General features: G+C 47.4%; 1 protein-coding gene, 1 long non-coding RNA gene and 1 pseudogene across 3 annotated transcripts; 1 reads left to right on the forward strand and 2 right to left on the reverse strand.

Moving 5' to 3' along the window:
• Positions 1-30466: 30466 nt before the first annotated feature.
• LOC136461183 (uncharacterized) lies at positions 30467-31570 on the reverse strand (annotated as a pseudogene).
• Positions 31571-31625: 55 nt separating this feature from the next.
• On the reverse strand, positions 31626-36140 carry LOC136459476 (uncharacterized). 2 transcript variants are annotated; one of them, XR_010760208.1, is made up of 5 exons: positions 35606-36140; positions 35337-35408; positions 34662-34754; positions 32238-32833; positions 31626-32160 (listed from the first exon to the last, which is right to left on the reverse strand). It is a non-coding gene; the product is annotated as an uncharacterized lncRNA (long non-coding RNA). The 2 variants fall into 2 exon arrangements; XR_010760207.1 differs by lacking the exons at positions 31626-32160; positions 32238-32833 and having other exon boundaries at positions 34423-34754.
• A 23627-nt stretch (positions 36141-59767) lies between these two features.
• On the forward strand, positions 59768-65140 carry LOC136456883 (uncharacterized). Its single transcript, XM_066456872.1, has 3 exons — positions 59768-60419; positions 63900-64188; positions 64275-65140. The coding sequence occupies exons 1-3, from the start codon at positions 59915-59917 to the stop codon at positions 64957-64959; spliced, it is 1479 nt and encodes a 492-aa protein (XP_066312969.1). The 5' UTR covers positions 59768-59914; the 3' UTR covers positions 64960-65140.
• The last annotated feature ends 6949 nt before the right edge of the window (positions 65141-72089 follow it).

Raw genomic sequence — 72089 nt, forward strand, 5'->3', positions numbered from 1 at the left:
CGAGTCGGAGTCGTGGATACAGGCGTCGGACGTGTCAAGGGATCGGGCGAGTTGGAGTTGCAGATCCAGGCGTCGGACGCGCCGAGGCATTTAGGACGTGTTGAGGGATCGGGCGGTGTCGACAGAATATGCTCGGCAGTCCACCGAGGGGTATCCCGCGATTGTAGATTTGTCGGTGGGGGTGCGCGTAATCAGGAACCGGATGGTGACACAAGGCGCAGAGATAGCGATTTAGACAGGTTCGGTCCGTCTGATCGACGTAATACCCTACGTCCTATGTCTTTGGTGTATTGTATTGAATACATGATGATGAGTAGAGGACCCCTGCCTCTCCTTATATACTCTGGAGGGGCAGGGTTACAAGTAAAGTATCCTATTTGGTACTATACAATGTCTTGTGGTGCACGCCGAGCAGCGCTGTGCACGCCTTGATCTTGTGGGCCGGGCCACCTCTGATGGTGTAGCCCATGTCTTGGGGGCCATACCCCCATAGTTAGTCCCCGAGCCTGACAGTAGGTGACATAGTCACGTGGTGCCAGGGTCATAAAGTAGAAGACCAGTCGAGCAGGCAGCCAGTCCTCGGGCGTAGCCTCGAGATAAGAACAAGCACATTCACCGCAAGGTGAAGTGTGCCCACTTAGTCCCCGAGCCTGCTGGAAGATGAAGAATGAATCTTGTAGCAGGGTCAAAGAAGTCTGAAAGCTTGCCAACGTCGTCTGACATGCGCGTATCAAGACCCCAGACATGCTGCCCAAGATCAGCACCTTGATCCGAACAGCATGGAGCAGCTTGATAGCACACCGATGAGACGTAGCAAGATCCGAGCAGCAAGGGAGTCCCCGGCGTCGCTGGTGATGACCGAGCACCGAGGAGCGAGGAGTCCCCGGCGTCGCTGCGATCTCCGAGCACCGAGGAGCGAGGAGTCCCCGGTGTCGCTGCGATGTCCGAGCACCGAGGAGCAAGGAGTCCCCGGCGTCGCTGGCGATGACCGAGCATCGAGGAGCGAGGAGTTCCCGATGTCGCTGGCGATGTCCAAGCACCGAGGAGCGAGGAGTTCCCGGTGTCGCTGGCGATGTCCAAGCACCGAGGAGCGAGGAGTCCCCGTTGTTGTTGGCGATGTCCGAGCACCGAGGAGCGAGGGGTCCCCGGCGTCGCTAGCGATGTCCGAGCACCGAGGAGCGAGGGGTCCCTGGCGTCGTTGGCGATGTCCGAGCACCGAAGAGTCCCCGGCGTAGGCGGCGATGACAGAACACCGAGGAGTCCCCGGTGTAGGCGGCGATGACCGAGCACCGAGGAGCGAGGAGTCCCTTGCGTAGGCGGCAATGACCGAGCACCGAGGAGCGAGGAGTCTCCGGCGTCGCTGGCGATGACCGAGCACCGAGGAGTCCCGGCGTAGGCGGCGATGACCGAGCACCGAGGAGCGAGGAATCCCCGGTGTCGCTAGCGATGATCGAGCACCGAGGAACGAGGAGTTCCCGATGTCACTGGCGATGTCCAAGCGCCGAGGAGCGAGGAGTTCCCGGTGTCGCTGGCGATATCCAAGCACCGAGGAGCGAGGAGTCCCCGGTGTTGGTGGCGATGTCCGAGCACCGAGGAGCGAGGGGTCCCCGGCGTCGCTGGCGATGTCCGAGCACCGAGGAGCGAGGAGTCCTCGGCGTAGGTGGCGATGACTGAGCACCGAGGAGCGAGGAGTCCCCGGCGTCGCTGGCGATGACCGAGCACTAAGGAGTGAGGAGTCCCCGGTGTTGCTGGTGATGTCCGAGCACCGAGGAGCGAGGAGTCCCCGGTGTAGGCGGCGAGGTCCGAGCACCGAGGAGTCCCCGGCGTAGGCGGCGATGTCCGAGCACCGAGGAGTCCCCGGCGTAGGCAACGAGGTCCGAGTACCGAGGAGCGAGGAGTCCCTAGCGTCGGCGGCGATGTCCGAGCACCGAGGAGTCCTCGGCGTAGGCGGCGAGGTCCGAGCACCGAGGAGTCCTCGGCATAGGCGGCGAGGTCCGAGCACCGACGTAGCTGACGATGTCTATGTGGTGAAGTGTGCCCACTTAGTCCTCGAGCACGAAGAATCCAAGGGCCGAGGAGTAACCGACGTAACTGGCGATGAAGCATGAGTGACAAACATTCTGGTCGACTGGTCGGCGGCGAAGTGAACATTGAGTAGAAGCGACCGGCGAATAGTCCGATCAACTGGTCGGCGACGGAGTCCATGAACCAAGCGGTCCGACCAGTTGATCGGTGGAGAAGCCCGAGCACCAGGTGGTCCGATCACCTAGACGACGATCCTGCAATACAAATATGTAGAACAGGTAGTACATGATGTACAAATAAAGAAACTCCAGAGAAAAATCAGCAATGGTGATGAAACGACGTATGCAGTTCGGTGATCAGTTGGCGTGAAAATATATTTATGTTTAATATAAACCACCCGAACAGTTAGTGTGTAGCTGAGTCTCCAGCCCTAGCTAGCCCATAGTCCATAACGTCGAGCGCGGAGCCCGTGCACGTGTAGGAGGAACAAGCGTGACCAAAGAGCCGCTGCCGACCACCCATAACGCAGAGCGCGGAGCCCGTAGCACATGTACGGAGGAGCCAGAGACAGGGCCGTCTCTGGAGGCGTCCGAGCATCAACAGGACTATTCAGGGGTTTGGAAAATCGTTTGGAGAGCAAACATGGAGAAAACAGTTCGGAGAAACATTATGACGATATACGGAGATTGGAGAATATTTAGAAGAATATTAAAACGTGACTTAACTTTAGACAGAACGTCTGGTCGGCGACGTATGGCGTTATCTGGTCGGCGACGCGGGCAACTCGCTTGTAGCTCGGCGGCGACGAGGGATGTCGGTGAGGGCCGCTGAGTAATGATGACGAGACAACGGCGAGGGCCGTCGGCAAAGGATGACGGCGAGGGCCATCGGCAAAGGCCGCCGAGCGATGAGGACGAGTCGACGGCGAGGGACGTCGGCGAAGGATGTCGGTGAAGGCCGCCGAGCGGTGACGACGAGTCGACGGCGAGAGACGTCGGCGAAGGCCGTCGAGCGGTGACGACGAGTTGACGGCAAGGGACGTTGGCGAAGGATGTCGGCGAAGGCTGTCGAGTGGTGACGACGAGTCGACGGCGAGGGACATCGGTGAACGATGTCAGCGAAGGCCGCCGAGCGGTGACGACGAGTCGACGGCGAGGGGCGTCAGCGAAAGATGTCGGCGAAGGCCACCGAGCGGTGACGATGAGTCGACGGCGAGGGACGTCGGTGAAGGCCGTCGAGCGGTGAGGACAAGTCGACGGCGAGGGACGTCGGCGAAGGATGTCGGCAAAGGCCGCCGAGCGGTGACAACGAGTCGACGGTGAGGGACGTCGATGAATGATGTCGGCGAAGGCCGCCGAGCGGTGACGACGAGTCGACGGCGAGGGGCATCGGCGAAAGATGTCGACGAAGGCCGTCGAGCAGCGATGATGAGTCGACGGCGAGGGACATCGGCGAAGGCCGTCGAGCGGTGAGGACGAGTCGACGGCGAGGGACGTCGGCGAAGGATGTCGACAAAGGCCGCCGAGCGGTGACGACGAGTCGACGGCGAGGGTCGTTGGCGAAGGATGTTGGCGAAGGCCGTCGAGCAATGACGATGAGTCGACGGCGAGGGCTGTCGGCGAAGGCCGCCGAGGGCAGCGGTGGCGAGTCGTCGACGAGGGCTGATGAGGGCAGCGGCGACGAGTGGTCGGCGAGGGCTGACGAGAGCAGCAACGGCGAGTCGTCGACGAGGGCTGACGAGAGCAGCGGCGGCGAGTCATCGACGAGGGCCAACCAGAGCAGCGGCGGCTAGTCATCGATGAGGGCTGATGAGAGCAGCGGTGGTGAGTCGTCGACGAGGGATATCAACGAGAGCCGACAAGAGCCATGGCAAGTCGTCAATGAGGGCCAGCGAGAGCGGCGATGGTGAGTCGTCAACAAGGACTGACGAGAGCAGCGGCGGTGAGTTGTTGGTGAAGATGACCTCGGAGGTGGTTCCGAGATCGGATCTGCTATCGCAGGGCTGGTGTAGCAGCGATGAATCATCGTCGTGGACCGGGATGGATCTCGATGAGATTGACAACGAGAACGCATTGTTGATTTGAGGTCCATCTGGCTCGCCATGGATCAAGCGCACACCCCTACCTGGCACACCAACTATCGACATAATATGCTCGGCAGTCCACCGAGGGGTATCCCATGATGGTAGATTTGTCGGTGGGGTGCGCGTAATCAGGAACCGGATGGTGACACAAGGCGTAGAGACAGCGATTTAGACAGGTTTGGGCCATCTGATCGACGTAATACCCTATGTCCTGTGTCTTTGGTGTATTGTATTGAATACATGATGATGAGTAGAGGACCCCTGCCTCTCCTTATATACTCTGGAGGGGTAGGGTTACAAGTAACGTATCCTATTTGGTACTATACAATGTCTTGTGGTGCACGCCGAGCAGCGCCGTGCACGCCTTGATCTTGTGGGTTGGGCCACCTCCGATGGTGTAGCCCATGTCTTGGGGGCCATACCCCCACAGGCGGGTCGGAGTCATGGATCTAGGCGTTGGGCGCAATGAGGGATCGGGCGAGTTGGAGTTGTGGATCCAGGCATCGGACAGGCCGAGGGATCGGACGAGTCGGAGTCACGGATCCAAGTGCTGGGCGCAATGAGGGATCAGGCAAGTCGGAGTCGAGGATCTAGCGTTGGGCGTGCTGAGGTGTTGAGGACGTGTCGCCGGATTGGGCGAGTCAGAGTCGCGGATCCAGGCGTCGGAGGTGCCGAGGCGTTTTGGGCATCCTGAGCCCCGTTGGGCTCGGTAGGGGTTGTTTTAAGTTTTCGTGCGTTACCCCGTCTGCTGTTTTTGCAACTAGAGGGGCTGAGATAATATCGCTTGCCTCGATGGCTTGAGTGATGCACTCAGTGAGCTCGTTAACAGGCACATTCGAGTGAAATCTGGGTCCATAGTTCATGACAGGGTCGGCATAGCCCTCATGTGGCATTCCACTGCACCTTAACCCGTGCCCCGGTAGATGCCTGGGTCATTCCAGAGACCGACCTGGGTGGCCCACTAGTCTCCCCTTGATGGAGATTCTGTGGGCATGGCTCAAGGTTTAGGATCGAACGAGAAGATTGAGATAACCCTGTCTGCTTTGGAGCAGACTGGGCGAGGGCCGCTCGGGGCTCATCTGCGTTTTCTCCCCTAGCTCTGTTTGACGCGAGGCGGCCTCGAGCCCTTCGTGGGTTGGCCTTTGAACCCCGGTCGGTCGTTGCTCATGTTGAATGAGGCAACTGCCGCTTCGTGACGTAACACGGAGCGTTGTGATGCATTTAACTACATATGCGATGCTTCAGGTGTATGGGATGAATGAATGTGAATGCGTGCATGAATGTATGAATGAATGTGTGAATGCATGTATGAATGTATGAATGACAACAGATGAATGAATGGTCATATAAAGAAATAGTGGGGTTGGTAATGTTACCTTGATGACTCGAGTGACGGGGTTTGAGGAGCTCCTATTGGATATGTCCGACCGGGATCCACGCTTATCGTTCATGATGGAGTCGGCATGGCCCACATGGGGCGTCCCTCTGCTCCTTACCTGTCTCTCAGGAAGCCCGTTGGTCTCTCCTGGGCGGAGATCCCATAGTTGGGCCTTTCCAAATCCCGCCTGGGAAGGCAGAGGGCCACCTACGCGCAGTTACGCCTTGTTTCTCGCACCCGGCGTGCAGTAGTGGTGGGGCATACCAAGGCCACATCCTGTCTAACCAGGCGTCGTCTCATCAGGCGGGGTGCATCCCATCGGTCAGGGCACATCCTGTCGTATTCCATCCGCATTGAATGGGGGAAGAGAGGTTTTTTGCCCCAATCCCTCACATTTCCCCAACTGTTGCGCCTCCTCCTTAAATAGGGGAAAGGAGAGGGCTTTTGTCCCACTCCTTAGCCTATTCCCCATCTGCCGCCTCTCCTCCTTCCTTCTTGCCCAGAGCGTTTGTGTGCCACGGCGGTTCCTTAGTGAGAGAGAGGGTAAGTGAGGGGGAGAACTCACAGATCTGTTCATGAATCCGGGGTGCAATGTCGAGCTGGAGGCCATCCGAGGTGGTGCTGGCCGCCTTCGTTGAGAAGGGGCAGCTTTCACTGAAGGAAGTGGCGCACTGGATCCTACGCAGGCACCTTGATGAGTGGGGCCTAGAGATGCAGCACCTCAATCCGACTGGGGTGCTGCACGTCGCCGGCTTTATTACCGTCTACGAGGCCTTCTTCGGGATGGAGCTGCATGTGGACTTTTTCCGACGAATCTTCATCGGGCGAGCTTTATCGGAGGGGAAGCCGCTCGAGACCGCGCCGATGGAGCGTTTTGCCTTTGCAGCTGCTCAGGTCGGCCAGTTCATAAAGTTTGATGAGATATCAGAGACATCCTCCAGCTATGGCGGCCATACTATGGCAGGCAGCGTCCCTGTCCAGGAGCTGCCCTGTCTGTATGGGAAAGTCTGGAGCTCCATGTTCTTCTACTGAGCATCTATTGGTGCGACGCCCTTGAGGTACCCGTCGCGCTCGCCGAAGTTGAGGGAGCGGAACTGAGCGGGGCCCTAGAGGTACCTGTTGCGCTTGCCGAAGTTCAGTGGGGCCCTTGCGGTGGTGGTTATGTCTGGTGGTAGTAAACGCTCTTGGATGATGCCCATGAACTACGGATGGAGTGGAGGTCAGGTCGGAAGCTCTGTCCGAACCGAGCGTTGCCGTTGGAGGGCGAGCATCCTTTATCTTCGCCGGTCGTGTCGTCAGCCGATGCCTCGCTGATCGGCCACAGTAGAGGTAGTCAGCAGATGTAATAGTTTAAGTTCGTGGGGGAGCCCCCGTGTGAACAGTTATATTGACGAATACATCAATTTTTGTTTTGTGATGAATTACTTCGTTCGGGGAAGCTTGTCCCGCCCGTTCCTTGTTTTTACCTTAACATAGCTTTGTTTTTATTCTTTCTTTTTTGCACCTGCCCGTTCGCCCCATACACTGCAACCTTAAGAGCCTAGGCGTGGCCCCACGAGGCTCAGCTGGTCGTAACCATAGGTAGGGGTGGGGTGTGATCGGTCGGAATGTTGAAGCAAAGTTACGTAAGATAATTAAAGGAACGGACTACCCTTTCGTTCGGATAAAAATATATTTACCATATGATAGTAAAAAAGAGGTGGTATTATGCCCTTGTGGAGCCCCCGAGCGACCTAGGCCGAAACTGTTCAGGCCGGGGTGCTTTGCAGGAGCGAAGTTGAATGAAAGGAAAAACGGTAAAGACCGAATTTTAGGGGAAGAAGCGACGTAATTGTTCGATGTTCCAAGTGTTGGTGAGAACATCGCTGTTGTCATCCTTCAGTTAGTAGGTACCCGGTCGGATCACTTCGGTCACCGTATAGGGTCCTTCCCATGGCGGAGAGAGTTTGTGCTCCTTCTTGGTCAATTGGGTCCTTCGAAGTACGAGGTCTCTGACCTTGAGGGTCCTTCCTCTGATTTCCCTCTCGTGGTACCTATGGAGAGTGTGCTGGTAGTGAGTGGAGTGGATGATGGTTGTCTCACGGGCCTCCTCGAGTAGGTCGACTGTGTCTTATTTTGCCTCCGCGACTCGGTCGCGGTCGAAGGCCTTTACTCTTGGGGCGCTATGGTCAATGTCGGAGGGCAGCACTGCTTTAGCTCCGTAGGCCAGGATGAAGGGTGTGAACCCTGTGGATAGGTTTGGGGTCATTCTTAGGCTCTAGAGAATCGCTAGGACCTCTGCAACCCATCATTCGGCGTACTTGTTGAGTCGGTCAAAGATGCGTGGCTTAAGTCCTTGGAGGACCATGCCATTGGCACGCTCGACCTGGCTGTCAGTACGTGGATGTCCGACCGAGGCCTAGTCGATCCTGATGCTGTATCCATCACTGAAGTCCAGGAACTTCTTCCCGGTGAAGTTAGTTTCGTGGTCAATGATGATACAGCTAGGAACGTCGAACCGGTAGATGATGTCGAGAAAGAACTTAACCACCTCCTCCGAGTGGATGTTGGTGATGGGCTTGGCCTCTATCCACTTGGTGAACTTGTCGACCGCCACGAGTAGGTGAGTGAAGCCGACTGGGCCCTTTCTAAGGGGGTCCTACCATGTCGAGGCCCTAGACCACAAACGCCCAGGTGATGGGGATGGTTTGGAGCTCTTGTGCCGGCAAATGAGTTTGCCGAGCGTAGAACTAGCATCCCTCGCACCAGCAGACGACCTCCTATGCATCTCGTAGTGCAGTGGGCTAGTAAAAATCTTGGCAAAAGGCTTTTCCGACCAGCGACCTTGGGGACACGTGATGTGCACAGATTCCGGCATGGATCTCGAGGAGGAGCTATTTCCCTTGGTTGGTAGGGATGCACTTCATGAGTACCCCCGATGGACTTCGTTTGTAGAGTTCATTACCGATGGCGACGAACGTCTTGGTGCGTCGAGCAATCTATCGGGCTTCAGTCCTTTCAGGTGGGAGAACCTCCTAGAGGAGGTAGGTGAGTAGCGGCGCTCGCCAGTCGGTTTGATCGAGTGCCAACACGGCGACGTCGGCGGGCGATGTCATCATGGAGGTACTGGGGTCGAAGAACCCGAGCACTAGGTTGGAGTCGGGGTCGAAGCCCCCGAGCGCCGGGTTGGCATCGGGGTGTGTCTTGGTCAGACCTTTTAGGATGTGGGCGGACGGCTCATGGAGGTTGTTGATGAAGACCCCGCTCGGAGACGGATCCCGTCTGGTGGCCAATTTTGTGAGAAAATCGGTGGCATCATTGTCCTTTCAGGGGACGTGATGCAGCTCAATCCCCTGGAATTTGTCCTCGAGCTTGCACACCTCTTGGCAGTATGCTGCCATGAGGGGCTTTTACAGGAGGACTCCTTAATGACCTAGTCGACGACCAGCTCTGAGTCACCACGAACGTAGACTCATGTAGCGCCAAGCTCGATGGCGATGTAGAGTCCATTGATGAGGGCCTCATACTCTATGGTGTTGTTTGAGGCTGAGAAGTGGAGGCGGATGGCTTAGCGGAGCCTACATCCATCAGGGGAGATCAGAACCACTCCAGCCCCCAAGTCTGGAGCCATGACAGACCTGTCGAAGTACATCGTCTTGTACTCGTGGGTGATGTCTGGGGTCAGTAGCTGGACCTCCGTCCATTCGGTGACAAAATCTGTGAGAGCCTGAGACTTAATAGCGGTACGAGGGATATACCTGATGTCGTGGCCCATGAGTTCGAGTGCCCACTTGGAGATCCGTCCCACGGTGTCGCAGTTGCGGACGATTTCTTCAAGCGGGTATGAGGTGACGACCATGACTTCGTGGTCGGTGAAGTAGTGCAGGAGCTTCCAGGTTGCCATCAGCACGGCATATAGGAGTTTTGCACCTAGGGGTACCGAACCTTGGGGTCAGTGAGTACCTCTCCGATGCAGTATATGGGTCATTGGACCTTAAGGTGGTGTCCCGACTCCTCCCTTTCGATGACTAGGGCGACGCTTACGACGTGGTTGCTTACCACGACATAAAGGAGGAGGGGTTCTGCCCATTTGAGAGCAATGAGGATTGGGGTTGACGTCAGTGACACTTTGAGGCTCTCCAAAGCCTGCTATGCTTCCTCAGTCCAGACAAACATGTCTGTCCTTTTGAGTAGCTTGTAGAGAGGCATCCCTCGCTCGCTGAGCCGGGAGATGAACCGGCTTAGGGCGGCTAGACAGCCGGTGAGCCTTTGTACGCCCATGACATTGCGTATAGGGCCCATGTTGGAGATGGCCATGATCTTTTCGGGGTTGGCCTTGATACCGCTTTTGGACATGATGTATCCAAGTAGCTTCCCCTTCAGAACCCCGAAAACATATTTTTCATGATTCAATTTGATGTTGAACCTTTCGAGGTTCACGAATGTTGCGGACAAGTTCGCGATTAGGTTGCAAGCTTGAGCTGTTTTGACTACTATGTCATCAACATAGACGACGATTGTTGGTTTTGGCCACTCGGCTTGATCAGGCTAATCGAGCGGTCAATTTGATCGACGAAGCATTGCTGCATGCACCTTTGGTAGGTGGCGCCAATGTTCTTCAGACCAAAGGGCATGGTTAATAATAGTACAAATCATACGGGGTGATGAACAAGGTTGTGAGCTGATCAATCTCTTTCATCGCAATCTGGTGATAGCCTGAGTAGGCATCCAGAAAGGAGAGGATCTCGCATCCCGATGTGGAGTCGACTATCTAGTCTATGCGTGGCAAAGGAAAGTGATTCTTTGGACACGCTTTGTTGAGGCCAGTATAATGGACGCACATTCTCCATTTATCGATCTTCTTTTTAACAAGAACATGATTGGCAAGCCAGTCAAAGTGGAATAACTCTCTGATGAATCCAGCTGCCAGGAGTTTGGCTACCTCCTCGCCTATGGCCCTACGCCTCTCATTGTCAAAGTGGCATAGGCGTTGCTTAGCGAGGTTCGAGCCTGGGATGAGGCATAGTGCGTGCTCGGCGACCTCCCACGGTATGTCTGGCATGTCAGATGGTTTCCATGCAAAGACATCGCGGTTGACGCGCAGGAAGTCGACGAGCTCGTATTCCTATTTAGCCGGGAGCTAGGTCCTGATCCAGACCATCTTGGTTGGGTCAGTGGGGTCAATCCCCACCGCCTTAGTTTCCTCGAGTGGGCAGAAGGCCATCGAGGAGGTTGGTTTGTTGCAGTCCGGGACTGCTAGGGTCGATGAATCCTCAAGCCGCGGGAGCTCGGATGAGTTGATGACGGCAGTGGTGAGCTCGTGATGCTCGTGGTCGCACATGAAGGCATGCGAGAAGGTGCTACCCACAGTGATGACGCCGTTTGGTCCCAGCATCTTCAGCTTCAGGTAGGTGTAGTTGGGGACCGCCATGAACTTGGCGTAGCATGGCCATCCCAAGATGGCGTGGTAAGACCCCAGGAAGTCCACCACCTCAAAGGTGAGCACCTCCGAGCGGAAGTTGGCTTGGTCGCCAAACATGACGGGCAGGTCGATCTGCCCAAGTGGGTATGCCTGCGCTCTTGGGATCACGCCATGGAAGGGAGAGCTTGCCGGTCGGAGCTTCGACCAGGGGATGCGCATGGCATCGAGGGTGTCGACGTAGAGGATGTTGAGGCCACTGCCTCCATCCATCAGCGCCTTGGTGAGGCGCTTCTTGCGGACAATGGGGTCAACGATGAGCAGGTAGCGTCCCGGTCTAGCGACGTGGGATGGATGGTCCCTCTGACCAAAAGTGATCGGAGATTCCGACCAGCGAAGGAAGGTGGGGATGGTCGTTTCGGCGACGCACGCCTCTCGGTACAGCACTTTGTGCTGGTGCTTGGAGTAGACAGCATCGGATCCCGCAAAGATCATGATGCATTCCTCGGGGTCGAGGAAGCTATCCCCATCCTTGCCCACCATGCCTCCTTTTTTGGCTGCTGCCTCCTAGTCCTTTCCTTCTTTCGGCCCGTCGGCCTATCGTAGGAAACGCTTGAGGAGATCGCACTCCTTGTAGAGGTGCTTGACGAGGTAAGCATGGTTGGTGCATGGGCTATCCATGAGCTTGTTGAAGTGGTCAGGTAGGCCATGCTGGGGCTGCTTGCCCACGCGATCAGCTGTGGTGACCAACGCGGAGTTGGCTGTTCGACGCCGATCCTTCTTGTTCTTCTTGCCCCTCTACGTGGAGGGGCCCTCGTCTTGGTCCTCACGCTTGCCCTTGCCCTTGTCCCAGCCTCCATTGAAGACTGCTCTGACCGCCTCCTCGTCGGAGGTGTGGTTCGTGGCGACATCGAGCAGGTCGCGGGTGGTATATGGCTTCAGACAGCCAAGCTTGTGGATCAGGGACTCGCAGGTCGTCCTAGAGATGAATGCGCTAATGGCGTTCGCGTCGACAACATTAGGAAGGGAGTCGCACCACTTCGAGAACCTATGGATGTAATCCCACAGGGACTCGTTGGGCTCCTACTGGCAGCTCTTGAGGTCCTAGGAGTTCCCAGGGTGGACATACGTCCCCTGGAAGTTCCCGACGAGGACCCTCTTGAGGTCCGCCCAGTCGCGGATGCTGTCGTACCGGAGGAATTCGAGCCATGCTCGAACATGTTCCCCCACGCAGATGGGGAGGTACTGAATGATGAAGTGATCATCATCCACTCCCCCGGCTCAACAAGCGAGCTGGAAGTCTTCGAGCCATATATCGGGATTCGTCTCCCCGGTATATTTGGCGACATTGGTCGGCGGCCGGAAGCGCTGTGGGAATGACGCTCTCTGGATGCGCCGACCAAAGGCCCATGGTCCCAGACCATCCGGGCTAGGACTCCAGTCGTTCGGTCGATGACCACACCTGGGGTACGTCTCCCCGGTCTCCTCGATGGTCCGGTCGGGGCCCGTGTCGTCTGCTCTCACTGCCGCTCGATGGACGTCATCATCATGCTAGGCTCGACACCGGTTCCTGATGATGCTACGAGCGTCTTGGTTCAGCCTAAGGCGTTTGCGCACAAGCGGTCGATGTGGAGCAGGTGCCGGGTCAGGCTATGGCGCAGCTGCACCCTCCTGTGCCGTGCTCAGCGGCTGTAGCGGTGAGTGGATGGAGCGATTTGTTTGGTGCATCCCCACTCCCCTGGTGGGGAGAGAGGCCATGAGTCGGTGTCGCGATGCGGAGCTCTCCGCTTATTGAACGGCGGCGGTTTCCACCAGTGCCCAGAGGTTCCAGTGGATCGCATGTTCCTAGGGGTTGTCTGGCTCGGGAAGGCCATGCAGAAGCATCGCTGTCGCGGTGATGTTCTGGCCAGCCCGAGCGAACTATGGGGGATCGTCCCCCCCCCCCCGTCCATGATGTTGCGCTGGACCTGGCGGGCGCGACCCCAGGGCCGCTCACCGGGTTACGCACATGGGGCGCGTCATGGTGCGCTGAGCGCGCTGGCATAGGTGGCGACTGGTTCTACGACCTTTGTCGTAGCTCCTCACCGTGTGCCTAGGCACATGCGAGGGCATCCGCGTGAGGGTCCGGAGGGGTGTGGGTCTAAAAAGACTCCACTACCACTAGCGGTTGTCCCGGGGCATCCGCTATAACGTACTCCCAGGATAGAGGGTGGCTAGGTGTCACGACGTCGTCGATGCTGGAGCCATCGCTCTCAACATCGTCATCTAGGAGGTCGTGAAAAGAGGCGGGACCGTAGCTCACCATCCCCACAAATTTGGATGTGAGAGGGGGCAGCGCTTGCATCCTTCGGAGCCCCCGGGCGTATGCGTTCATGGGGGACACGAGGCCTTAGGGGAACCGGTTGCATGGCGGTCACGGCAGGGACAACGGGGTCCCTCCGGAGAATCAGCGAAAGACAATAAATAGCGAGTAAATAACAAAACGTACATTACTCACAGTGGGGTTTGAGTAGAGCGTATGCTCGGAACGAAGCGCTGGCGCCTCATCGTTGAAGTCATCTGTGTTCCGAAGCCAAAGGAGGACGCGCCTCCTCCGACGGGCACCGGAACAAGTGCCTCCTCGCGGAGGTGCAGCACGCCGAGCCGGTCGGCGACGAAGTCTAGGCTTCCAAAGAGGAAGGCCTAGGATGGCTCGAAGATGGGTGGAACCCACATCCCAATAGGTGGGAGTGCGGGAAACTCCAGTGAGCCGAAGTGAGTTGTATCGCTTGAGCACGCCATGGCGAAGATGGCGGAAAGGTGGACCATTCGATGACCAAAAGCGTGAACGTACGGTGTCTTCCCCACGAACGGCGCCAACTGTCGGTGTAGAAAGTGACCAACACGTAAATATTTGTAGTTTTGCCGTACATTGTGATCGGATGTGGCCTAGCACTCAATGACATAGGGTTTATACTGGTTCAGGCAACATGCCCTACGTCTAGTTTGAGTCGGTCGGTGACTTTATTCCTGAGCCCAGGTGCTCGAAGTTTGTTGTGGGGTTACAAATAGAAGGGAGTAAGATGGGAGGTGCAAGAGGTCCGGTTGGACTCTGGTCTGAAGTGCCGAGAGTGATGGGAGCTCCGCTATGTGCTAAGTGTTTGAACGTCTGTTGTTCGTTGGAATCCTTGGCCGTTCGGATTGTTGGAGCGTGTTTCAGTTGTCGTCCGATTCCGCCCCTATTGGGAGAGCGCATCCCCTTTTATAGATGAAGGGGGCGGCCTTTACAAGTGAGAGAGAGAGAGTGAGAGTACGTATGCTACTAAGTCTTGTTGCCCACGCCGTCGGGTACAAGATGATGGCAGGCGCCCATAATACTGTTTGTGTCAGATGCATGTGGCAGGTTTTACCGTATTCACCATGTATGGCAAACGACGGCGCCCACAACACTGTCGATGCCCAGAGGCATGTGGGGGTTTTTACCGTGTTTGCCTGGTATGGGAATTGATAGCGTCCACAACACTGTAGGGCAAATCGTCGGCGCCCACAACACTGCTTGGGTTCTAATATGCCTGGAAGGTTGCAGGGCACCCTTCTGACATGTCCTACCGGTATGTCCTGTAGGTGTACAGGGTACGGTCCTTGGTTTTGCGGTTGATTTGAGCGTCCTGCTTTACTTGCTCCGCCCGTTTCCTGGTCCTCACCGAGCAGCCGTCCCCGGTTGGTTGGTCCCAGTCGGCTCTGACTGCGCCAGTCGGAGAAGAGCTGTAAACAGAGATTCGGTGTATCCCCGGTCGGTGACACGGGTCGGAGTCGAAAGCGTTATTGGCCAGGCCTTCCGGTCGGAGAGGCGGGCTGGAGTCGGAAGCGAGGCCTTCCAGTTGGAGAGGCGGGCCAGAGTCGGAAGCGAGGCCTTCCGGTTGGAGAGGCGGGGCAGAGTCGGAAGCGTTGTTGGCCAGGCCTTCCGGTCGGAGAGGCGGGCCGGAGTCAGAAGCGGGCGTCGTTCCTCCTTGGCCAGGCCTTCTGGTCGGAGTTTGGATCGCCCTTGTGGCCTGTCGTTAGGTTTTTGGGCCGGCCCAGGAGTTGCGCGTCGTTCGCAACGTCGTCTATTGGGCCGATCTTTTGTTGAAAAGGAGGTCCATGAGGGACCCCGAGTTTATGAACCCGACAGTTAGTGTATCAGTTATTATTATCTCTGTTTATTTTGTTCTGAAATGCTGTTATATTCTCATGTATGACTCAAGGATACCTTTTGCATTGCATGTCTGTAAGACTATTGTCTTACCTGTGACTGTAACATTGAATTCAAAGTGTCGAATATTAAGACACATTCATCCTCATATTTGCAACAGTTTAGAATGGGGGACCAAAGATGATAATAGATACTACTCTCTCCAGGCCCTAGTCTGAGTAAAAAATACTTGTCATTTTGGGCATAGCATATAACCTTTGACCATTTTTTCTACTCGAATATATTTACAATCTAATTAATATATGAAATTATATAAGTAAATATCAAGGAAAACCTGCATGTAGGACTTATATTTCCAAGCTAAATATTTTAAAAGGTTGTTGATAGTCAAAGTTTCACATATTTGACTGGATCTTGTCCAAAAGGCCAAGTATTTGGGACTGAAAAGGAGCATTATTTGATATTGAAGCATGTAAAGAAAGTTGTCAGCAAACCAAATGGTCTGCATCCAGTTGGAGAATGCAAAGACAAGTATAATAGCTAGGTCATTATCTAATTGCAAACTTCTGCTGAGTTACACTAGTTAGACCGCTGGAGTCTGGTGGCAATGACACCCAGGTTCGAAGTCTAGCTCAATCTTCTTAAGAACAAAATCGGGACGATGTCTCTCCTGGTCAAGTTTTTACTAATTTTGATGCTTGTATATATCATGTGAACCTATTAACATAGGTTTATAACTCTTATCCAAGCATACTTGTGGTTGCCTCTTTTGTGAATTCTGTCAACAACAACAACAACAAAGCTTTTAAGTCCCAAACTCTTTTGTGAATTCTGTCAAATATAAGTTTTTTCATTCCTTGTGGAGATTTGTGCCCTCCTGTATACCCAGGGTTTCTTCATACAATTTAAAATCCAGCGTTGCTTCTGCTGTATACCATGTTACGAGTTAGCTGCCACATGTATCCAGCAATACATTTGCCTCCAGAATCTCAAGGTTTTTGGGCTGGTTAGCTGTTGCTATGCTGCCGCATGTCTTGCTTTATAATATTTGTCCCGAATCATACTGTCCTTATTGGAATTTAAGTAGTGAAGCTTGTGAGAAACATTTGGAAATCTGCTGTTGATGCTATCTTAATTCCTCAGAGCTGGTCGTTTTCCTTATCAGATCCCTCCAAATTCCAAGCGAACTTCTGCCAGGAAGCACAAGGCCAACATCATGTCTTATCTTCCCTGGACTTGATCAGATAGTCTACCTCTTCTTCATTGTTTCGTCATGCATCATCCTAGTATGGCAGAGCTCACGTTCGTCAGACTGGAGCCGCTCATGGATACAGCATGTGGCAGAGCTCACGTTCATTTGCTCTGGTTTCTTGTCCTCTGGTTCCATCCTTCCTGTATTGAATTGCAAGCATGCCTAAAGTATCCTTGTGTCTGCGCGCAGCGCGTGTGCTTGCGGAGCACAAGCGCTATCGCACGCACGGATGACATTTTGGATGGCTAAAACCACGTACGCCCATCGTTAAGCCATAATGCGTACCTAACAGTGTCTCGAACAAGGAACCCATACGAGCGTCCAAACGGCCAAACCTAAAAGGAAAAATGATGTCCTTACCCCTGTCCAGTAAGCTAATTGTGATTTTACCCTTCATTTTTCAACTTTGTGTTTTTACCCCTGTTATTTTGAACTGAATGGTCCGTTTACCCTTGTTTCTGACGTCCGTCAGATGGACATGGATTAAACGAATTAAAAAAAATCTAAATCTGAAAAACAAAGGCCAAATGACTATAGTGCCCCTTATCCTTATCTCCTCGTCTCAAACGCATAGGGCGTCGTCGCTCACATCGGGTTTGGGCGCGGCTTTTCTAGCGGCGGCTGCAGAAGCACCAAAGGGGAGGGGAGGCCACGACTCCAGGTTCGAGCGTAGGGAGGGGCTGCTTCCAGGGCGCGGGGCTGCCTCCCGGTCGCGGCTCCAAGGTGCGGGCGCGGCCTTCCTCTAGGCGCGGGGAGGCCGCGGCGCCCGCCCGCGGGTCGGCGTGCGCGCGCCGGGCGGCGGCGGCGGCGCCCTGCCGCTGCTCACCGGCGGCGTCCGCCTGCAGGTCCCGACGGCGCCCGGCCACGGGTCGTCTTCTTCCTCTGGGCGCATGGCTTTGTGGCTGCAGGGGCGAGCGGAGCGGGCGGCTCCGGTGCCCGGACGCGGCTCCTGGCGGCGTCTCCCGGTGGCGCCTGGCAGCGGGTCTCCGCGCCGCCTCCGCTAGCTCACTCGAGGCTGAAGGACGGGACCAAGCGCGATTGGCCACCGGGCGTCGGATCTGCCAGACTGGGCTGGACTGGCCCACCGGCACGCCGCCGCCGGAGCGGCACGGTCTCGCTACACAGCACCCATCACCGGAGCGGAGGGGAGCCGGCCTCGCCCCGGTAGTTGCCGAGCGGCTCCGCGAGTAGGGCCCGTCATTAACGGGCGGCCTGCTTCCTCTTCCTCTCAGAGCCCCGCCTCACCCCCACCCTAAGGCTGTTCGCTGCTTGCCAGCTTCCGAGTTCCGAGTTCTGACTTTGGACACACTCACCCTAAGGCAGAATCCTCTGCCTGCGGCCACCGCTCGCCGTCGAACCGCCGTCGCCGCCGCCACCGCCGAAGGGTTTATCAGATCAAATGGGGACTTCGGTGCAGGTGACGCCTCTCAGTGGGGCGTACGGGGAGGCCCCCCTGTGCTACCTGCTCGCCGTCGACGGCTTCCGCTTCCTCCTCGACTGCGGATGGACGGACCTTTGCGATACCTCGCAACTTCAACCCCTCGCCAAGTACGCATCTTCTTGCTCTCGTGACTCGTCAGCTTAGCTTGTATTCGATTCAGTTACCTGTGTGGAAGTGGCTTCTGCGCCGGACGCACATTTTAGGACACCTTTTCGACGAATTGCCTCTGGCTGGGAGTTTGGCTGGCGCCGCGCTCAGATGGGTTGACGGCTGGCCCAATGCAATGTGCAACATTGATTTGTTCAGTAATCAATGTTCATCCAAACATTTATGTGCTTAGATGCATGTTTGTTGCTGAATGGCCTGCTATTATGCCACATCTTCTATGCCTAAGGCACAGTCTAGTGTAATTGACACTCTTGCTCATATCTGTTGTTTCTTGTAAGAGGACGCTATAAAACCATGTAGCTCCTTCTGTCCAAACTTTGGCCTCCTTGTGTAACACCATGCCAATCGCAGTGCATTGCCTCCCCACTGAATAATCGTTTCACCATTCATTTTCCTGTTGTTTGTTGTATTTACACATCTTATAGATGCAAGGATGCACTCCATTTTTCTTTCCAAAATCTACACTCAGCAGTTGAGTAAAGGATATACTTTCCATCACTGTAGATGCGTACATGTCATTGGTGTCAATATGCTATTTATCGTCGAAGCAAATTGATTGTTAGTTTTCACTTACACTAATAGATATTGTATATTTTCAGGGTTGCACCAACTGTAGATGTTGTTCTTTTGTCACATCCTGACATGATGCATCTAGGAACTTTGCCTTATGCTATGAAACATCTTGGGCTCTCTGCACCAGTTTATGCAACAGAACCGTGTTTAGACTTCGTTTTGACCATGTACGACCATTTCCTATCTCGATGGGTAAGTTTCATGGTGCTCAATATTTTCCTAGGGCGTACACTTTTCAACCACACTCATTTCCAATACCGCAGAAGCAGAGGAAGGTGGAGGCGTCGTGTTCGGACAGCACCGCCGACTCGGCGGTCGTGCTGGTGCTGCCTACGACCCGGAGCCGTCGCGTTTCTGTAGTAAATGCTGCTATGGTCGATCATGATGATTCACAATTGTCTTTTTATTCATGTCATTCTCTTTTCCAATTTGGTTAGTAAATACATGTTGTAGTTTTAGTGCTTGTAGTATTACATGAACCAACTTGTATGGCGGTTACTTTTGCTGAAAAAACATGTACTGTATGACATTCCTATGTGGTAAGGCACTAAGGTTATCAGTACATGCATCTACTTATACAGTTTGTTAACCGATGTTCTACATGCATTCTTATACATTGAAGATTTTTGGTCCCACACAAAAGATTATATCGAAATATTTCTTATGGCGTTACATCTGTCATCATTATGAACCTTTTGGTCCCAAAATTTTGAATATTTATCAATATTAAATCTGAGTTCAAATAATTGCAAGTTGTGCCAAATATGTTTGACCAAATTTAATCAATTGTCAGCATACAATAAAAAAGTCTAATTCCAAATCAGGGTAAAATCACAATTAGGCATAACAAACAGGGGCAAAATCGCATGGGCATTCATGTCATTTTGTACAAAGTTTAACACCATTAGGGGTGGATGATGGAGCAGGGGCAAACTGGTGCTTCGTGAATGGCACAGTAGGGGTAAATTCACAAAGTCAAAAAAATAGGGGCAAAATCACAATTTTGGAACAAAACAAGGGTACAAACGTAAGAGCCCCAACCTAAAATGGATAGCAAGAGCCTAAAATCAGCCTCCAACAGAGTATATATACGGGAGACCTATTTTAGGTTGTCTGAGAGGCACAAACCAAATATAGTCATCTTCTCTTCTAGAAAACCATTTACAGAAAGGATTCTCTTTTGGGGTCTTGTTGTTGGAGAAGATATCGAATAAGTATTAAACCTTTTGTCTGTAGCGCTACCCAAAGGACGAATGAGTCTTGTATTTTAGGTGTTGTTGTTAGAGATAGCCTAACATACACGGATCATACATGACTATGACGCAATGCGCACTTCGCTGCGCGCGCGGCAACGATTAGCATAGTCATCGTATGTGTACTAGTAGGCTAAATGTCTGATGTCTGTTGGGCCGCACGCATATTAGACTATCTCCAACAACAACACCTAAAATATAAGACCCATTCAATTTTTGGGTAGCGCTATAGGTAAAAGATTCAATACCCATTCGACATCTTCTCCTACAATAATACCCAAAAGAGAATCCTTTCTGCAAATGGGTTTTCCAGGAGAGAAGATGCTCATATTTGGGTTGTGCCTCTTAGACTGTCTCCAACGACCGCGACCCAAAGTACAAGACTCATTCGTCTTTGGGTAGCGCTACGGGCAAATGGTTCAATATCTATTTTTTGTCTTCTCCAACAACAAGACCCAAAGACAATCCTTTCTGCAAATGGGTCTCCAGGAGAGAGGATACTCAGATTTTGGTTTTGTCTCTCCTAGCATCTAAAATGGATCTTCCATATAGGTACTCTGTTAGAGGCTATATGTATTGTGTTGGAGATTCATTTGGAGTTTGGGTTCCGCAATGGGTCTCCTGTTAGAGACAGTCTTAAACAACCTAAAATGGATCTACTATATAGGTACTCTGTTGAAGACTGATTTTGAATTTTTTACTACCCATTTTAGATTTAGATGTCTATGGCCTCGTTTGTGTGCCCTTAAACCGGCTTGATCCGCTTCTTTTTTCGTCCGAAACAGTGTTTTCCTCTCACAAATTCCTCCAAATTCATTTAGATTCCTCCAAAATTCTTCCAAACAAACGGGGCCTATGTATAAGCCACTTGTTCAAGACAGTCTTATATTACCCACAACGTGAGTCAGAACCGATGCTGAAACATGGAAAAGTCACTCTGGGCATCGAGTAGTGCCATTGTGGGAAGCGGATGCTGAGTGTGAAATTTTTGCATTTTGGTCCCTTTTGAAAACATTTTTTACAAAAAGACCTATGCGAAAACGTTTGCTGAAAATAGACCATTTTTAGGCATCTTAGAACATGACGCCAAGTTATGAGGGTCGGCGTCGACTGACACGATGCCAAGGTCTTGCCACGTCACGGACGACCCCGGTCGACGGCGACACGGTGGCGCATGGGGTCCGACACGTCGGCGTTGTGTCAGCCAACGCCACAGGACGAACGTCGGCGCTGTGGGACTACACACCGAGGTATTGGTACCATCCGGCGGGTGGCCCAGGCAGCCCAACAACGCTTCATGGCCCAATAGCTCAGCGCGGGGTCACTTAACGCCGAGCCACCAGGCTCGACGTGGCCCGACTCAACGCCGAGGTCTGGACTCTTGAAGCCGCGCCGCGCCGTGGCCCCCTTCTTCTTCCTCCCTCCATTCTGAAAGTCGGCGCTCTGCTCTCTCTTCGTCTCCCCCATGCCCCCACGAAACCCTAACCCCCAAATGCGACCCTAGGTGCCCGGATCTCGTCTCCCGAAGCTTCCTCGAGGTAATGGTCCCTCCCCTCCTCTAATCTATCCGCGTAGATGTGCTTGCATTGTCTCTAATCATGTGGAATCATGGGTGTATGGTGTTTTGGTATATGTGTATTTGCATTTGCAAAATGTATGGCTTAGGTTGATTGAGTGCATTGTTGTTTAACTATTTTATGTGCTGAACATGTTAGGTTAGTTTGGTTTCTAGTTATTTTGGTCATTAGGGTTCTTTGTTTATTGTAGGTGTCATTAGGGTTAGTTATTTGTTGGTCATTAGGGTTAGTATGTATTTTAGTTATTTGTTGGTCATTAGATTTCAATTTTTTATGATTAGAAATGATTATGTTGTTGGGGTTGAAAAAGATGAAATGATATATTTTAGTTTCTACTTATTGGATTGAAACTCGCATGATATATTGATATGTGACACTACTTGTTGTGTGATGGCTGTAGATGGATAAATTAGTGAGGTTGCATCATGGAGGCTGTATTGTTAGGACAAGAGATGATAGTTTGGAATTTTTGGACATGTGTGAGGAGTTGTTGATTTTTTCTGAAACACCATCTTTGACCCAGTTAGTGGAGCGAGTGAAGGTTAAGTTAGGCTAGAATGAAGGAGACGTGCATGTTCAGTTTGAAGGTGTCATAGATGTTGGGTCATCGAAGGGTCCTTGGATCAAGCGGTTGCTCAAAATTACAAGCGAGTCTGAATGGAATGATTACAAGGCAGTTGTATTGGCCTCAGAAGTGCGATCTTTGGATTTAGTAGTAAGTAAGGAGTCCGGCTTAGGAAATGATAACTTCGAAGCATGCCCATCTTCCCCTGCTCACATAGGTTATGGTCCTTTGTCTGAAGAAGAAATACTTGTCACACAACTAGGCTACGGTGGAGATGAGGAGGAGAATGTGGTTGCCGATGGTGAGGGCAATCATGATTGTGATGAAGAGGATGATGATTATGTAATTGGTGATGCAGAAGAAGGTTTGGACGACGCTAGCGGAGACTTTTCTATTGAGGATGAGCTTAGCGACGAAGATGATCTTAGTGGTGAAGAAGACTTTGGTGATGCTAGGGCTATGAACCATTTTGACATGGAGATAGCTGGAGATGATGAATTCTTCGTAGAGGAGATAGCCGAAGACTCTGATGACGATCGCCCTGTTGGTCGTCTCAATTTTAGGGAAATAGAGATATTGTCTAGGGTCTTGCCTTGGAGAGATCCACTAGTTGGTGATTTCGAGGACCTTAGCCATGATCACAGGGCAGTAGCTGATGGTGGGCCAAGTGATACAACAGTGCCTGATGTTAGCGGTTGCCTCATCATATGGAAGGGCATATTGTTTGCTACCATGGATGAGTTGAAAACATGGTTGCAAGAGTACTCCATTATACACAACCGACCTTTTAGGGTCATCAATTCATTCAAGGAGAAGAGGTACACTGTTGCTTGTGAAGAACAATAGTGTGGTTGGAGAGTATGTGCTAGGAAGACGAAGGCAGGCAAATGGAAGATTACCTCAATGAAGCAACCACATGTTTGTGCCATTGCTGAGGCAGAAGAGAACCATCTGCAGCTCAATTCTAGGTTCATTGCAAGGCAGTTATGCCCCGTGGTGAAGCATATGCCAACCATTACGGTGTCCGCGTTGGTTGAGATCATCTTCCAATGGTACAATTACTATGTCAAGTATGGAAAAGCATGGAGGGCAAAGCAGCGTGCACTGGAAATAATATTTCGAAATTGGGAAGAAGCTTATGAGTGCCTCCCTGTAATGTTGAACACAATGAGGGCTGTAAATCCTGGGATGCACTTCGAGTATTTACCTAAGGAGGGTGAAACAAGGAATGGTAGCTAGGTATTTGGAAGGGCCTTTTGGGCGTTCGGGCAGAGCATCGAAGCATTCAAGCATTGCAAACCCATTGTCTCAATTGACGGGACCTTTCTTACAGGGAAATTTGAAGGCACAATGCTTATTTGTATTGGGACAGATGCAGAAGACCAGCTTGTGCCATTGGCCTTTGCGATTGTTCGGAAGGAGGACATAGATAGTTGGTGTTGGTTTCTCAGGCTAGTAAGACAAGTGGTAATTGATCTGGGACGTGATGTTTGTGTGATATCCGATAGGCATGCTGGCATTCTGAATGCCGTAGAACAAGAGATTCCTGGTTACGGCCAAATACATCACCGGTGGTGCACTAGACACCTTGCTCAGAATCTTATAAGGCGTGATCACACAAAGGACAACTTCAAATTATTTGAGGAGGTTTGCAGGCAGTAAGAGGTTCAATTATTCAAAGACGAGCTAGATGCCCTAAAGTTAGCCACAAGTATTGATGGCAGGCAATTCTTGAGCGAGTTGATGGCGTCGAAGGATAAGTGGTCACTTACATATGACACCGAAGGTTGGAGATGGGGCTTCATGACTAGTAACATGGCAGAGATATTCAATAGCCTTCTAAGAGGTTGTCGTGGTCTGCCTGTGACTACTATTGCCTCATTCACCTTCTACAAGTTGAATGCTTGGTTCATTTCGAGGAAGAAGCATGTGAGGTCTCTATGGATAGCAGGCAAAGCTTGGCCACTTTTAGCATCTCAGGAACTAGCTTTCTCAAAGAAAAAGTCTAAACGACAGAAGGGTTCATGTTTTGATCCGATCAACCATGGATATGAGATTCTAGAGGGTGGTGGAACTAACATTGGTGGTGAAGACTGGGGTGCTCGAAAACATAAAGTAGTGATCAATGAGAATAAGTGTACGTGTGGAAAACTGACCATATACCATAGGCCTTGCTCCCACATGATTACAGCCTATCGCCTTAGACGTGTTGACGCTGAGGTCCCTCCCCGTATGGCCGCAGAGTTCTCTTTGAGGAACCTAATGAGCACCTAGAATCCTCAGTTCGAGCCATTTCTTGACGAGAGTCAATGGCCTACTTATGATGGCCCCAAGTATGTGGCTGATCTTGGTTTACTCTAGAAGAGTAGAGGACCTAGGCGGCGGAAGCGGTTCAGGATGGACATGGACCAAGCCACAAAAGATAGATCAACCACGAGTAAGGTTGGGACACATTTTGTAGAGGACACCCAAAAGAGCCGTTGCTCTGGTTGCCATAAGACGGGCCACAATAAGATTAAATGTCCTAAACTACTTAGACAACAGGTATCCACTAAGCTAGCTACTTGAATTGCTTTGTGTAATAATGCATTGGTTTACTTTTGTTTTTTTATTGTTATGTTACTTCGTACCACATATACATGCTTTAACTTATACTAATGCTTTGGCATTCCTTATGTTGCAGGATGGATCGGTTCCCCCTTCTTGATCCAAGGTTCGATGAGCACCACAGGGCTCGGAGGATCGAGAACGGAGAGGTATATTCAATAATTCGTATGAAACAGTGCATTGTTCATCTTTTGCTCTATAGTCCATGCTCTTTATAAAGTGACATGAACTAATACTTTTTCATGCTTGTCTTTTTTTTGCAGGTTTTGAATGTGCTGAGACCAATGACACATGAGGCCTCTACGACCATGGTCTACGACGAGAGGTACACGCCCCTCCTGAAGCTGGCGAACCTTGCTACCATTGCTCGTGTTTGTCGTCGAGGCACGCCACCTTTCAACCCAGCGGCACTGACGGCGTTGATAGATCGGTGGCGTCCGGAGACACACAGCTTTCACCTATCGTGCGGGGAGATGACGGTCACTCTCGAGGACGTTGCCATGATCCTTGGAGTCAAAATCCAAGGATTCCCAGTGACAGGAGACACGGAGTCTGAAGGATGGCAGCAGTGGGTTGAGCACTTCTTGGGACGTCCCCTAGCGACAGTTGAGGCTGGCAAGAAATGGCGCAGCAGTGGGGTGTCCCTGAGGTGGCTTCGTCAGCAGTTTTGGGAGTGCCCACCCAACGTAGACGCCCAGACCGTGACATACTACTGTCGGGCCTACGTCCTGCACATGTTTGGTACGGTTCTCTTCCCTGATGACACTAGAGACACGGCGTCCTGGATGTACATCCCGTGCCTTTGGAACTGGGAGGATGCCGGCAATAGGAGTTGGGGCTCGGCTATACTTGCCTTCCTATACCGTCAGCTTTGCGAGGCTTGCCGCCATCCTAGAGGTGCGCACGCTACAATGTCAGGGTACATCACACTGTTGCAGGTAATAAAGCAAAGTTGTACAAGTTTCCACTATAATTCAATGTTTTTTCTTAACAAAAGTGATTAACATGCAAGTTTCCACTCTTTTTGCAGATTTGGATGTGGGAGAGGCTTCCAGTTGGGAGACCGCATCAGCTTGACCCCCCACAACCTTGGTTTCCTCAAGGAGACATAGTTGTCGCCCCTACCATGGCACACCTCTACGAGCGAGCCCACAGAACTTACCACGTGTCACGCAACGCGTACATCAGCTTCACCAACGAGCTGGACACCCTTTTGCCACAGCATGTAAGTTTCCCACCCTTTTGGCCTAATCGAGGATATGTGCACAAATTGAGCGTTGACTAGTTGATGACGACGTTGTGTACAGGTTCAATGGCGCCCATATCGGCGGAGGCAAGTCACGGATCTCAACTTGAGCTCCTTGTGCACGGCAGACGAGGATGTCTGGACGATGAGGACCCCCCTCATTTGTTTCTATGCAGTGGAGTACCATCTCCCTCACCATGTACCACGACAGTTTGGTAGGCTACAGCCTTCTCCGCCCAAGGATTTCTCAACCGGTTGGCAGCTCCACAAGTACATAACATGCAATATTTTGTTCGTTTCACATGAATGAATCATTGAGTAGGCCTTCATATTGCCGCTATGGTGTAAAATTTGCAGGTTCAGCAGACAAAAAAATAAGAAGATCACCAACTGGCAGCTGGAGCACCAGCGCTACATTGATGAGTGGATGTTGATGGAGCAGAACAACATGGGCATCCATGCCGTCCATCGTGACAAGGCATTCGATGATTACCTTGTTTGGCTTGGTCAACGAACAAGGCTTCAATTGAGGCTCACTTGGACGGAGCAAGACATTGCTGACATTACGAGCAAGGATGAGGGCAACAACCCATATGACCAAGCTACCCGAGAAGGCAGGCAAGTTGAGATCGCCCCTGCGTTAGCCAGAGCTGTAAGTGATACAACTATTTCCATCGCTGAGGTCTTTACTGTGATGGAGGCTTAAATTCTTGTTTTTGTTGCATAGAGCACGGAGATAATGAGGACAGTGTCCGAGCAAGGAAGGGCATTGATGATTCCTATGGGCGATCCTGATGAGGCCTCCATGTTACGACAGCACATTCAGGTAGTCTCCTGTCATTCAGTTGATGTTACATCTTTATATAGTTTTGCGACCAACCCCACTTACTAATAGTGCTTTCAAAATGCAGCGTGCCATGCATCGCCTCCGAAAGGTAGCTGCACGCCTTGGATGTAGACATGCCCCGGATGTGGCAGTCCCACAATAGCTTGGTGCTAGACCTTCTACTGCACATGTTGGAGGGACTTCATCTTCACATGGTGCACATGTTGGCGGGACTTCTTCTTCACATGGTGCGACAACTAGTGCAGAGGGTGGTCAAGGACATGGTCCTTATGATGATGAAGATGATGAAGGACAGGGAGAGTACTATGATCATGAGTATGATGAGATTGGCATGTCCCAGCTTGAAGATGCACCCCAAGGAACTCAAGGCCCCTCTGGTTCTGGACGTCCACAGAGGACGCTCAGACCAGTGGACAGGTACACTCTAGGTACCTATCCGTTTGGGAGGGGAAAGCGTTATGCTCGCCGTCCACGTTAAGGTACAAGGAGCGAGCTAAAAGATCCAAAGACTTCATATGCTATATTTTGTGCATGGACTATGTATGCATTGGACCTTATGTAATGCACTATGTATGGACCTTGTACTATGTTTGGACTATGTTGGATGATTGATGAAGCATATGTATGGACTATGTTGGATGTTGAATGTGTTGGACTATGTTGGATGTTGAATGTGTTGGACCTTATGTATGTATGTGTATGTCGGTGTGGTCATTTGTTATGTGAAATTCTGTATGCTCATGTATTATGTGTGTTATGTGTTATGTGTATGCTCAGTTAACTATTTTTTAGTGAACCCAGGAGCTCGGTGTCAATTGAACACATGCCGAGGGTGGGCACCTCGGCGTTTAGTCAATTGACGCCGACCCCTGGTGCATACTGGAATCCTTTGCCTCGAAGCGACGAGGTGCCCAAGCTCGGTGTTCTGTAAATTGACGCCGAGCTGTTAACCTCGGTGTGAAAATATTAAACGCCGAGGTAGGCGTGTGGGCTGACCCGACGACGCCTGTGGCCCAAACGTCAGCGTGGCTCGACTCGGCGCCTTGCTATCCGATCTCGGCGTGGGCCGACTCAGCGCCGAGGTTCGGCCCAAACCTGGCGTGGGCCGTGGTGATCCAAACCCTAGGGTTGGCGTGGGCCGACTCGACGCCGAGCCTCAGCCCAACACTTCATGTAATCGGCCGAGCCAAACCCTAGGGTTGGCATGGGCCAAATCAACGCCTTGGTCATCTACCTCGGCGTCGTCCGACTTGACGCCGAGCCTATAAATCATAAAAAAGAAAGAATAAAGTATTAAAGACAGAGGTCTTCTAAACCTTTGGTATAGGTTGAAATCCTATTTGCATGATTCAAATGAAAAATCTTTCTCAACGATTCCTCTTCTACTAACACGAGTTATACTAATAAGAGTAGACATGCTATATTTATGTTTATATGTTTGTTCCTGCAGGAAAAACCGAAGGTTGGTTCGATTTCAATCCCCTATTTTTAGAGAGAGTCAAATCTTTTTTTCAGTTTGGGAATCAACCATAGTACATGAAACTTAGAGATAGGTAAACTGCAATTTATGAAATAGCGAATGCACAACGATTACACTCACATCAAAACTAACAATGGCATGTCGCAAACTAAACCTAGCATGCCTTAGGGGATTGAAAGAAACAAGTGATACAGACGTTGCAAAGGTACTACGATTACAACTCACATGAAAACTAACAATGGCATGTTGCAAACTAAACCTATCATGCCTTAAGAGATTGAAAAGAACAACTCATACAAGCATTCCACATTCGGATTGACTAACAAAGGTTGGTCCTAATAATGCTCCCACATATTGAACTGAGTTGCGCCTTCCCCATAGTATCCTCCAGTTGACGGCGGCGGTCGCTACAATTGAAAGAATTTAGTCATATTAACGAAGAACCAAACCTAAACCTAGGGTTTTCTATTTGTTGCACAAATAATGAATAAACATTAGGATTACCTTGAAATACGAGCTTTACCACGCCTTGGCATCCTAACATTACATAGAAAAAAAATCAATCCAAAGTACCTTACAACGAATGTAAAGCTACTAACACTAAATCACCATACCTCCCAAATACGCTTTTCATTACAAACCCTAAGCAAATTTAAATCCCAACAAATACAAAATTTAACTCAATGATTATAAACCAGAACATATACAACAACAACAACAACCACCATACATTTGGGTCATTCAATCATTTGAACCACCATACATTGTACGAATGACATGAACATGAACCAAACCTATAATGCCAAGTTAAAAAACAACCGAATCTAAATGGATGAAATGAAAGAGGGGAAAGAGGAGTACCTTGGCAAAACGTTCTAGTCATAAAAAATTGAAATCTAATGACCAACAAATAACTAAAATACATACTAACCCTAATGACCAACAAATAACTAACCCTAATGACACCTACAATAAACAAAGAACTCTAATGACCAAAATAACTAGAAACCAAACTAACCTAACATGTTCAGCACATAAAACAGTTAAACAACAATGCACTCAATCAACCTAAGCCATACATTTTGCAAATACAAATACACATATACCAAAACACCATACACCCATGATTCCACATGATCAGAGACAATGCAAGCACATCTACGCGGATAGATTGGAAGAGGGGAGGGACCATTACCTCGAGGAAGCTTCGGGAGACGAGATCCGGGCATCTAGGGTCGCATTTGGGGGGTTAGAGTTTCGTGGAGGCCGTGGGGGGATTTGGGAGACAGAGAGTCGGCGCTTTTAGAATGGAGGGAGGAAGAAGAAGGGGGCCGCGGCGCGTCTTCAAGAGTCTAGACCTCGGCGTTGAGTCAGGCCGCGCCGAGTCTGGTGGCTCGGCGTTAAGTGACCCCGCGCCGAGCTATTGGGCCACGAAGCGTTATTAGGCCACCTGGGCCGCGCGCCGGATGGTGCCAATAGCTCGGCGTGTAGTCCCACAGCGCCGAGGTTCGGCCTGTGGCGTTGGCTGACACAACGCTGACGTGTCGGACCCCATGCGCCACCGTGTCGCCGTCGACCGGGGTCGTCCGTGACGTGGCAAGACATCGGCGTCGTGTCAGTCGATGCCGACCCTCATAACTTGGCGTCATATTCTAACACGTCTAAAAATGGTCTATTTTCAGCAAACGTTTTCGCATAGGTCTTTTTGTAAAAAATGTTTTCAAAAGAGACCAAAATACAAAAATTTCACATGCTGAGTTCAAAAACATTGGCACCGAGGAACCTACTTGCGTCGATGCTGAGAAATAAAAAAATACTTCTTAGCCGCCGTTTGTTGCTTGCTCATGCGCAAGAATAAAGATGGTGCTCTGACGTTGGACCCTACAAGCACATGCATGTCGATGCTGGACACTGTGATGTTAGAGTGTTTTTTCAGCATCGGCTGTGATAGCTTTCTCAGCCTCGACTACGCTGTGGGTACTCTTAGGGCACGTACAACTGAGAAACCGCTCGGCTAAACAGACAATTGGTATAATCCATACACAGCTATTGTCTGTTAGATTATCTACAAATCATTTAATGTTTGTACGTAGCCATGATCAATTATAAATAACATTTCTATATACCATTGTGTTGCTAATTGATGCAAAATAAATCCTTCAAAGTAAATCATATATTATATATAATATATTTCATAACTCAAATATAACATACGATCTTCTTCCCCATAAATCAAATATGATTGAAACATTTATGTCTATTTTTCTTTATTTCCATAGTGTTGCCATATGTGCTCAACAAGATAATTCCTAAGTTGTCTATGTGTTGGCCGTGCTTGGATAGCGGAATTCCTTCTAAGCACCTCCGCGAAGCATGGATTGGAGTTATCACTTATATGCACTTCAGGCGGGAGCACTATCGTCGCACTTCTCATTCAAATCCAAGGAAACTCTAACCAATTCCTTCTCATCCTCCACTATCATATTGTGAAGGATAACACAAATTTGCATTATGTTGATAACGTCCCCCCTGCTTCCATAACCTTGATGGTCGACGAACAATATCAAAGCGGGATTGCAGTACGCCAAATGCGCATTCGACATCCTTCCTCGCTCCTTGCATCAATGCAAACAATGTCTTCGTCCGTCTAAGAGGCTGATATTGTCTTCACGAAGACCGCCCATTATGGATATATTTTATCGGCGAGATAATAGCCCATATCATATTGTGTTCCATTTTACAGTGTATTGTACCCTTGGAGCTTCCCCTTTTAGGACATTGATGAACAGTGGTGACTTGTTTAGGACATTGATGTCGTTCTGAGATCCGGCGGTACAAAAAAAAGCATGCTATAAATGAAGATTATGAGATGCCACTGCTTCAAGGATCATAGTAGGAACACCTTTTGTCACCACGTGTGAACATGCCTGCCCAACCTTTCGAACAATTCTTCTATGCCCAATGCATACAATTGATGCTTCCCAACATTCGCTTGTAGGAGGGCATAGGTACTCTTGACCAAAACATTCAATCACCCCTACGTCAAATTTTCCTAGAATCTCCAAAGAAGTGCTTGCGGCAATTTTTAGTACCTCATCAAGTTGGTCAGCCAGGGAGCCGTATGATAGCATCCGGATTGCCGCGGTACACTTATGAAAGGGTGAATGTCTGTCCCTACCAGATGCATCAACTCTTCGGGTAAAATAAGGATCCCAATTGCTAAGAGTTTCCACGATGCACAGGAATAACGGTTTATTCATCCGAAACCTTCTACGGAACATCTCATTGGTGTAGATAGAATTTGCAGAAAAGTAATTAGCAACAAGATCATCATGACCTGCTTCTCGATTCCTTGGTATGTACCTCCTTGGTCCACTTTGTTGTCGTCGGCGAGTCACAGGCGATGTTCCTCCTTCGATGTCGGCCTTCAATCCATCTCCAATCTTCCTCACAAATTCTTCTACAATTTCATCCTCCGCTAGGAAATCTTCCATGGTGACACCTCTGTAGGATCAAAGTCATCGGCTTCTGGTAGATCATCTTCATCATCGGCTGGTGGATGTGGTTCCATAATACTGGAAAAAACAACTACAGATCCTCCTATGCCGACTGAATGGAGTCAAGCCACCTTTTTATAGTCTGCAACCTATGACTGGATGGAGATTCATACGGGAGATATGCAGTCGGTGGACAGTTTCACAAGGAGACAAGCAGACAGTGGACTGTTTCACATAGGATACATGCAGGTGACACTACGGGACAGTTTCACATAGGAAACATGCGCAGACAACTGAAAAATCAAGTGACATGCAGGTAACTAAAAAATCATGATATGCAGGTGACTGAAAAATCAGACGTTTGACACATTCACAGAGGGAGACATGCAAACATTTGACAGGTTCACACAGCAGGTTCCATACAGCGCCAAAAAGGTAAACAGCCTGTGCATACCAAGGCAACAGGACACAAGCAAAAGACAGGTTTCAAGCAAAATTATCATGCCATCAGCTAATTACTAACAGAACTAGCAGAATTTCCCTGCTGTCCAGCAAAAGACAACTCACCATGGCTTCCTCTTGAAAAATTATTAGCTGTCCTATGATTGAAAACATTTAGTTATCAGTTATCAGCTGTTCTATAACTGAAAAATAGAATTGCAGAATGTGTGCATACCTGACTAGATCATTTCAGGAAATAAAGTCTTCCTAAAAGACTTCATGGCAGCAACACGCTCAGCTTTTTCTTCGTCAGACATTGAACTTGTATCTTGAGAGATAAGAGAGTTGTAAGCTTTCTTCGTCAGTCCACCGATTAATCTTGTGCCATCGATCCTGGCTTGCTTTGAATTTCTTTTCCTCCATGATGCAGAAGTCTTGTTGTATGACTTAACAACATCACCCCAATAGTGCTCGTTATTCCTATCGGCACCAACGGATGAGTTTGTTGAATTTTTCAACCAAGCACTCATCAATCTCTTGTCTTCTTCTGGTGTCCACTTGATCCGCTTCTCAGTCCTAACATTCTCATCATCGCTATCAACTTCAACAGCCTGTTGGTCAGATAAAACTTCCACTTCTTCAGATGAACTTCCTCCATTGTTATGTTGTGGTGCATCCATTGAGGCAAAACACCCACCAATGTCGGCAGGCCTTGGTGCCTTGAAAGGTGCATAATGAGATGGACCACCAACGAAATGTGAATTCTGTGATAAATGGGGCTGGCTGTTGATTAAACTCATAAATCCACCAGGGGGATGTGAGTTGTTGTCCCTGCAAGATTGATCACAGCAAGCAATTCATAATTTGGAAACTAAGCATACTAATGATGACAGCAAGATTCATGACACCTGATTGAAAAAAATAGAACAAAATATTTTTCTCAGCTGTGATACACAAACCTACATTTCACTCAGTGGGTTCAGTGATACAACACAAACCAACTTCTCAGAAAGTAGCTAATGATGGCATGTTTAATTTACTTCACACCAGCCTGTGCATACCAAGGCAACTAGACACAAACAAAAGACAGGTGAACTGAACAAGTAGCAGAACCATCAGAATTTCCTTGCTGTCCAGAACTAGCAGAACTAGCAGAATTAGGTAGAAAGCAAAAGACACTAACAGAATTAGCTAGAAAGCAGAAAGGATCATGACACAAAACAGAACTGGCAGAATTTCGAATTAAATTTCCAACTCAATTTACAACTGAATTTCTAACTGAATGTGTATGGAATAAATCCTAAACTAAATTTCTTACTGAATGTGAGTCTATATAACTGAATGACGACAACAAGCAGCTTATAATTTGGAATAAACCTTGGTTCACGACAACCAAGGAGCAACACATCTAAACTTATGAATCAACAAATAGATTAAAGAGAATGACAAGTTTTGGGGAATTACCATGCTGTATCCCAACTTGAATGATGCCCAAATGGAGGTGAAATTAGACTGATGGAGCCACATCTACCCTATGAAGAGCCAACAGCGCCAAATCCTCCCATGGAGGAATCCATCACCACCGCACCATGTGAATAGCCGGGGCCGACTGGATAGCCTCGTCTGCCATGGACTGGTGAAGAGTCGATGTCGTCTGCGAGGGATTGGGGATGAATCGAAGCTGCTGCCGCCACGCCGTTGATGTGACCAGAGGGGTTGGGGTGCTAGGGCCGAGCTGCTTCCGCGTCCGATGAAAGTTGCCGCCGCGACGTTGCTGAGACCGGTGCGGGTGGGTGCAGGGGCCGAGCCGCTTCCGCGAGGAAGTCTCCTCGCCGCCGCTGCTGGCGCTGCAGTCGCCTTGCTCTTCGAAGCCGATGCGGTCTTCCTCTTCAAACCAGACGCCGTCCCACTAGACATCGCGGGAGAGGCAAGGGGCGGCTACCAGCGAAGGCTCAAAAGGGCGGCGGAGACTGTCGAGGGCATGGAATGGCGGGGAAATATAGCGAGGCTGAGACATTTGGCGGGAGGTTTGGTGCGCAATCTTCACCCAGCGTGCGCAGCTGGATCCACGTGGCGTCGACTGGAGACATAGTGTGTCTCATCGATTATGTTCACATAGCAAAGATGACCACTTCCAACATAGCCAACAAAAGGCAAGGACGCAAGCAAACTTAGCTGATTCTAGTAGCGTGCTACACTGTAGTCAAGCAGAACAACTTCAGAATTGGAAATGAAACTAAGAATTGGTTTGCTGGTAGTAGCACAGACTGTGAGCCTGTTCGTTTGTTGGTTTCAGCTAGGGCTTATCAACCAGCCAACAGTGTTTTCCTCTCACAACAAACCAGCACTAGCCGGGTTTATCAGCCCAGAAACCAACCAGTGAACAGGCCTATAATATTAGGCAAGATAAAGATGATATCCCAACAACAGATCACGGTATCCAATTTGTGTCGCACCAAATCATGGGGAAATTATATGGCAGTCTTGATCTCATTGATTTTTGTACAGTTAGTGAATCTTAACATATATATCAAGGGATGATCAACATGATGGTACATTGCCGTAAAAAAAACATGATGGTACATCATATGGTCATTGTGTACCCAGAAGTACTTAATGTAGATTTTGCTCCAGTGGGAAAGGAGAAAAGAAGGGCTACCACTACACGAAGATGTTGAACTTGGCTGTGCGTATGTCTTCATGAAACTTGGCTGTGCCTATGTCTTCATGAAGCCCAGGGGAAAAGGTTTAACTGAAATAGTAGCAATCACCCAATCAGTTCAGGAGTGATGGCACCACAGATACTCATTGGCGAAAAATAACCACGTGAAATTAGAAAAAAAAAATGCAGGGCCACAGACTGAAATTATGAAAGGAATTTTGGAACATGTTTTATTCTAACAAATGAGATGCCATATTAAACTATTTGGCAACAAAACCGTGGGAATTTATTTTTCACGTTTAAAGCTGGAAAGGAATACTAATAAAGATGATATAGAGCTGAACTGTACTACATATACCAAAATGCGTGACTATGTGGCAAGAGCACCTCAGAATTTTGCAGACAGTATTGAGAGAGCAAGCCAATTAGATAGTTATAAGAATGTGCACACAAGAGAAGTAATTATCATCCAGTAGAACTTAGAAAACAACACATAGGATCACATATTGTGACAACGAAACACGAAACTCCATTGCTATCATCCCATTATGATAGGTATAGGTCAGAGAATGGGATATAAATAAATACATGAACCGGAAACATATACATTATCTGGCTTGCACATAGATAACAAACAATCAAGAACAGGATCTCCATTTGGGGAAGACAGACCTATGATTTGGTTTCGAATTCGCTGTTGCTTGAATGAAAGACAGAGAGTACCCATATCTGAAGATTCCAACTCTGTCCGAATTTTAAAGAACATGTGTAAATTAGCAACGAATCCCTTCATATAAATTGAAGCAAAATAAATAAGAACTCTACATGCAGGCGTAAAGAAAGAAAGGGATGCTGGAAGGTAGAGGGTGCCGTTGGAGAGGGAGAGAGCAAGAGGGGGGTAACGGCCGATTGCATCTGACTGAGCATTGAGAAAGTCATACCTGGTGGAAGACGGAGAATCCAATGACTGCGCGGAAGTGGCGCCCTATCCGTCCCTCGGCGTTGCGTGCGTGGCTGAGAAGGAAGGGTCGCAGATCTGGGCCGTTGAGCGACGCGGCGCGCAAGGAGACATCGCCGCCGTACAGCCCGTAGCCGTGTCGCCGCCACACCTCGCCCTGGTTACCCACGCCAAGGACTGAGGGAGGAAAGGGAGACGTCGAGCGTGTTGGCTGGGCTGGCGACGCCGGTGCAGACTGTGACGGGCCCTCATGGTGGGAGCCAGCCCTGCCACCGCACGTCACTCCGCCGTCGCCGCTGCCCTGGTCGCCCTGGCGGCGCTGGGAACGAAAAGGCCGTGACGCAGGTCACGCGCGACAGGACCCTATTTACAGGGGCCACGACGACGGCGAGGCAAGCGGATTGGCGTCGACGACGGGGAGCAGGTGGAAGCCGGCACGTCGGCGGCGGGCGGCGGGCGGCGGGTTCCGAGAGCGGAGGAGCCGAGGAGGCGAGGTGAGGGGACGGAGCGGGCGAGAAACCGGCTGAGGATGGGAAGAATATACGTGGAGCAATGACGTGGGGGCTATTTCTTTACGAGACAATAATAATAAAAAAAATCATAATGATATGTGTGTTTGAAAAAGTTCAGCGGTCTTCAACGTCACTGTTATAACTTTTTCGTTTTCTCTAACATCGTCAAAGTGCAGGGGTGAAAAAACGAAAATGTCCTTAAATTTAAATATGTCATTAAATTTTTTTTGATATCTTAACGACTTCAAATGAAAAAACTCAAAATTAAAAAGTTGTAGATCTCGTCGAGATTTATAATTTTTATATAAAAATTATTTTCATTTAATTCCGCAAAAAAATATGATTTAATATGATTAATATATCTTAGAAAAATCATATTATTTTTTTGTGAAATTAAATAAAAATAATTTTTATATAAAAATTATAGATCTCGACGAGATCTACAACTTTATAGTTTTGAGTTTTTTCATTTGAAGTCGTTAAGATGCTCAAAAAAATTAATGACATATTTACACTTGATTGTATTTTCGTTTTTTCACATCTGGAGTTTGACGGCGTTGGAGCCCAAACTGACGGAAATGGCATGAAGGGCGAAAAAGTTGAAGCAGTGGCGCTGAAGATCGCTGAACTTTTTCAGAGGCACACAGAATATTACGACCTTTTTTAATGACACACAAAGAATTTCTCCATATAGTTGTTCGGAATCCAGTCCCACCAACGCCCCGCTCATAGACACCGACCGTAGGCGTGATTTTTTTTCCTCCGTATGGGTGTTTGCCGTGCCGGTTTTCTTTTTTACCGTTGACTGGATTTCTGTTTTTTCGTTGGCCGAGTTTCTTTTTTCCTTTTTTTTTCTTTGACTGAGTTTCTGTTTCTTTCTTTTGCGTGGACAGAGTAGAGAAGCAACGCTTTTTTCCTTTCTTTTGCATGGACAACTTTTTTTCTATGTGCAAAGCGTCAGCTCGCGGCCATACTATCTATTCGGTTTGTGTTATGTTTTAAATTATTAATCCCCGTGTCCCAATAAAAACAGTGACTTTATAGTTAACTATAAAATTGTTATAAGTATGTTTGTATCAAGAACAATAAAATTGGCAAATGAAAGAATGTGCAGCATTTTTTTATTCTTGTCTAGGATGCATAAAAGTAATTTCGTGACAAATGGTGTCGTTAAAAAAACTCCTAGTCTTGCAAACATTATTTGTTACCAAAGTAACATAGAAATTTGTAAATTTAATACAATTCTACTGACTACTTTACTGATCGTTGTATGTTGTATCATGCGGTCATGCCCATGTACAAGGAATATACAGCTGCAAGCGCCATTATCGGTTATGCTGCAGCAGTAGCATTGCATAGGGAGCAGAAGCAGAAGCAGAAGCAAAGCAAGAACCACCCTTTTGAAAGCTGGTTAGACAATAATACAATTAGTTCAGTACAATAATCTCCACCTAATATATTTTTGCTTAAGATTGTTTAGCTAGCTGAAAATTACAAATACTTATAATAATTGTTTCTTTCAAATGAATATGGTAAAAATGCATGTCATCCATGGAGTGTCTCATCTTTTCATAGAGAAAAATATTATATGCAAAACGTCTCTTTCAGTTGAGTATATCTTAAATGCGTGTCACACATGCTATCTCAAATAATCTTCTCATATCTGCAACTGCAACATGTCCCATTGAAAGCTCTAGTTTGATTTTGGTGAATTGATGAAACCATAAATGCTAACCTAGTTTATCAAAGTGATCATAAGATAGGTAGCACATTCCAAGTGATGAAGCAAATAAAGATCATGACATGATGATGGTGATGCCATGGTGATGATCAAGTGCTTGGACTTGAAAAGAAGAAAGAGAAAAACAAAAGGCTCAATGCAAATGTATAAGTGGTAGGAGCCATTTCGTTTCGGTGATCAAGACACTTAGCGAGTGTGATCATATTTAGGTTTGATAGTCGTACTATTAAAAGGGGTGAAACTCGTATCGAAATATGGTTATCAAAGTGCCACTAGATGTTCTAACTCATTTCATATGCATTTAGGATCTAGTGGAGTGCTAACACCCTTGAAAATATTTGTGAAAATATGCTAACATACATGCACAAAGGTGATACACATTATGTTTAGCACTTGGGAGCAAGGGTTCAAAACTTCACTGATGGAGTGCGGACAGTCCGACGGTGCCACCGGCGCCCTGTACAGAAAAGACAGGGTTTCACATAGTGCACCGGACGCTGGTCATGTGGTGACCGGACTCTGGAGAGCAGCATCCGATCAATTATAAAAGAAGGTGGTACTCTCGGCCTAAAACCAGACGCAGGTGACCGAACTCTGGCTGAACACTGTTCAACATCTGGTCCTGCTGATGTGGCGGCGCACAGAGAAGACGGTGAGTGACCGGACCCTGGGCGAGTCCGGTCGATCGTGAGCGGACGCGTCTGGTTGCGACTGAAACCTTACTAGAAGTGATCGGACGCTAGGCAAATGTGCATCCGGTCCTACACTGTAGTGTGTCCGGTCTCAACTTAAGTGTACTGATGACCGTTGAGATCGGGCGATCAACATTTGAAGCAGGGGACACGTGGCAAAAAATCTAAGGACCAAACGCTGGGGTCCTGCGTCCGGTCAATACGACCGGCGCGTCCGGTCGCCCCGATTTTTTAGTGAACAGAGAGCCAATGGCTCTATTTGTGGAGGCTCTCTATTTAAGCCCCACTGCTGGCTCTAGCTCACTCTCTTGGCCAATTGCATTGATATAGCAACCTTGTGAGCTTAGCCAAAGCCCTCCCACTTATCTTCATCATTGATTCATCATCTTTGTGAGATTATGAGTGAATCCAAGTGTATTACTTGAGTGTTTGCATCTAGAGGCACTTGGTGTTCGTATTTCGCTGTGAGATTCGTTTATTACTCTTGGTGGTTGCCGCCATCTAGATGGCTTGGAGCAGCGAGGATCGTCGAGCAGAGGTTGGTGATTGTCTCCGGCTCCGATCATGGTGATTATGAGGGGTTCTTGATCTTTCCCCGGCGAAGAGCCAAAAGGTACTCTAGTAAATTGCTCGTGGCTTGTGCGATCCTTATCTTGTGTTGGTTGTGCGACACCCTATTGAGGGTTTGGCGTATGATGCTAATTAGCGCGTGAACCTCCAAGTGAGTGAATCGCCACAACGAGAACTAGCTTGCCGACAAGCAAGTAAACCTTGGTAAAAAATCATTGTGTCAACATTTTATTTCGAGGTGATTGGTATTCATTGGTATTCACTCTTGTGATTGATTGGTTCATTTCTCAACTCGACGGTATAACCATCTTGCTTTCTCTCTCTTTATAATACCGCAAACTAGTTGTCAAGCTCTTTAGTGTAGCTAGTCGTGAGAGCTTGTTAGTTTGGTTAGTGTGGCTTTTTAGTTAGCATTTAAGAGCATACTAACATAGTGTAGTCACATAGCCATTGTGTGGATAGAGACTATAGAAAAACTAGAATTGTGGTAGGTGGCTTGCATTTTTAGTACGCTAACACAACACTTATTTCGCCTTATATTTGTCTAACCGGTTTGCTAAGTGTTATTGTAGAAATTTTAATAGGCTATTCATCCTCCTTCTCTAGCTATTAGGACCTTTCACCCTGTAATTTCAGCATGCTTGTTTTTGCAGGTAACACATATCAATCAACAAAAGATGGTAAATAACTAAATATCAGAAGTGTATATGAGAAGCAGTAACATATTTTTATGAGCAAACGAAGTATGGTGATAGCATAACTTCGTGTGCAGTAAATCTGTAATATCAACAAGTGCATACATAGATCTAGATAAATCATAAAATCAATGCCACATTTATGACTGGAGGCAATGATCAGTCCAAACAAGTGTCTCCAGCATACCTATTTTGTGCTAGCGGCACGCCACTATTGCTGGAGTGCAGAAGAAGCCGACGCCTCTACTGGTGGAAGGCTAACTAAAATGATAAAAAACAACCATAACTAGTGTTAATGATTTGGAAGCTACAACAGTCATAAATAAAATGTGTAAAATTGGAAAATTAGCAAGGCTGAAAAAATAAGCTAATTTTTAATGGAAACAAATGCAAAATTTATACTCTTTTAGATCTTCAAGCATAATTAGCCACACAAACAAATCAGTAATAGTAGAAGAAACTACCTATGTGAGTAATCATGGGGAGTAGATGGAGGATGCTTTGATGGCGAGCGCCTAGGATCTGCACATAAAAAAACAAAGAGAGAGAAAAGAGGATAAATAACGCTGATAAAACTATTAGCTCTAGTACATGATGTACACCTCTGTTTTATTCTAAGCTCAAAAGAATTTTCACAATTCAAGATCTAATACAGGAATCATGTTTGATTACTGATTAGATTCACAAATAGATAAATGATTGCATGAAAATAATGAAGAGACATATATATTAACTATACACTAAGATGCCATGTAAAACAAGGGAAGAATATTCAAAAAGAACTACTAGTATTAAACCACACTAGTTGGTAATACCCTGATTTTTCTACATGCATGTATGTACACACCTCAGGTCAATATATTAATGGATCCATACCAGATGCAAGAATATGCAAATAAGGATGAAATCTAAGCTATGTTTGCAATCTCATTAATTTACTCTATCTTATATCTTACAAGTCTAGCTTTTTTTTAAGTTGCCTGATTAATCAGCCTACAATACGACCATCGCAATATCACTTCAAAAACCCCGAGTTACTAATACTGCTAGTCGCCTACGTAGTTCTACTAGCAGAAAAATAATCTAGGCAAGCACTGTGTGTATCACTTCAAAAGCCACCCATTCTGAACTGTTGGACCAAATATGATTGAAAGCATGCACTTGTGACTTGTCTATATAAAGGCGCTGATCAAAATGGCCTTCTAGGGAGGATTACAGTTTCTACTATTTGAAGACTTATGCAGCGAGGCCAAAACAAGTAATACTATTCCTAGTATTACTAATTTACTATTAGTTCTAGCTTCTTATCGTTCAACAATTGTTTGCAAAAAATTGAAATAATGTCAGTCTGATTTCTCACATAAAACCTCATTAATTGTAATTGCAAGATATCTTCTTCTAGATATAATGCAAGTATAGAAGACGTCACTGTAAGATATCTATTGAAGTACTTCTCCCTTATATGACTAGCCTTAGAATGCCTCTTCTCCATAACGCAAGACCTAACAAGTTAAGAGTTCAGTTATGTACTCTGAATAAAAATCTAAATTTTGTGAAAATATAGAACAAGCGTGTAGCTGAGTGAGAGCATGTTGGAAATCAGAACTGAAATTATCAGTCTATCAAATACAATTTGAAAGGACAATTGCACAAATTGTAAGACAGAGTTGTTATGCCATGGTTGCTACTTGTTAAAATTACCATTTTCACCCCATCCATTAGTCAAACCGAAAATATAGATTAATGTTAAAATTGATGTGGCACATCAAAAGCTTTGAGTGATATAATTTTAGTTTATTCAGACAACCCTTAACTCAACAGGATGCATATTACCAAAAGAAAAGTAGTATGTCAACTAACTAAAACTCTTGCGAAAAAACTAACTAAAACATCGTGCCAAAATATTCTCCAAGTCTCCCAGTAACAATCAAATGGCACCTGAAATTCAACAATTCCCTCCATGAGATGCATAAAGCTACACTAGATTTATTCAAAATTACAACTAATATATGGAGCACCAGTAAATGTTGCACACGTCTTCCATGTAAATCCAGAAGTATGTATTCTGCGAGAACAGAATCAATGTCAGCTGTAAAACAACCACAAGAATATTGCAGTTCTTATTAATGAATCAGACTGCCAAGTCTTGTGCTCATATAAATGTCCCAGCAACATAGTAGTAATTAAATAAGTGAATAACTCAAACAAATTGTATGACCAATCAGAAAAGCACAATACGTGAGACATTACATAATTTAAAAGCTCATAATACCAAGCCTTGATCACTTAGATAATGCACGCTAAAAAACACAGCCAAGAGCAGGCTAGCAGGTCACACCTCACAACAAAACTTGAGACATTAATCGTTTTCCAATTTTCTACTAAAAACTAAAATACTAATGCACAAATTCAGTAGAATCTACGAAACAATTAGCTAGCTAATTGAATAATCATAAATCTGGTAAGATGATGGTGAACTGCGTGCACTACACAGAAGTTAGAATCAGACATTTATGAGCCAACTAAACAAATTTAGAATGGCAAAATAACCTTCACTACAAACTTTACTATATGCAAGGTATCTTGATAACAAATAATTAAATATATGTTGATGGAAAGACCTACATACCTTAAAAAAAGCACGTGGACCATAAAAAATTAGTTATTTGCACCAAAACACATGTGTAACTAGGAAAACATCAATTATTATATGCAAATCTAGCAAGTTAAATAAGTTTTCTCGTCACAGACTCAACAGATAATATGTAGATGCAAAAACCTCTTATCCTTCAACATGACAGGAGCAAACAATAAATAATTAAATTATTTGCACACTACCCTAATTGAAATCTTGTCATGTGTAGATTGGAAAATTAGGGAACCATGCATAGAAACCTAATGTGTGCCCAGAAAAGACATTATATGCAATCTGGATTTTGAGTTCTGTTGTTTAGGAGCATAATCCATGTGAAGAGCACCAGCCAAGCTGTGCATGTGGGGAGAAGTAGCAGAAGGCAGGAGTCACAAAGAGTCGATGCTGGAAGTTAGCAACGGACGATATGGGACGTGCAGTTGTAAATAATAGTAATTTATATAGACCAAATTTATATGCGATTTATGCATTAATTGAGTTGTAGGACCACTTACATGCAGTAATATATCTAATACAGAATTCATATTTCCACAACATTCGTCTATATAAAATCTTAAAATACATTGATCTGCACATACTAGACTGCCACGGAATGATCAGAGAAATTGGATTTTCAGGGGATACTAAATAAAAAAAATATTAAATAAAACAAAATTCAGAGCTATGAATAATCATACTCGGCTACAAGAGCCAAACCCTCCCTCCTATCACTGTATAACACACAATTATTGGTTGTGGGTACTCACAATCAAAATATCTGCATCAGTATATTTAGAGGGTTTGAAGGTGGCTTCGGCTGTGGCGCCACCTAATAATAAGAGTCAAAACCAAATTATCCACCAGTCATGATTCACTATACAAAATAAAATGAATAAAGTCTATGTCATAAACCCATGTATGAGCAGCAAGGTTAAAATAAAATACAGATGCACCTATAATAATCACACAGAGTGGTGAGCCTGGAATAGACTTACCAACTAAAAAAAGTGTCAAGCATGCATACCTGCATTTGCAGAACAAAAATAAACTTTATTTTAGATTGCAACAAATATATTTCTCATAATAGCTATGTTTCAGACATCACTTCATACCATAATATTTAAGATGGATTTAACCATACATTTCTAACAGCATTTAAGATGGTTGTTTCTCATAATATGTGATCAGTTTCCAATACATTTGTAATGCTAATCGAAACTACAGACCTCCGAGGTATTAGTTAGCAGGAAGCTGCATACACTATTATGAAAGGGACATTTCACTCAAAAGTGAATTGATGCTTAGCTACAGTCGCTACTACCTGAGATAAGAGCAAAGCTACTGATGTGTTGCTGTCCACCTGCTTTTGCACAAGAACTGAGCTGATGCTAGAAATCGATAAACAAAGGACCTCCCATCCCATGGTACTCTTCTGAACTGCTGAAAACTTCAAGCAAATAGAAGGTAGGACGGATAACTCAAATTATGTATGTATAGTTTTATTTCTAACTTGAGCACTAGTGATCACTCAGCAAAAAAAAGAACAGATAACTCAAATTGACAGTTGTGCATATTCTAGCATGATTTTCTTTTTGGACATCTAACCAATCAAACAGCATGATGACTAGCTTCCATGATGGGTGAGGCTAGAGGCTAGGTTTTACCCAAACATGGCAATAGACCACTAAAATGTGGTATTAATGTGTTTATGTAATCCTGCTTTAACCACTGCATGAGCATAGCAACTATTGTTCACATAAGCATATATCTCAGATTTGTCAATAGTTCTAGAGTGCATTACTGTTCAACCCTTTTGTATCTATAATCTCTCTTGATTACCTCGTATGCTAAGGTTTAGATAAAAAAACAATATGTGGATAGATTGTTTACACCAAGTGTTGGTAACCAAATCATTTCTCGATGGGATTGTTGACTTACTATGCTAGCATTGCAGATTACTAGATTGAGAAACAGACATCCCTTGGTTATTTCTAAACAAGAATTTAGGTTAGTATAAAAGTTTTCCCAACACTTAATTGCTTTAGAAAATATGGTTCTGATAAATTTTAGTTGCATCGATCTGAATAGTAAATATATTTAGTCACAACTTTGATGCTTAATCTTTTCTTATTTATCATTTTGGGTTTTGTTACTGGTAAGAAGAGAGATCAAGCGCACTATATATAGAACAACTGAATATATCTGAACAGTAATATCGACGTCCCTCTAGTAATTAGCCATTTCTATTTTTTTTGTTGCACCAATAAATTAACTATTCAGATGTGATGATTTTAGGAATGATGTACATGCTATGCTTACTACAATTCAACGAACTTCAAATTATTTTGTTCGAAGTTGCACATGCTATGCTTACAACAATTCAACAAACTTCAAACTAGAGAAAAAAACAGGACCAAAATAGTCCATGAACATGAGCTTTATACTGTGATTTTTTATACAATCCTAGCAGTAGCAGCAACAATGCTCACTTTAAATAAGAGCAATGGAGGGGGAAGAATGGAGGCAAAGAGTAAGGATTAAGGAAGGAGCAGTGACTGGTCGCATACCATCCAAGGCTCAGGGGCGAGCGGGAGGAAGAGCATCTGGAAGACGAGGTGGCTTTGAGGGAGTGGAAGGCGGTGAAGCAGGTGATGCTGCCGTGTTTCTCGGTGACCGCCTAACCGACAGCTAGGCATCATGCAGGTCGAGCCACGTGAGGTCGCCGACGTCCTCCAGGTACCACGCTGTAGGGTCAAGATGGCGGACTAGAGAGGGGATGAATAGTCCTTTCTAAAATTAATCGTGTCTGCTAACCAAAACAAATGCGGAATTAAAACTATCGGTCTAGCCAAGACTACACCCTTTTATTTATGTTCTCTAGCACCTTCCAAAGATACTAATTAAGCAACAAAGGTGCCAGGCTAGCTAGAGCTCACCTAACCAATTCTAGAAGCAAGGTCACATAAACCTATGCCACTAGTACTTCAAGCAACAAGGGAGCTCCTACACAAGCTAGTAAGCAAAAGCACAAAGCCACCTAAGCTCACAAGCAGTGCTTAATAACAAGGCAACCAATGCCAAATTAGAGAGCGCAATTACTTAGCTACACAAACTAAGCAATGTGACTAACAAGGTCACACAAACCAAATTAGCCACGCAAGGAAGCTCCTTCTATGCTACACAATCAAGAAGGTAACTAGTAAGCTACACAAGCTAACCAATTATAAGAGCAACTACACAAGCACAATGTATGCAAAAGTAAATACAAGCTTGTGTAACGAGGATGCAAACCAACGGGAAGAACAAGGTTGACATGGTAATTTTTCTCCCGAGGTTCATGTGTTTGCCAACATGCTAGTCCCCGTTGTGTCGACCGCTCACTTGATGGTTCGGTGGCTAATTGGCATCACCCGCCAAGCCCGCAAGTTGGGCACCACAAGAACCTACCCCAAAAGTGAGGGTAGCTCAATGACACGCTCAACTAGAGTTGCTCTTTGTGGCTCCCGCGGGGCGAGCACAATGCCCCTCACAAAGCTCTTCTCTAGAGCACCACACAAGCTTCTTACGGGCTTCGACGGAGACCACCACCAAGTCGTCTAGGAGGTGGCAACCTCCAAGAGTAACAAGCACCACCGGCTTGGAACTCAATCACTTAGTGCCACTCAATGTAACCTCATGATGCAATCACACTAGAATCGCTCTCTCACATAATCGAATGATCACTATTAAGTATATGTGAGATGGAGAGCTCCCAAGCACTCACAAGCATGGACACAAAGTCCCTCGAGGTGCTCAGCACCAGCCATGGCCAAGGCCACCTTCTATTTATAGCCCCATGGGCTAAACTAGCCGTTACCCCTTCACTAGGCAAAACTCGAGATGACCGGACGCTCCGATCGTATCGACCGGACGCAGAACCTCAGTGTCTGGTCAACATATGCTCGCCACGTGTCGCCTCCATTCAACCTCAGTCACTTGATCTCAATGGTCAAGTGATGACCGAACGCAGCGGCTTAAACTGACCGGACGCAGCAACCCCAGCGTATGGTCATTTCTAGTAAGGTACCAGTCACGACCGGATGCGTCCGGTCGGTCACGATTGGATGCAGCGTCAGCGTCCGGTCCTTCTCCAACTTTTCTGTGTCACCTATGTCATCGTACGTCAGCCTGACCGAACACAGGACCCTAGCGTCCGGTCACCATGTGACCAGCGTCTGGTCCACTCTGTGAGACCCTGTTTTTTCTGTATAGGGCGTCGGTGGCACCGTCAGACTGTCCGCACTCTACAGGCGGACACTCCGCCGGTGGAGTTCCGAACCCTTCTCACTTTCGTTCCATCACCGAGTTGATCCACATCAACTCCAACTTCTTCTCCTTTGCAAATATGCCATCACCACCAAGTGTACACCACCATGTGTATGTGTGTTTGCATTTTCACAATTATTTTCCAAAGGATTAGCCACTCAACTTGCCATGCCACTCAATCCTAGCGACGATGCAAAGTTAGATCACTTGAGTGGCACTAGATAACCGATATGCAAACACGTTTGCCCCTCTTAATAGTACGACTAACTATCCTAAACTCGATCATAAACTTCTCTACACACCTATGGCCAGTGAAATGAAATGCCCTAGGTTATACCTTTGCCTTATGCATTCCATTCCATCTCCTCCAATGTCGATGTAACACATGCACCAACACAATCAACAATGATATGATCCACTTCATATCATCACGTGATCATATTGGTTCATCGATCTTGACTTCACTTGCTTTTCACCGTTGCCTTCGTCCATCGGCGCCAAGTCTTGTTTAAGCTTCACCGCCACGCGGTCCATCGCTCCAAAGCCTCCAACTTGCCCTTCACGCTTGCAACCGGTCCATCAAGCCAAGTCTTGTCTTGATCTTCTCCACCTTGATCACATGACTCAATGTCATGTCTCATTTGCAATGAGCTCCTTCATCATCACATGTGTGAGCTTTGCAACATCTCTAAGCCATTTTCACCTTCATGGCATATATTGCTCACACACATGTACCTGTGGACTAATCACCTGTGTATCTCACATAAACATAATTAGTCCACCTAGGTTGTCACTCAATGACCAAAACCACACAAGGACCTTTCACACGCCCGCTTAGATCTCATCGCCGCTGCCCGTAGGAAGATGAGCGGTTCCTAGGGGCACTCCACCATCGCATGCTGCTCAACGGAGAAGGGACAGTGGTGGGAAGGTGAAGGAGAGTGAGCCTCGTCCACCGAGAGGTGGTGGGGATCACACTCCAGTGGGGTTAGGGCAGCGGTGGTGGGGCTGGGGTGAGGTACGGCGACGGCGGGGCTAGGAGTGTGGACGGGCGGTGCCGGTGGAGGGAAGGAAGGAGGAGTCTGAGCGGAGGGGCTATAACACCCCTAGTGTTACGAGCTTATTTAGCACCGAGATTTAGGCCTAATAGGATTTACCGAAACGAGTTTCTTGGATTTTAAAAATTTTAACTTAGGTTTAAAAGTATCACTCATGGCGAGTTATATTGAACTAAGTACTTGAGTAGTTTTTGGATGTAGTTCAAAACTAAAAGTTATAATTTTCTAAGTCGGAAATGATAGACAATGACGTATTAGTATTTAAATTCTAGCTAATTTTCTTGAACGCTAACTTTATATTCTTGCATCGCTAGTTGCATCATGGTGAGTACTTTAGCGTGGAGTGGTTCGTAGAATGGTCTGATGTAGTGGGGTTATCCCAAGATTTTTTCGGAACTCGTTAGAACACGCGAAGAACCACGTTCGGTGTTCTGTTCATGAATCGGCGTGCTGCACAATGAACTCATCTTGGGCTTCTCGTATCTTTTTCCCTAGTTGCTCTTAGGTCGCGCCGAGTGCTTTCCTAGCTAGCTGGTGGCGTAGACTTTGGATTAGTGAGGTTGGTCGAACCTTAACTGCTCTAGTTGGCAGCCTTGGCATCGCTTTTAAAAGCATGCACGACACTGGTTTTGGCCGTGATCACCACGTGTCTCAGCGCGTTCTGCCGTGTCTGGTCGCACCGTGGCCTAGCTTCTGGCTGGGCACCTAGCCGAACCTAGCCACCATCGCTGCGCTACCATCACCAATCGACTGGTCACCCTCCTACCATGCCTTGCCCCGCTGCCCCCTGGTCAGCCTTGTGGCCATCGACTGCACGTCGGGCCCAATAGTGTCGTGGCCGCTCCCTGCTGTGCGCGAGCGGTAGCCGACCGGGGTGCTGCTCACTCGCATCGGCATAGGTCTGCACCCTTGCCCTCTTGTCACCTTGGCCTCTATAGAGCTTGTCCTTGCTACACGAACCGCCTCGACGTCGTCATGTTGCCTACCGCTGCACTGTTGCACTTGACAGCGCGCATGCACAACTTTTTGGTGCTATCTGTGCTAATCGATGCGCCTTGCCAGCCACGTTGTGCCACGTGCGCCCTACCCCCATGCCCTGATCACTCGATTAGTCAGCTCGCCAACTCGCCCCGCTCAGAGCTTTTAAATCGTTTCGCCGTCGCTAGCCACCATGACTGCCCCTCCCTCTCCTCCAAATTCATCATGTATGAAGCGCCTCCCTCCAATTCCTTGCACTCATCGGTGCCTAAGGTCCATAGCTTGCCACTGCATTCAACTGTGGTGGGAATCGTCCACCAGAGGGCACGCACGTAGCGTCGTCGTCGTCGCCAGTCAGCTTGCCGCTGGAACAGATCATGGTTGGGGGCAAGGTCTTAACCGTTGGTAATGGTTTGATTAATGGCACCAGTAGTCGTAATTTGATCCCCTCTACCAGGTGCTCACCCTTCTTCGGCCAAGTTTCTCATCGGCGACACGGTGGTGTGGCCATGTCCGCCTTGGAGCGCCGCTGCTCTGGTCGCTCGCACGTGGCCGGGCCTGCTCAAAGGTCCTTCACTTCAACCGTCTTCTCAGCGTGGACCACGATGAGTCCTTGCTGCTTTCCCACTGCCTCTATCTCTCCGTTAACAGCCTAGGATGCCGGCGTGCTCGCGCCACCATGGCGGATGCCCCGGCAACGCGGACAGGGCGCCGTGACTATTGTTTAGCTCCTAGCCACCGTCTTGGGGCTCATCTAGGCCCTGTGGCGTGCGTCAACCTATTTGGGTAGCCGGTGCTTCGCTCTGCTGACTGGCGTGGGTGCGCTGTGTCGACCAGAGCCGCGCTGCCACGCGTAGAGCGTCGAGGGCCGACCTTGTGAGAAGGTGAGGATAGGGAGGGTACGCAATGAAAAACGGGTCCCTTGTATAACAGTGCGCGGAGTCATCACATAATAACCGCGTAGTATGGGGACTTTTCTGCAAAAATTGTCGGCGCTCACATGGGCTCCGCGTCACGGGCCGCTTATTGGTCTGGCCTGCTACGCGCGTGTTCGTTCGGCGCGGGCCGTGGGAGCCGCTGGGGCCGCCTGCATTGGACCGCCACATCTCGCTGGGCTAGCAGCTACACGCTTAGCTGTCTCCACATGGGCCATGGGAGCTGCTGGGCCAAAATGAGTTGCCTTTGGCCCTTTCCGTTATCTAAATGTTTTTCTAATATAGGTTTCTAGTTAACTTGTAAAATCAATATAAAATTATGTAGTTGTCCAAAAATTATGAAACTAATTTTGTTAGTCTTCTAAAATTATGATCTACCTATTAGTATATTTTGTTCACATAGTTTGATAATATTCTTGGAAGCTATATAATTAATTTAAGGTACTTAATATTGTAAGAATATAAACTTGTTGGAATTGTTGTGATAAATTGGTAATATGGTTGAACCTTAAATTTGTACAGTAGGCTCCGAGAAATATTAGGTACACACTGTAATTTTTGTAGCTCCAGAATAATTAGTTTGCTAAATAGATAATGATGACCTATTTTGAATAAAGATTAAATAGATAGAATGAAATAAAGAAACACCTTGGGTTTTATATAACTAAAACATTCGTTGGGAAACAACGCCTTATTCACCAACATGGATATATAGCCTAAGTACGAACATCGTTAGAGCGAGCGCGTTAGCTTGTGAGGCGTGATCGGGTTTCTAAGCATTTTGGCTGTCGTTGATTATTTACATCTATGCATTTGCATCAATGCATATCATATAGGTACAATGATGGAACAACGGATCAATTGAAGGATGATTGGAAATCCAGAGATGGTGTAATGGTATTCTCTCCAGGAGATGATGCAATGGGCTTTCTATTCAGATGATGGTGGATGATCTGAAGATGCAAATACTAACTTTTTGTTATATTTTATCCAGACAAGCCCCGGTGCATAATCCCTACTTTTCTACAGTTTAAATTATAATTGTGCATTAAGTTTTAAGGAGTTGGTTGAAACCTACTTGCATATAATTATCTTTATCCTATGAGTCTTACTCGTATGACAAGATCGTATAGATTGCTATGCTACAGGACTTCCGTAGAAGTCGAGTGATGGCTGTCACTCGTGAGAGATAGGAAATAGACTATTGTATTATTATCACTTGGAAAATATAAAAATTGTGGAAAGGAAAATGGTGACCGGACAGGGATATGGTTTAGGTATTGGTGGGTGTAAGAGGTTGTGTCGCCGTGGACGCGGGGCATGGCTTGGTTACTATCGATAGAATATGCTCGGTAGTCCACCGAGGGGTATCCCACGATGGTAGATTTGTCGGTGGGGATGCGCGTAGTCAGGAACCAGATGGTGACACAAGGCGTAGAGACAACGATTTAGACAGGTTTAGGCCATCTGATCGACGTAATACCCTACGTCCTGTGTCTTTGGTGTATTGTATTGAATACATGATGTCGAGTATAGGACCCCTGCCTCTCCTTATATACTCTGGAGGGGCAGGGTTATAAGGAAAGTATCCTATTTGGTACTATACAATGTCTTGTGATGCACGCCGAGCAGCGCCGTGCACGCCTTGATCTTATGGGCCGGGCCACCTCCGATGGTGCGGCCCATGTCTTAGGGGCCATACCCCCACAGTTAGTCCCCGAGCCTAACAGTAGGTGACGCAGTCACGTGGTGCCAGGGTCATAAAGTAGAAGACCAGCCAAGCAAGCAGCCAGTCCCTAGGCGTAGCCTCGAGATGAGAACAAGCACATTCACCGCAAGGTGAAGTGTGCCTACTTAGTCCCCGAGCCTACTGGAAGATGAAGAATGAATCTTGTAGCAGGGTCAAAGAAGTATGAAAGCTTGCCGACATTGTCTGACATGCGCATATCAAGACCCCAGACGTGCTGCCCAAGATCAGCACCCTAATCCGAACAGCATGGAGCAGCTTGATAGCACACCGACGAGACGTAGCAAGATCCGAGCAGCAAGGGAGCCCCCGGCGTCGCTGGCGATGACCGAGCACCGAGGAGCGAGGAGTCCCCGGTGTCGCTGGCGATGACCAAGCACCGAGGAGCGAGGAGTCCCCAGCATTGCAGCATTGCTGGCGATGACCGAGCACCGAGGAGCGAGGAGTCCTCGACGTAGGCGGCGATGACCGAGCACCGAGGAGCGAGGAGTCCCCGGCGTCGGCGGTGATGACCGAGCACCGAGGAGCAAGGAGTTCCCGGCGTAGGTGGTGATGACCGAGTGCCGAGGAGTCCCTGGCATTGGCGGTGTTGACCGAGCAACAAGGAGTGAGGAGCGAGGAGTCCCCGACGTAGGCGGCGATGACCGAGCACCGAGGAACGAGGAGTCCCCGGCGTTGCTGGTGATGACCGAGCACCGAGGAGCGAGGAGTCCCCGGTGTCGCTGGCGATGACCGAGCACCGAGGAGCGAGGAGTCCCCGACGTCGCTGGCGATGTCCGAGCACCGAGGAGCGAGGAGTTCCTGGCGTCACTGGCGATGATCGAGCACCGAGGAGCGAGGAGTCCTCGGCGTAGGCGGCGATGTCCGAGCACCGAGGAGCAAGGAGTCTCCGGCGTAGGCGGCGATGTTCGAGCACCGAGGAGTGAGGAGTCCCTGGCGTCGCTGGCGATGACCGAGCACCGAGGAGCGAGGAGTGAGGAGTTCCCGATGTAGGCGGCGATGACCGAGCACCAAGGAGCGAGGAGTCCCCAGCGTCGCTGGCGATGACCGAGCACCGAGGAGTCCCCGGCATTACTAGCGATGACCGAGCACCGAGGAGTCCCCGACGTCGCTGGCGATGTCCAAGCACCGAGGAGCGAGGAGTCCCCGACGTCGCTGGTGATGTCCGAGCACCGAGGAGTGATGAGTCCTCGGCGTCGCTGGCGATGACCGAGCACCGAGGAGCGAGGAGTCCCCGGCGTAGGCGGCAATGTCCGAGCACTGAGGAGCGAGGAGTCCCCGGTGTCGCTGGCGATGACCGAGCATCGAGAAGCGAGGAGTCCTCGGCCTCGCTGGCGATGACCGAGCACCGAGGAGTGAGGAGTCCCCGATGTCGCTGGCGATGTCCGAGCACCGAGGAGCGAGGAGTCCTTGGCGTCGCTGGTGATGACCGAGCATCGAGGAGCGAGGAGTGAGGAGTCCTCGATGTAGGTGGTGATGACCGAGCACCGAGGAGCGAGGAGTCCCCAGCGTCGCTGGCGATCACCGAGCACCGAGGAGCGAGGAGTCCCCGGCGTCGCTGGCGATGTCCGAGCACCGAGGAGCAAGGAGTCTCCGGTGTAGGCGGTGATGTTCGAGCACCGAGGAGTGAGGAGTCCCTGGCGTCGCTGGCGATGACCGAGCACCAAGGAGCGAGGAGTGAGGAGTCCCCGACGTAGGCGGCGATGATCGAGCACCAAGGAGCGAGGAGTCCCTAGCATCGCTGGCGATGACCGAGCACCAAGGAGTGAGGAGTCTCCAGCGTTACTGGCGATGACCGAGCACCGAGGAGCGAGGAGTCCCTAGCGTCGCTGGTGATGTCCGAGCACCAAGGAGAGAGGAGTCTCCGGCATAGGCGGCGATGTTCGAGCACCGAGGAGTCCCCGGCGTAGCTGGCGATGTTTGTGCGGTGAAGTGTGCCCACCTACTCCTTGAGCACAAAGAATCCGAGCGCTGAGGAGTAACCGGCATAGCTGGCGATGAAGCACGAGCGACGAACAGTCCGATCAACTGGTCGGCGATGGAGTCCATGAACTGAGCGGTCCGACCAGTTGATCGGTGGGGAAGCCTGAGCACCAGGTGATTCGATCACCTAGACGATGATCCTGCAATACAAACATGTAGAACGGGTAGTACATGACGCACAAATATATAAACTTTGGAGAAAAATTAGCAATGGTGATGAAACGGCATATGTAGTTCGGCGATCAGTTGGCGTGAAAATATATTTATGTTTAATATAAACCGCCCGAACAGTTAGTGTATAGCTGAGTCTCCAGCCCTAGCTAGCCCATAGTCCATAACGTCGAGCGCGGAGCCCGTGCACGTGTAGGAGGAAAAGGCATGACCAAGGAGCCGCTGCCGACCACCCATAACGCAGAGCGCGGAGCCCGTAGCACGTGTAGGGAGGAGCCAGAGACAGGGCCATCTCTAGAGGCGTCCGAGCATCAACAGGACTGTTCAAGGGTTCGAAAAATCGTTTGGAGAGCAAATATGGACAAAAACAATTTGGAGACATTATGACGATATACGGAGATTGGAGAATATTTAGAAGAATATTAAAACATGACTTAGCTTTAGACATAATGTCTGGTCAGCGGCGTATGGCGTTATCTGGTCGGCGACGTGGGCAGCTCGCTTGCAGCTCGGCGGCGACGAGGGATGTCGGTGAGGGCCACCAAGTAATGATGATGAGACAACGGCGAGGGGCGTCGGCGAAGGATGTCGGCGAGGGCCATCGGTAATGGCCGCCGAGCGGTGAGGACGAGTCGACGGTGAGGGACATCGGCGAAGGATGTCGGCGAAGGCTGCTGAGCGGTGACGACGAGTCGACGGCGAGAGACATCGGCGAAGGATGTCGGCGAAGGCCATCGAGCGGTGATGATGAGTTGATGGTGAGGGACATTGGCAAAGGATGTTGGCAAAGGCCGCCGAGCGGTGACGACGAGTCGACGGCGAGGGATGTCGGCGAAAGATGTCGGCAAAGGCTGCCGAGAGGTGATGACGAGTCGACGGCGAGAGACGTCTGCGAGGGATGTCGGCGAAGGCTGTCGAGGGTAGTGGCGGCGAGTCATCGACGAGGGCTGATGAGGGCAGCGACGGCGAGTGGTCGGCGAGGGCTGACGAGAGCATCGGCGGCGAGTCATCGACGAGGGCCAACCCGAGCAGTGGCGGCTAGTCGTCGATGAGGGCTGACAAGAGCAGTGGCGGCGAGTTGTTGGTGAAGACGACCTCGGAGGTGGTTCCGAGATCGGATCTACTGTCGCAGGGGCTGGTGTAGCAGCGATGAATCATCGTCGTGGACCGGGATGGATCTCCACGAGATTGACGACGAGAATGCGTTGTTGATTTGAGGTCCATCTGGCTCGCCATGGATCAAGCGCACACCCCTACCTGGCGCGCCAACTGTCGACAGAATATGCTCGGCAGTCCACCGAGGGGTATCCCACGATGGTAGATTTGTCGGTGGGGATGCGCGTAATCAGAAACCAGATGGTGACACAAGGCGCAAAGACAACGATTTAGACAGGTTCGGGCCATCTGATCGACGTAATACCCTACGTCCTGTGTCTTTGGTGTATTGTATTGAATACATGATGTCGAGTAGAGGACCCCTGCCTCTCCTTATATACTCTAGAGGGGCAGGGTTACAAGGAAAGTATCCTATTTGGTACTATACAATGTCTTGTGGTGCACGCCAAGCAGCGCCGTGCACACCTTGATTTTGTGGGTTGGGCCACCTCCGATGGTGCGGCCCATGTCTTGAGGGCCATACCCCCACAGTTACACTACTTTCCCTGTCTGTGTCGGTTAAGGACCGATCATTGCATAAGCCATCGAGGCAAGTCACAAACTTATTATCCTAAATACATACTTGGGTATGGGCGCTTGGAAGACTTATTGCTCTCTTGTCGTAGGTTCCGGCTCTTTCCGGACCGACTATTAGGGTTTTTTTTGTGGAGGAGGTCCTTGCACCGTACTGAGTCCAGGACTCAGGGGTGGGGGCTTGGAGTCCTAGTTTGGACGGGGACCTAGGACCCCAGGATAGGAGGGTGATGGGTTGGTCCTGCTTGTGCCTTGGGTACAAGCGGGGCATGTGTTTTTGGGGTACCCAGCTGGAGGCATTGATTCATGAATCGCCGGGCGATCTAGTACGGCTTGTTTCGTGTCTAGCACCGTAGTAAGAACTGAAAGATGAAAAATGGAATGAAAAAGGAAGTCTGATTGCTTACCACCTGCTTAAAAGTAGCACAGGTGCTTACATAGAATGGTTAGTTAATGAACCAATGCGGCTATTAATAAAAATCGAATATAAGGACGCACACTTAGTAATGCTTCCTGCAAATGTAATAAACCCATAAGCCAGATAGCCTTGCATATCCTTGGAGTCTTTTCTTTCCTCCTATCGGGTAAGTCTTGCTGAGTACAATTGAGTACTTAGGGTTTTATTTTCCCTATTGCAGGTGACAGGTGGATGCTAGAGCTGACCCATGTGTGTGGATACCTCCTGGTGGGCTCAGTGAAGATTCCTTTACGCTGCGATCGTAGTTGTTATTTATAACTCTCACCAAATGCTTTTATAAATGAAAGTTTCATAATCTGTTGTCGTAGTTTATATATCAATACTTTATCATGTCATGATTAGATATTTATTTCCGCTGTAATTCTGATCACATGTTTATATTCTGCTATTGAATTAAACTGTTCATAGCTCTGTTAAGATGATTACATTCTGCGGTTATAACATTAACTATTATACTTTGATGTTATATTAAAAGTGGTGTAAGAAATGGTTAAGAGTGATGTAAGCTTAATTCTCTAATTTATGATCCTGATGGCAAAAATGTGGATTTTCGGGTTCTCCCCTAAGGTGTGCCCGACGAAACCGAGTAATTTAGTGTTCTCCCCCGAGTGCTTAGTGTCTAATGGAAGACAAGCACTCCTAGGAGGCATTAGATTAGGCGATTCTACCACAGGGGCCGGACTAGAGGCAGGGCGCGACGGTGAGGGCGATGGTGAGGCGTGGCGCCGGTAGGTGCGGGGTGGAGCCGGCAGTAGTGCCGGTGCGGGCGGACGGGGTATGGAAATTGGAACCGCAAAAAATCATGGATGGGTGGGGGGAGCTGAGCTGCTGTGCTTGACCTCGTTGGTGGGCTGGGCCTGTGAGCCTTTGGCCCGAACGATGGGTCAGGCCTGTTTGACTGCCGCTGAGTACTGAATAGATATTTGGTATCCGAGTACCATATAGTAATACTATATATATACACACACTAATAATTCAGTAAAGGCTTAAAGTCATAAAGCATAGGTAACGTACAAGGGTCATACATAATTTAGAACGTCTCACCTTATCTCTTTGCCTGTCCTTAAGTAAAAATAAGCGTAATTATGAAACAAAACTTCAAGGAATAGGTACGATGCTAGTATAAAAGTTATTCCAAATCGGGTTTTAAAGTGACTACCATGTCGCTTTGAGCGATTGAAAAGTGGAACTGGTCTGATACCAAGTCATCACTATCCCTCTATAAAGCATTCTTAGGGTTTTTATATCTTTTTATAAAAGAAAACATAGCTTGTACTTCTCAAATGGTACTGTGTCACTCAGTGGTGTTTAAATTCTCACTAAAGGATTGATGCTTTACCATTTTTCCTACTTCTAATAGGTTTATGTAATGCTTCAGGTAGGATAAGAGTAAGACATACTTGCATTTCATATATTGCTAAGTCAAACAGTGGATCCATGGAGAAACATGTCATACCCTAGATCAAGATGTGCATGTGTATGGTATATGATAAGAACTTTGTTGATACTCTTTGTCATGTATGATCTCTCTGTGATTATTATACATAAGGCATGACTATCTTTTCTTTTTCTTCTAATGGACTAATGCATGGGCCTCCATGTGCTCAGATATCTTCCTTTTTCTATGTATAGACTTTCATGTACCCATTACTTTTCTAATACTTTTGCATAGCTCATGTCTCTTTTATAAAACTATTGGAGAGAGAGAGAGATGATACTTTGAACTAAGAGTATTTATATATGGGGATGAAAGACATGCTTTTGTGTACTTTCAGTGCAGAAGCAGCAAGTGTATGTGGCGTGTAAGCGATCTTGATCATGGGGTCATGAAAATTTTCTCTAGAGCTCAATGCAAAAACAAATTCAACTCGCTTTTGCAAGCTAGACTAAGATGCCCTATGGGCCATGTAATTACCCAAAAGCCTAGGAATATTTTGGGGATATGAGCTAGGTGCAAATTGTAATTGGGGAGGTAACCCCTCAAGTCCCTTTATTTGAATACAAACAACACAGTAACTAGTGGAATAACTAAGAATAAAACCCTAATTTCTATCTTTCCTTGTGCATTGGCTTCTCTTAGCTACTATGTTGCAAGCAAAGCTCTCTAGCTCTCTTGCATTGAAGAGAGTTTGGTGAGCAAAGTCCTCTACCTCTCTTACATTGAAGAGGGTTTGCGGGCTTCATGATCCTAATCGGTGCTATATCAGTCTCTTTTGGAATGTTCTATTACACATTTATGCAACATATCATGTAGGTCATGTATGTTTCTATGTTTCTTTGTTCACACACTGAGAGCTTAATGAATAATTGCATCAATTTCAGGGCATTTGTAGCTTGATGATTTGTTTTTTTTTGGTTGGGATGGTTTGTACGGTTGAAAAAAGTAAATCAAGATATTATTTATTTTAATTATGTGTTCCAAGAATACAAGGATGATGCAATCTTGGAATTTTGATTTGACTTTGGTCATGCATCACACCATGATTAAAAGGGTTAATAGGCATATGGCTCAGATTATTTTGGTATGCATATTTCATTGCAAGGAACAATATTATATACATCCATTACATATAATTTTTTTATAAACATGTTCATGTTGCGCGTGCATATGAGATAAATGCACTATTAAAAATATTTTTTTAACTAACCTAATTAATCTAATTTATTGTTGTGGATGTTTATGTACTTTTTAAATAAACTTTGTCAAAACTAGATTCTAGGATGACTTGTAGCTTAAAATGGAGGGAGTATATTTGTAGTGCGTATCAAATGAATATAATCATGATTGATTTTTTACTGTTTAGTGTCGATGATTCCTTTATTAGATTTTTACTATGATTATGGATTTATGGATTTTGCGATGCTTTCCTTTTCATTCTTGTAATCCCCATGCCATTACCTTTAAATTACATCATAGTATGTTGCCTTCTACATTGACTTAGCACCTTTAAATCAAGCAATTAGGCGATAACATACTAGCAACTTCTATAGACACGTGCGCATGTGCATGTCTACTAGAAATATAAAAAAGTAATAGCATTTATGGTACAAAACAAGTACAATTAACCGATTGTAAAATATATTTTTAGCAAACATATTTTAAAGTATAAATTTTAATACTATTTAGTATAGATTGATCGAAGTTAAGCTAATTTGACTTTTATTAGTTTTATGATAATTATATTCTTTTATGAATGGAGGGATCCATTCTAATTTGTATATTGTTTTGATATTTCTAGATACATAATTTTATTATGTATTTAGACATATGGTATGTCTCGTACATGCCATTTTGAACCCAGTTCGCACGGCCACCGCACGCTCACCTCCCCCATCTCCTTCCCTAGCGCGCCGCACGTGGTCCCACCAGCATAGCACTGTTCATCTTCTCCACCGCAACACACGCTCTCTCTCCTCAGCTTCTGTGTCGTCATCTTCCCTAACTCCGAAGGCCACGCGCCCCCCTCCCGCCCCACTCTCTTCTTCCCCAACTCTGGCAGGCTTACAAGAGAAGAGATTCGGGGGAGGAAGGCCAGCCATGTGGCAGGGACGACGGGAGGGTGCTTTAGGTCCCGGTGACGGTGGAGGCACCGGACCAGATTGGTGCGGGGCATGGCCATGGCGGCGGCAACGAGGGATGGGGAGGGGAAGAAAAAGAGATCGCCACAGATGTGCTAGGGTTTCGCCAAAGAGAAGAGGGGTGTCGGAGAAGAAGACGTTGGCGCGAGGAAGAAGATGACCGTGCCTTGCATTAGTAGTAACCTAATTAAAATACAATACAAACAACTAATCAATCCCTGTATTAGTAATATCCTAATTCATAATACAATGCAAGCAACTAATCAACCTATCTCGAAGTCTTTTCCTTCTCACCAGTAACCCGAGGCCCCGAGCAACAGCTGGACTTCAAAACCACGTTGGATAGCCCCCGAAACCGCGGCTTGACTTGACTTGGGGGCTTGGGCCTTGCTACGTTGTTTGGTGAAGCCGCAAGCCCGCAACGCGCGATCCTCACTCTCCCTCCCCCATCTCACCGTACCGCAACCCCAAACCCTAGGACGCAGCGCCGCCGCCGCCGCCGCACCACCACCACCACCCGCAGCAAGATGAGGCCGCGCGGAAGGGGCGACGACGTCGAAGACGACGATGACGATGACGAGGACGAGTACGAGGACATCACGCCGCCTCGAAGAACGCCAGGGCCCGAGGCCGACCCCGCCCCCGCCCCCTCGCCCTCACCCTCGCCCTCGCCCTCGCCCTCGCCCACCCCCGCCCCCGCCCCGCCGCAGCCCACGCGTGCCCCGCTCAGCAGCCTCGTCGTTAGGCCGCCGCGGCCGCAGGAGAACGGCGGCGGATCCTCCCCGCACTCACCCTCCGCCCGCTCGCCCTCTCCCAGCGCCGGCGGACACCGAGGCCGCGGGGCCTCGCCCCCGCGGCGACGGCGGGACTTCTCACCGCCGCCTCCCCGCGGTTGGGAGAGGCGCCGGTCGCCTCCGCGGCAGCCGCCGGAGAGGCGGCGTCCTGGGAGCCCGCCGCCGCAGCGGCGACGCTTCACCCCACCGCCCCGGTTCCAGCCACCGCGGCATCCGCGCTTCTACGATGAGCAGCAAGGTTTGTTGGAAACCCTCCAATCTTTCTATTTTCTGTATAGTGTCTCTCTATAAATTATGGGAAGTTCGAACCAATTTAGTCGATTTGCACTTTTCCTTTTGTACTATATTGCTGGATTCGCACACCAGTATTTACTTTACTTTATTTTTATTTGATTCTGATTAATATGCATTCGGTGCGATGCTGATGATTCCTTACCTTGAAGGATATATACATCTCCTTTTTTTTTCGTTTTTGAAGGATGGATCTTCTTTATTACAACATGTGGTTGTGTTCCTTGCCGTGATATTGATTGGAAGTTATGTGATTAGACATACTGACATAGTTGTGTGGCAATATATGTGGGGGAAGTGTTACTTGTTTTAGGCTATGCAACACGCATATTTAAATTGCTATCTACTTATTCCATGGCTGTTCAATAGCAGCACCTTTTTATTCTTTTAGCTGCACCTTTTCATCGAGTGAAAGTTGTGCAATAGTGGTGTAGAGGATTAAAGTTATGTAGTTGCTCACATATATCTTTTGTCCATAGATGATTTTGGTTCCAGTACTTCAACTGTCATTTTGATTGCAAAGTTTACAAACAACACTTGCTGTTACTTGTTCTTGCTATTACATATTGGAAACCTAATGACATGAAAAGTGTTTGTCTGTCGGAATGTACTAATATTGTACGGGACGAATATAAATACTTTTGTGTGGTAAAGTTTCGCTGAGCAATTTTTATATGTTTGAGGTTGTTATTGCAAGCGCTTCTGTTGCTTCTAATGGGTTGAAGCAACTAGCAAATGCTGTCTGACTAATCTTTTATATTGGTCTAAAACTCGGAATGATATTTGTGGTTCATGTTGCTTGCTAGATTTAATATGAAATTACCATGACTCTTAGATGTGTTTTCCCCTTTCTGGATTATTGCATGCTTCATTTGCAAGAAGCCATAGAAGGCATGTATCATGTAGCTGGCTTCAAATTTCATATTAATGATATCAAGCTTGTTTCAACAAGCTTTGCATGATATGTTGTTGTCCTTGTATTATGCATGATTCCTCATATCTTAGGTGCTAATGTGTTGTGCAATTTGCATCACTCAAGCAGTGAAGCCACGAGTGAATTGTTTTACTTGTTTCTCTCTTCTGTTTGATTTTATTTTATTGTAAATGTAGAACTGTACTTTTTTTTCTCGTTTGAACTGTTCACTAAACAGACTGCTCATCATCTTTGAAGTATAGTATGTATGAATAGACTGCTCATTATCTTGGAAGTATGTACGCAAGATGTAGCATTTGAGGAACTGTGATGGAGTACAGTTAAGACCTTTTTAATCTAATAGTATATTAGTATTGTGTCATCATCATGATAATTTCATGCATAGTTTACAACTATACTATATTACTAATTACTAGTTCAGTTCATCCTTAACTTTTCAGCTTCCTTCATTTACTAAATATAAGATGCCTTGTACCATGATTTCATCATGTTACACATTATGTCTCTCGAGTTCTAGCAGTATCCTGCCAGCTATATAACTGCTAAATGGTTTATTTAATTTAAGCTAATATATTATTGTTAAAGAACCATAATTCTAGGAAAATGTTCCACACAGCGTGAATGTCTGAAACCACCTGATATGCTTGAAAAATTGTAAATATCTTCTAATATTTTGGTGGCTTGGATGTCCAGTGTAATGGGCAAGCACTGCAAGCTCCAGTAAAATATCAAATGAAGTATGGAGTTTGCTGTTCTACTGGAACACTTTCCAACTTGAGTTGCTTGGATGCCATTCCTTTTCAAGATGGACAATATTATTGATGCTTTGGTATTGTGCTACCTGATGATTTGATTAAATTTGCCAGCATAGTGATGTGGAAGTATTCTGCCTTGCTGACACAAGTTTTGTGAAAAGGTAGACACATTTGCATGTGCAGTATGTTGTGCTCTGAAAGGTTTGAAGTTTTGAGAATTGAGATAACATGGAATGAATGAACGAGATGGACTTGAGGTCATAGTATTAACACAACTTGGGTGTGTTAGTGTTTAGGCAATGCCTAACAACATAATGAGTGGAATGAGCTGTGAGCATGGATATGTAGAAACTTGAGGAGAACATCATCAGTTGGTCCTTGCTGTCATCAATATTTCAACTGTTGAGTTTTGGAGATCAGGGCAGAATTCAGGAAGCCGTGGTTCAAGTGCTTATCTAAATTATAAATCGTGAGTTTGATGACGTTAATATGGAACTTGGATAATAGACATTTATATAATATGAATTCGAAAATGAACCCACCCTTTTGAGTTCTTTTTGGCAATTTGTGTTTTCTGCACAATGAGCCAAGTCATCAGGTATATTTTAGACATAGGATTATGCCATTTTGTTTGCCGGTCTTTTGAACAACTTGTTAGAGGCTTCAGAGACTGGGACAATGATGTTGGGAGAAGAAAGTAACTGGCTGCTCTAGAGGCTTGTTTGCAAGTGAATTGCTGGCCACATTCACATCTTCATGTTTGAAGCCTCAAGGGATGTTCATATAGCATCAATATTGGAGCTGTCTCCTGTGCAGTGTGGGACATTCCAACAACTACTTGGTATGCTTGTAAGCTGAAGTTGCTTTTACGGTTGAGATACAGAACCAAGGTGATTGGTATGTAACACCACTTTGTAGCATTCACAGTGACATAGCATGCCTGGAGCTTGAGCTTTTCCCTGTTCAAGTTGGAATTCTTCGAGTAGGTCCCAGTGGGGATTAGCTTCGTGATACTTGATGCTTGCTTAATCTTGTGCAATCATGTGGAGGGAGAAGTATTTGGTCATTGGAGCGACCTGCTTGATTCTAGGTTGAGAAACAGAGCCAAGGTGATTGGTATGGAACACCACTTTGTAGCATTCACAGTGACATAGCATGCCTGGGGCTTGAGCTTTTCCCTGTTCAAGTTGGAATTCTTCGAGTAGGTCCCAGTGGGGATTAGCTTCGTGATACTTGATGCTTGCTTAATCTTTGTGCAATCATGTGGAGGGAGAAGTATTTGGTCATTGGAGCGACCTGCTTGATTCTAATATTTGAGATGCCATCAAGAAACTGTTACAGTGGTCTATATGTCACATAGTTATTGATCTGTCAAATATTTGTTTGAGTTAACATGCAAATGGAAACGGGATCCTATATTGGCCAAAGGAACTAAGATTTTCTTAGCAACATCAACTCCACTCTCTGGACACGTAGCTACTAACTACATTGTGAACCACCAGAAGGCTGCTAGTTTCATTCAGTTGAGCTGCAGTGACAATGGTATTTCCTTCTCAGAAATGTGGCCCTTCGCAATTATAACTTCGTTCAGCATATGAAGAGTAGCAATTTTGAAAGTAGTTCTCATGAAGTGGTTGCCTGTTTCAGTTCCATGTGGCTGGTGTAAGCATTTCTTGCTAAACGTTAGTTGGCTTTATCTTTTAGTGCTTATTTGGATTTTTTTATACTTGCTTTTCAGGATATGGAATGCATGCAGGCCCTTCGCCACCACGCCCACGCAGAGCAGAAGCCAGCAAATTTGATGATGATGTTGGTCCACGTTACACCCATGGATATCGAGGGGGTGGTAGAGGAGGTGCAAGGTTCCGAGAGGGTTCTCCACCATATGGAAGAGGAGGCAGATCATATGGGAGAGGCTATGGCGCTCCACATGGAAAGGATTTCATTAATATTGATGGACAATATGTTCACCGAAATGACCCAAATCTTTCGCCAAGAGAAGGTGACTGGATATGCCAGAACCCTAAGTAAGTTGCTTTTTAGCCTGTCAAGTATGCTTTATTAGTCACTTAAATCTTGGTTTTCTGATTTTCCTTCTTGCATTCTGTGTCAGCTGTGGAAATCTCAATTTTTCTCGGCGCACTCACTGTAACAACTGCAACAAGTTTCGCTATTCAGCGCACGACGCATATGAGCCTAGGCGCAGCCCCCCCTTCAGGAGTTACCCCAGCTCTCCACGAGGGCCTCAAAGGATGGTTGGCCCACCTGGTGATCGTGCCCCTGCAAGAGAGATGACCAGGTACAGATCACCACCTCATGGTTGGGGAGCAAGTGATCCTAGGGCATATGCAGCTCGATCCCCACCAGAACGTGCAGGACGGTTTACAGATCCATCGCCTAAGGAAAGAATGGGCTTCCGTGGTGAGCGCGACCCAAGGGACCGTGTGAAATTTGAGTGGTCTGCCACTGATGGCTACATTCAGACGGAGCGCCCGCATGATGGTTATCTTGACAGGAGTCGGCGTCACTCAGGATCTCCCCGTGGTAACTGGGGAAATGATCTGCGTGACAGAAGCCGCTCTCCTCCAAGGAACAGGCCTATGAAGAGTTCCTTCAACGGCAGAGGTCGACCTGATGACTATGCTGCTGATCTATATGCCAGCCGAGGTAGACCCAATGGTATGGAGGCTGGCCGTGGGCGTGGGCATGTTTACAGACCAGGCAGTGGCCCGTACCCTGGTGAGGGTCGAGGTGACCGACGTGCTGCTCCACGTGCTAGGAACGAAGATGGCTATTAGATCATCTTCATGAAGCTGTTGAGTGACGTCATTTTGTCTTAGTTGGTCAGGAAAGGAAAACCTTAGGCACGCTGGAGCTTGAGAATATCTGCAGCTTGTAATATTAAAGATCGTGTACTGTGTCCTAAACCATGGTAACTGTGTTCCTGCATGTTGTGAAGTTATGATTTGGCTTCTGTCATCCTCAGTGTCGGATCTAGTAAAGGGACATGGGTGTACGTGTACCCATGTACACCCAATAATTTCTGCAAAAAGTTAGAAATTAGTAGTCATCAAATAGCCAAATGCCTTGAGGTTAGAGTTTGAGAACCGAATTTGTTTAAAAAAGAACTTGGTTTTGCACTGCAGACGGGAAAGAGAAGGGGGTGCAAATACTTTGTTTTACGCCAAAGTATTTCACAAAACTATAGTGTTTTTTCTCTCTAAAAACTCCAAAAATACTTAGGGCCTTAACTGAGTAACGTACAACTGTAGTATCTGACCTGTGCGAACTCCCACACCCACACACCCCTACGTACATACGAAGACCTACAGCTACACGCAACTTCATGATCGTGTCTGTCCCTACTGAGATCGACAGAGTTACACATGGACCATTGTGTCACTACACGACTAGGCAGCGAAATTTATTTTGGGGCCATGCCCCGGTGAGACAAGTTGATTCTAACCGGAGTCGAATTCTGGGATTTTTTTTTAATTTTAATACTTTTTCGAACTTAATTTTAAATCTAACATTCTCGGATTTTTTTTTAAACTAACACTTTTGGCCGCGCCTATTATCCTGGCGCCTTGGCGCGGCCAAATGCATATGCCGCGCCATGCATGGTGGCGCGGCAGAGGGCTGACGTGGCGGCGACCAGAAGCGCTGGCCGCTGACGTGGCAGGGCTCTGCCGTGCCACCGATCTTGGCGCGGCAGTGCCGCGCCCTGATCCATGGCGTGGCAGAGCCGGGTATAACCTCCGCCGTGGCCCGCGTGCCCGAGCAGTCGCCGTTCTTCGAGTAGCGCAGCAAGGCTGGCCGCCGCGCTCGCCTTTGCCCGCGCCTGCCCGCCACCGTGCACGCCGTCTGCCGCGGCCACGTCCGCCCACGCCAGCCAGCCCGCCCGCGCCAGCAAGCCAGCCGCGTCCGCACGCCGGCGCGCCTCCCCCTCCGACCAGAACCTCCGGTCACGCACGACGTCTGCCCTACGCCCACGCCTCCCGGCCTGGTCTTGCATGCTGTAACGAGGTACTCCACTAATATAGTTAGCACAATTAATAAAGATAGTAAAATTATTAAAGTATAGTTAGTATAGTTAGTTAGTTTAGTTAGTATACATAATATAATAAGTTAGTATAGGTAGTGATGTAGACTAGGCCCGATCTTCCGAAAGGTACGATAACGTCGATTGGTGGAGACTCGACGTTCACGATCCAGGCTTCGAACCAAGACTGATTCGGACCCCCACAACCGTTACACCACTGCTCCGTTGGTTATCAACCACGCGAACGCGATTGACCTCGCCGAGAAGGCTTTTCTGCAAGCGAATCGAGAACACAAGCAAGAACGAGATAAACGTAATCTGAAATTGCAAATAAATATGAGGCTTATGATAATAAGAAAGAGTTCAAGTCTTTATTCGAAAGAACTAATCGCCACAGGCGAACAAGATCAAGAACTGGGGCCCTGGTTCACAGCAAGCGGCCTTGGCGGCGACAGTTGCAGCAAAACGACGTCTGTTTTATGAGGAAATCAAGAACTAAACAAAACCCAAACCCTAAGGAGAGCGACGGCTGGTATTTATAGAGTCTTGGATGTCACCCCCTGGACGCGCCCCCTAATGGGCCCAAACACGATACACGGTCCAACGGACCAAAAGACGGTGTCGCAGCACCCTGACAGATTCTGGACGCTTACTTATTTTGACGATTCCCGTTGATTCCGAAGGGCTTTTGACGTGAGACCAATTGGGTTGGCTTCCTTATCCAATTAACTTTCCATCCATATGTGGATCATCGAAAACGGAGTCCGGATGCGTCCTAGGTGACCAGTTTAAGGCAGACTGGTCCTGGAGGTCGAGATGGACTCGAACTTGATTTGGGCCTCCACCTTGGTGACTCGAACCGGATGAGCTTCGTGCCTCCTTCTTTCTTAGGACACCCTCGCTGATCTCCTTGGTCTCCATATGGTTCTCCAAGCATGGTCATGTCCTCATCATCCTCCCTTTCTTGACGAAAAGCCGTCCTCGGCGTCGATTTTGTTTGAAGTTGATCCTGCACAACATGAGGACAAACGAGGTTTCCAAAATAATGGGAATGGACAATATTGTGAGAAAGAATATAACCGCATGTCCAGGTTTGTAGCATGTCTTGTCCTACAAACATGTACTCTGCTCGATTGAAATACACATGATCTTTACCAATACTATCCTGCAAAAAATTAGTACTAATAAGAAATATATGCTCCCTTTCTTTAGATTCCACTTGTGTTCGAAAAGCAAAACTAGAGGAATATGGCATAACAACAGTGTTATTTTACTGTCCTCTAGTTGATCATTAATTTGCACAACTAAAGGAGAATTTGGATTTGTACAAATGTAAACTCGTTGTATCAAATATTGCCCTTAGTTGTTATATTTACCAAAAACATGATATGTATGTCTAGAGAACCATGGCAAATCAGCATATGCATAAAGTTTCTCCTCTAAAGAACTAAGATTACACGGAACATCAAATTCAATGTAACCCAAAGTATTTAAAGAAGACAACAATTTCAGCTCATCAAGTTCACTAGCATTATGAATAACAAGTCTATTTTTAGCACAAGTGCTCATTTTCAGCACACATATAGCATGATCATTCTTCAATGATTGCATGGGTATAACATAAATATCATCATGCAAGTCATCTTCGTCACAAGAAACATCAAGCAAATCATCTTGTGACAAAGGTAAATCAAACGAATGCTCCACGAAAATTTGCTCTATCATAGCATGATTGGTGGAAAAATTTAGCACATCAAGAGAACTCTCACCTTCTGTGAGTTTAGCATCATGGGCATTACCTTTGCTCTCATGTTCAGCAGGGGTAATAGTTGATGGTTCTAAATTTTCACATGAGGCTATGAGCTTCTCATTTTCTGTCACGTAATCCTCGCTCTTTTCTACATTGTCCTGCAAAAGGTTAGGCATAGCAGGAGGAATAACAACAGACTCTTTCTCTAAATGGTGCACCTCATCATATGAAGTCAAAACAGGAGGTGGATTAACAAAGGTTTCTCGCATAAGAAGTTTCATATCATTCCAAGTTTGAGGCTTATCAGAAGGATCTAAAGACTCCCACCAAGATAAAGCAAAATGTCGCAAAACACTAACTGTATTTTTTACCTTCCTCCTTGGACACATAAAGCGAGTAGCAAATATGTTATCGATGGCAATTTCCCACTCCATGTACTCATCAGCACCTATACCATCATAAGTCGGTGGATACGAACAACCTGTCATTGTTAGAAGACAGCAAAAGACAACACAAAAGTATTATCCCTACCAACTACTTAGGTTGTGGACAAGGAAAAACAAGGCACTCAACTCTCAAGCGTCTTACTACGGTCTTATAAGTGTTCTTACCAAAGCAACAGGCGGTGCAATCGGTCGGTGACTGTGATATCGTTGTAGCTTGAGTATAACAGTTGCAAGGCGAACTTGTACTTGGTTAGAAGAAAGTGGAGCTTGGACAAGCATAATATAGTAGCAAGAAATAGCAAAATTCGCAACTGAATAGCAAAGCTGAATAAGTATCCCAAGTACTTGTCTTAGTTGCTGGTCTACTCACGTTCCAAGTACCAGATGTATCAAGTGATGTGAACAACAAGAATATGATTAGAAACAAGGTAGAAATCAGCACACGCAAACACAGCTCAAATGGCGCTCTTTATGTGCTCCTCTAGATATTGTTCCTCTTTTGCTCCTCTCTTTTTTCTCTATTTTTGGGCTGTCGTTGTTTTTTTTAGAAATTTTGACTTTTTCTTTTTCTTTTTTTGATATTTTTCTTCACTTAGGAGCACAAAAGAAGTAACCACAGAAAATATGAGCTTAAACAAGTGAAAGACGTGGCCTGTGGAATTTTTAGAAGACGTGCTCGAAATCGATAAAGACCTTGTGACCACAAAAAGAGGATCTTGTGACCACTTTTTGACCAAAATAAAAATCTCCGACCCCAGCAAAGCCAGGGATGGACGGATCCAAAAAAATTTTCTAATCAATTTTGATATATGGAACGTCGAAATCTGAGTTCGTATGCGAAAACTAGACCAGTTTTAAGAACAGACTCCGAATTAGAGGACAAAACGGGAATAATGCGCGCAAAATTGGTCACGACAGCAATGATTTGATGGAAACAATGAAGACAAGTGTAGGAAATTAGATGGCGTGGACTAGGGTTTGATGGATACAAAGGAAACTCAACAAGACTTGGAGATGTTCACGGATTATGATGAAAAACAAAGGGAAAAACACAAACTGGACTAAAAACGATCTAAAACCAGCATCCAGAACTTGACCTAGGACATAAACTCAACAACGCGAAATAAAGATGGAATTGCACGGCATAATGAGGCTATAGGACAGGGAATATGTAACGATGTATATCTTTTTTGGCTTTTTGTGGACTATAGGTAATGCAAAAACAGTAACAATCTAAAGGGGAAAACAAAGTTATACCTAACGGGCAATAATGTCTCTGATACCACTTGATGTAGACTAGGCCCGATCTTTCGAAAGGTATGATAGCGTCGATTGGTGGAGACTCGACGTTTATGATCTAGGCTTTGAACCAAGACTGATTTAGACCCCCGCAACCGTTACACCACTGCTCCGTTGGTTATCAACCACGCGAACGCGATTGACCTCGCCGAGAAGGCTTTCCTGCAAGCGAATCGAGAACACAAGCAAGAACGAGATAAACGCAATCTGAAATTGAAAATAAATATGAGGCTTATGATAATGAGAAAGAGTTCAAGTCTTTATTTGAAAGGACTAATCGCTACAGGCGAACAAGATCAAAAACTGGGGCCCTAGTTCACAGCAAGCAGCCTTGGCGGCGACAGTTGCAGCAAAACGACGTCTGTTTCACGAGGAAATCAAGAACTAAACAAAACCCAAACCCTAAGGAGAGCGACGGCTGGTATTTATAGAGTCTTGGATGTCACCCCCCTGGACGCATCCCCTAATGGGCCCAAACACGATACACGGTCCAACGGACCAAAAGACGGTGTCGCAGCACCCTGACAGATTCTGGACGCTGATTTGTTTCGACGATTCCCGTTGATTCCGAAGGGCTTTTAACGTGAGACCAATTGGGTTGGCTTCCTTATCCAATTAACTTTCCATCCATATGTGGATCATCAAAAACGGAGTCCGGATGCGTCCTGAGTGACCAGTTTAAGGCAGGCTGGTCCTGGAGGCCGAGATGGACTCAAACTTGATTTGGGCCTCCACCTTGGTGACTCAAACCGGATGAGCTTCGGGCCTCCTTCTTGCTTAGGACACCCTCGCTGATCTCCTTGGTCTCCATATGGTTCTCCAAGCATGGTCATGTCCTCATCAGGTAGTAAAGTTAGGTAGTTTGGTTAGTACAGTTATAGTATGTCTTGTATATATGTTAATATTTGATTAGTTAGTATAGTTATAGTTAGAAAATATATTAATGTTAGTATGGACATTACGTATGATGATTTCGACAACTTAATGAAGTTTCTTGAAATGCTTCTACAGATGGATTGTTGTGTTAGAGTTTTGTACGGAGGAAGTGTTAGGAGAGGATGGTATGTTTGAGGATATGGAAGAAGAATTGGAATGGTTTGATGAACCTCCTAGCTTCAACGACCTTTGTGTCCGTTTGAATATAAAGTTTGGCGGTGATTTCACACTAAAGGGGAGGTTTGATACTGGGAAGACTAGGGCACACTATGTCCTCATGCCCTTGCACAACCCTGCTCACTGGTCTCGCTAGACTAGGGTTCTCCAAGGTTCCAATGTGCCCATGGCTGAGGTGGTGGTGGAGAATGAGTATATGATGCATGGTGTTCAGGACGGCCCGTCCATTGATGGTTTTGGAGGCAATGAAAAAGAATTAGGGGTCGAAGAGGAAGCAACTCAGGATAACATGGATTTGGACGGTCAGTTGATGCAGGAGTAGTTTCATTCAACTACAGTAGGCTGTATAAGCAATGACTTTGATGTGAATGAGTTCAAACGGGAAGAGGAGTAGTAGTAGTAGGAGGACAGGATCGGTGATGTAGTTAGCAGTGATTCAGATGATTCTGATGATGACCAAGGAGGTACAGATGCTATGGCAACAACAACTAATGCCATGCCAGTACCGGTACATACTATGCCATTACCAGTACCAACTGAGGTTTTGCAAGGTGTCCATGCTCAGGGTAGACTAGTCACAGATTTGGCTGCAGATGATATCCCCTATGATTCATAGGCCAGAATTAGCGAAGCGCAGCAGTATATTCCACCATCACCTTACACAGCGACTGAGCTTGAGCAATTAAGGTCCAAGAACATACCTTTCAGGGGCGTTCCGAACTATAGGGATGTCAGCATGACAGATATGGCAGTTTGTGATACCAGTCTCCAAATGTATAGGAATTCATTGTATAACCATGAGACAGAAACCCTTAGGAAGAGGATGATATTCAACACAATGTCAAAGATGAAACTCTTCCTTCAGGACTATGCTGTGTACCACCATAGACCGTACATCATCACTCATTCAGACCAGGAGTGGAGGTACCACTTGATATGCAAAAATGGTTGTCTATGGAGGTTAAATGCACGAAGGAGACAGACTGATGGCAAGTGGAGGATAACTAAAGTTGTTGAACCCTACACTTGCCTAGACAATAGGGGGAAGGAAAATCATCAGTAGCTCACTGCACATTACCTTGCCCGTCGTATATTGGGGCTCGTTGATGACAATAACGACATCTCGGTGTCTTCTTTACAATAGTCCATATCTGGATTCGTTAGGTACGATGTGACGTATGGAAAGGCTTGGCGTGCTAAGCAAATTGCTCTGGCGATTCGATAGGGTACTTGGGAGGAAGCGTACAACAGGGTGCCCCACATCTTATGTGCAATGCA

This window comes from Miscanthus floridulus, chromosome 6 (assembly GCF_019320115.1).
Source record: "Miscanthus floridulus cultivar M001 chromosome 6, ASM1932011v1, whole genome shotgun sequence".
Classification (NCBI taxonomy): Eukaryota; Viridiplantae; Streptophyta; class Magnoliopsida; order Poales; family Poaceae; genus Miscanthus; species Miscanthus floridulus.

What these genes read in the sequence shown, in the direction of transcription:
- LOC136456883 (XM_066456872.1), top strand. Translation starts at nt 59,915, where the DNA reads ATGAGGCCGCGCGGAAGGGGCGACGACGTCGAAGACGACGATGACGAT. An exon ending in CTTCTACGATGAGCAGCAAG is followed by an intron (nt 60,420 to 63,899) that starts GTTTGTTGGAAA and finishes CTTGCTTTTCAG; the next exon opens with GATATGGAATGCATGCAGGC. An exon ending in TGGATATGCCAGAACCCTAA is followed by an intron (nt 64,189 to 64,274) that starts GTAAGTTGCTTT and finishes ATTCTGTGTCAG; the next exon opens with CTGTGGAAATCTCAATTTTT.